Source organism: Enoplosus armatus, chromosome 4 (genome assembly GCF_043641665.1).
Source record: "Enoplosus armatus isolate fEnoArm2 chromosome 4, fEnoArm2.hap1, whole genome shotgun sequence".
In the NCBI taxonomy this organism is placed as follows: Eukaryota; Metazoa; Chordata; class Actinopteri; order Centrarchiformes; family Enoplosidae; genus Enoplosus; species Enoplosus armatus.
This window is the reverse complement of record NC_092183.1, coordinates 22024755-22096843: the sequence shown is the minus strand read 5'-3', so window position 1 is coordinate 22096843 and position 72089 is coordinate 22024755. Positions and strand designations below refer to the sequence as shown.

At 42.9% G+C, this 72089-nt stretch overlaps 2 protein-coding genes across 2 annotated transcripts; one reads left to right on the top strand and one right to left on the bottom strand.

Annotated features, from left to right (window-relative positions):
• Window positions 1-2178: 2178 nt before the first annotated feature.
• Window positions 2179-17422, top strand: nr5a1a (nuclear receptor subfamily 5, group A, member 1a). The gene is made up of 7 exons (XM_070903644.1): window positions 2179-2200; window positions 3932-4050; window positions 4465-4606; window positions 5323-5972; window positions 13204-13323; window positions 14733-14880; window positions 17169-17422. Exons 1-7 carry the CDS (start codon window positions 2179-2181, stop codon window positions 17420-17422), a joined length of 1455 nt encoding a protein of 484 aa, XP_070759745.1.
• Window positions 17423-19966: 2544 nt separating this feature from the next.
• On the bottom strand, window positions 19967-51907 carry adgrd2 (adhesion G protein-coupled receptor D2). The gene is made up of 25 exons (XM_070903875.1): window positions 51863-51907; window positions 51495-51552; window positions 51086-51325; window positions 50367-50996; window positions 47407-47529; window positions 45831-45925; window positions 45248-45538; window positions 43047-43158; window positions 41270-41404; window positions 40790-40898; window positions 40294-40399; window positions 40136-40191; window positions 39801-39927; window positions 39573-39676; window positions 39173-39275; window positions 37869-38022; window positions 35276-35409; window positions 34345-34460; window positions 31443-31563; window positions 27260-27301; window positions 27067-27120; window positions 26703-26850; window positions 25376-25434; window positions 25238-25268; window positions 19967-20052 (listed from the first exon to the last, which is right to left on the bottom strand). The coding sequence occupies exons 1-25, from the start codon at window positions 51905-51907 to the stop codon at window positions 19967-19969; spliced, it is 3279 nt and encodes a 1092-aa protein (XP_070759976.1).
• Between the last annotated feature and the right edge of the window lie 20182 nt (window positions 51908-72089).

Below are 72089 nucleotides of genomic sequence, written 5' to 3'. Positions count from 1 at the left end.
AGAGACAAACAGCAGATAGGCCATATTTCTCTGCCTCGGCGACAAGAGGGCCCGGCTTGGTGGGGGCCTCCCGCTCCAGTCAGCCTGGCTTGTTTTCTGGCCTAATAGTCAGGCGAGCAGATATAGGCTAATCGAGGACCTTGCAGTTGACTCTTGGAGGTCAGGGGTGAAACAGATTGATAGATAGAACCCATCTCCCCGTGTGCACCTTCTGCTGAGCAAACACTCTGATAGCTGTGCAAGTTTGTTTTTTTTTGTTTTGTTTTTTTCACTTAGCTTACTTATCTTTGCATTAACCTGCTATACAGTTCCTGCATCTGCTATCATTTACCACCAAAAAGTGTAATAAAAAGGATTATTACGAATGGGGAAAGTGTGGCACTGACTGACGATTGGCAGGACATTATTGTATTTAAATGTAGACTTATTATTGAGCAGAAACCTGACTATACCCAACTAACACCCATGGTTATTGGTAATGATGCCACTTAATGTGAGGCTATATATATATATATATATATATATATATATTTACATATATCATACATCTGTACATGTTTCTAAAAATATATTCTGTTTAAAACCATGTATAGAATGTCTATGTGATTAAAGCATCTATTCTCATTTCTAGCTGTATATTCTTAAAATGATAATTACAGTATTTCACCCCAGAAGTGAATTTAAGATATAATTAAGAGACCAATCCTCAAGGCTCAATGAGATGTAACTGAGGTGTTATTTAGGCTCCATGTGTATCAGGATTTGCATGTGCGAGATGTGATGAAATGGTTAACTATCCAATGATGTTTTTTTTTTTTAAGTATTTTAACTTACAGAACTGTCTCAACTCTGAGTAAGAAAGAAAGAAGGAAAGAAAGAAAGAAAGAAAGAAGGAAAGAAAGAAAGAAGGAAAGAAAGAAAGAAGGAAAAAAACAACTGTCATTCTTGACAGTCAGGAGTCTGGAAAATGTAGAAGAAATGATCATCCCAAAATTCACGAGGAAGAGGAGCCTGCAGAGACTGGACCCCAGCTGGCCAGAGAGTCCAGAAAGTGTCAGCAGTCAAAAGTCACAATGGATGGATGAGCGTTGTTTTTTTTTTGTTGCGTTTCCTGCCTTCTTTAAAATTGCGCGGTGAGGTCTTGTTTGCTGAGGACCCCCAGCCCTCTGCAGACCGCCCACTGCTTCCTGCCTCAGCTAACAATAGCTACAGTTTGACTCTCCGCAGCACTTACCCAGCAAAAACTGCCCCGCCGGAGTCAGTTCATATGAATGATTATTGCGTCCTGCTGATACATACATACTGCCAACCAGTGCAGACAAATATAGAAACCGGCGGTAAGTATATGTGATTATGTACAGCATTTCTGTCCATGCCAAACCAAAAATATACACGTCCAACGCCTAATGAGCGTAATATGTAATGTATATCCCGGGGAATGCTAATACTAATAATGATAATGACAGTAATAATTGTAGGCTGTTGATCCTTTTTATTAGGGCTATTATTTTGTATTATAATTAATATAATAATGGTAATATTTTAACACAGCTGCAGTTGATGTGGCAGAACTTTCTCATGATGACACGTCATGAAAATGTCCTCCGAAACTTCAGCTGTGTTTTAATTTAGGGCTGTGTGTGTGTGTGTGTGTGTGTGTGTGTGTGTGTGTGTTTTCTCCAACAGGCTATAGTCTATAACCCACTTTTGAATCATCATCATCATCATCATCAGCAGCAGCAGCAGCAGCAGCAGCAGCAGCACCGCTCTCCGTGTCCAGGCATTTCCACGGAGGAGGCAGCAGGGAGGCTCCGTCACGTGACGCGGCGTCCACCAATGGCGTCGCGGCGGCATAACTTTCGGGACGGGGCGAAGCGCAGTAAAGAGCGAGCGGGCTGGAGGAGTTTCACTCTGAGCTCTCCGGTGGTCATCGTCACACGCGCCCCAGCAGTATTATAGACATTGACCATCCGGGATTTGTATTGACCTTTTTTTAAAATTATTATTATCATCATTATTATTATTATTATTATTATTATAATTATTATTATTATTATTATTATTATTATTATTATTATTCTGTCCGCCTCAGCAGCCCATGCAAGGCTGCAGCAACACCTACACCCAGGTTTTAACTATCAGACAATCACCACCGACTGGCTGCTGCCAGCTGTTCAGATGTTGGGAGACAAGGCTCACGGTAAGTCTGTCTACTATTCTACTAGTCTGCGTTCTGCGGTCACAGCTTGCGTGTCCTTAATAGATATTAGATAATACCCCCCCCCCCCGTTCCTAATCAAGAAACCAATTTAAACCCAATGAATTCAGATACAGGTTATTAAGAATAACGATTGTCTAATGAGGACATTGCGGCAGGTAGTATGCCAAACAGTTTTAGAACGGCAGTTAACTGAATCAAGAAGACTCCTGTTTTCCTGACCCCTGTTTAAAGGAATAAATACCACGGACTGTGGAAATAGTAGTGTGCGAGAATAAAATAGAAAATGATACAATAGAAGGAAAGTATAATTAACAGCCCGGTGATTCAACTGAAAAAACGTTATGTCTGTGCCTCTCACAGCACAGGATCTGTCGAAATAACCAACAGTGGAGCTAACAACCAAAATAAAAATACAATTTGGTTAATAGTTTAATGGAGACTGGAAAATGTAAAAAGATAGAGCCGAAAAAACACGTGTAGACCTATAATAATAATAATAATAATAATAATAGAAGGGCAATAATAATAATAATAAAAGGCCTAATAGTAATAGTAATAATATTTCAAAGTGTGGTGTTTGCCTCCTGATTGGAGGGGACATGGAGCCGAATTCAGCTCCACGGTCAGGGCGAAGAAGAGTCTCGAACCAAAGTGTTGGAACGAGACACATGGTGGCCGCTGATGTGGTAGACTGAACCTTTGAAGAGGAGTTTGATGCTATAATGCCATAAATCAAGAGTGGGCCTGTAAAGTAAACGCATGCATGTATGGAGCGGATGGATGTGTTTGTTTAATGGCGATATTGATGGTTATTAGTTCGTTCCATAGATGATATCACCTAACTTTATTTTTATTTTTATTTTTTTAAAGCTGTATCTATTTGTAGGCTATGGCAGATTTCATGCGGCTGCATCAACCCACATAGTACACAAACATATATACAGTACAGGCTGTTTTAACGACGCCTGCGTAAATATTCGCGACATTCGCAAATGTAAAACTGAGGGAAATTATTGAGAAAAAAAAGAAAGAAAAAAAAGACCACTGTCATAATGTAGACCTACACAGAACATATCCGACGTCAACACAGCTGAACTCTTCAATTTAGACTAATACATTTAACATGGGCCTATGTTTTGGCCGACGTTTATTCTATGGACAGGATATTAATTGGGCCTTATTATGTAAAGCATTCATTTATTCTGAAACATACAGCATATTTATATTGCATGTATATATTATATAAATATACTAATTATAATTTCGATCAAATAAATGCATAGATAAATAAATACATTTCCCGTCTACATGAAAGGTCTAGAATAAATAAATGAAATGAGGAAAATATATATTTTTCTTTTCATTTTTATGTCAGATGAAATTGAATTAAACGTAAAAAACAAAACAAAACGAAAAGACAGCTGCACTGAAACTATTTCACGCGCATCAAGCTGCATCGAAACGAAGGCAAATGACTGAGAAAAGTCATTTAAGTTATAAAAGAAAACAACAACAGAAGGCACATTATTATTAACAGAAGGGCACATTGATCTTTTTTTTTTTTCAATTTTCGGATTGTTCTTATATATAAATGGCCGACAGAACATTCTGCATGGGTTTATTTGCATTGAACACTTAAAATGTGGCACGTTGTCTTTGGTGGATGCACGTGCGCGCGTGCGTGTGTGTGTGTGCGTGTGTATGTGCCAGGTGTGACTTTGAAGGTTATGGAATACACGTATGACGACGACCTGGAAGAGCTGTGTCCTGTGTGTGGAGACAAAGTGTCCGGATACCACTACGGTCTGCTCACCTGCGAGAGCTGCAAGGTGAACACACACACACACACACACACACACACACACACACACACACACACACACACACGGAGCCTTTCAGCAGAAACAAAAGCACGCGGGCGAATGAAGAAGACACCACGGCATTAAACTTAATCGAATCATTTCTAATAGCCCAATTAGAGCGGGTGTTGTCATTATGGCCCAAATAATAAATAATCACACCAAACAAAAAATTAAAAGTGAAGCGGACTGACTCAAATATTTGTGGGTTTTAAATGTATTTTTTTTTTTTTACTTCAACATAAGCCACGAGAAGTACGTAAAGACAGAAAATAAAAATGCAACATCACATTGACCGACTTCAGAGTTTCCTCTCAGCACAATGTGGCATCACATCGAGTGTTAATTATGCAATACAAATGTTCTTTCTTTCTTTTCCCGCAGGGCTTCTTCAAGAGGACGGTGCAGAATAACAAGAGGTACACGTGTGCGGAGAACCAGGAGTGTAAAATAGACAAAACCCAGAGGAAGAGATGTCCCTTCTGCCGCTTCCAAAAGTGCCTCAGCGTCGGGATGCGGCTAGAAGGTGCGGTTCACTGACACACACACACAGATGCGCTCTTTTCACCATGATAATAATAATAATAATAATAATAATAATAATAATATATTTATGCTATTATTTGGAAGAAATTTTAAGCATATTCATAGGGACTTTTTCCCCCCCCATCCTCACACATTTCTCATTTTAATCATTATAATTCCCACAATAGTTCTAATAATTTCGTTCGTTTTCTTGAAAATATTTCTACAATTGTATCCTTTCGATTGCTATAGTAGAAACCGTTTCAATATTTCTTGATTTGTGGGGCCGGTGGCTCTCATGTTGTTTCCTACACACACTGGATGGGGGATTAATTCCCAGACAGCAATGCAGGAAAGCACCTGCTTCCGCAGCAAAAAAAAAAAAGAAAAGAAAAAAAGAGGACACATTCTTGACTTGCTGATAAAACTCCGGAGACTCCCCTGTTTTAAATCAAAAGCTCTATTTAGGCTACGAGGAGGAGTGCTGCACACAGACTCTGGGGATTCTTCTCAGCCCTAAAAAGGGAAGCAAAAATGACCAACATGCCTGTTATTTACTCTGCAGGAAAGGCTGCATGCTGGTGAAAATGCGAGTCATGGTCCTGCTCTCTCTGCTGCTACAGTTTGCAAAGGGGATCTTTGCAGCGCAGGGAAATCCAGTAGAGTCGTTGTTCCATTTGTAAATCTGCTTTTCACCTCTTGTCTCTTGTGTGACAGCGGTGCGCGCAGACCGCATGCGTGGGGGGAGGAATAAATTTGGCCCCATGTACAAGAGAGACAGGGCCTTGAAGCAGCAGAAGAAGGCTTTGATACGATCCAACGGGTTCAAGCTGGAGGGCGCAGCTCCTCCGCCGGCCTCCCCTCTGCAGACTGACTACGGCTTCACCGGCACCCTGCACAGCCTGCCCACCATCTCCAAAAGTCTGCTCCCCTCCACCCCGAGCTCCATCACCCCTACAGACTACGAGGTCAACCTCTATGGACCCCCATCCCTGGCCATGCAGTCTCACGTGCCCCTCACCACTCAGTACCAGTACACGGCCTTCCCCGGCAGGGTGATTAAAGCAGAGTGCCCCGACTACACCAGCTCCCCTGAGTCTCTGACAGGATACCCCTACCCAGACATGTACCCCTCAGCCTCGCCGCAGCCGCCCAGCCTGCCGCCGCTGGTGCTGGAGCTGCTGCGCTGCGATCCCGACGAGCTGGTGGTGCAGAACAAGATCGTTGCTCATCTGCAGCAGGAGCAGAGCGGCCGGGGCCGGCTGGACAAGCCCAGCACCTTCAGCCTCATGTGTCGCATGGCAGACCAGACTCTCTTCTCCATAGTGGAGTGGGCTCGGAGCTGCATCTTCTTCAAGGAGCTCAGGGTGAGTCCCAAGCCCTTTATTCTAACCCTCATGCTCTCACACACACACACACACACACGCACACACACAGAATAATGCCACATTTACAGCTGCACGCCACTACTTCTTTTATGTAAAACTCCAGCCTTTATACCTAGCTTTTGATTGTCTCCCTTCCATTAAACCTGGTTTAAACAGATTCTACGCAATCCATAAAAGTTTGTGTTATATCCCGTAAAAAAAGACTCATTTTTGTGGCATAGCAGCAACATTCTATTTGTGTCAAATAATGAAATTGCTGGCAAGCCCCCAAATCTGATGTGTGTCTGCCAACACACACGTGGGCACCTTCAAAAAATAATTTGTGTGACTCATTTATGCATCTGAGCGGGGGGGGGGGGGGGGTTACAATGGACGTTTTGTGGTAAGAAGAGGTTCAATAGAGACCCTGCAGATATTATAAAATAATAATTCTACGGCACAATTGTTCCATTTTTTTACTCTGACTTTGTTTTTATCACTTTGCTCACATTCGACGGTCCTGATTTCAGTCCTAAAAAAAAAAGAAGATCAGAATCCTTCAATTCTCTCCCGGAGCCGGTCTCCCCTCAGACTAGAACAGACCTACCATGCAGGTCCAGACTGGTCTCATTGGTCGTGATGTCCACATCACAGCTGTAATTGGCCTGAGAATTCCAATGTAAATGGTATTTACGAATCAAAACTGAAGTTTTGACATTCAAAAACAAGTCATAACTAATACAATTAACGCTACTGTTAACTTAAAATGTCTGAAGATCATCACTGGTTGGTTTTAAAGGGTGTTAATGACGACAGCTGCTTTTATTTGTTACCTTTTCTCTTACGACACAACATGATAATGGCACTAAAATAATAACAATAGCACAGTTAGTAACATTTGCTCTTTCTAAAAAAGAATGAGAAAGAATTTGGCAACAGCGGATTTTTGCATGTTGCGAAAATCAGCTTGCAGAGACTTAATGTTGCGTCCGATTTGACATTGGTCAAAGTTAACGTGATGGATGTGATGGATGGCCCAGCTATGCGAGTGGATCTTTAATAATGGCTATGACTGGAGACCGGAAGGAGGAAGAAATCTGGTCTGCTTGACAAAAGATAATGTAGAGTGCAAGTGATTTCTATTAAAACATGCCATTTGGGTAGAGAAGCAAAATACAAATTAAGCTTTAAAAAATATATAATCACATATTATTAAATTATGTTGCATCAGTGTTCAGTAATGTTTAATAGAAATGCACCAAAAGAGCCAAGCTGCTGCTTAGTGTGCTCTTGCAGACAAGACGCAGTTTTTAATGCAACGATGCAGCTCTGAACCTGCAAAAGTGGCAGTGATGATTAGTAATGCCGTGGAATACTTTTTCCAGTCTTATGGGGGTAATTCTTCCTGGCCCGTGTTCTGCGTGTTTCCTCGGTGCTGAATAGTAGCTGATAAGACCACACACACACACACACACACACCTCTGAGGATAATGATTGGACGTACATCACTGTCTCACTCGATCATCTCCCCGGCACTTTGATTGTCTTTGTGAGCAGTGCCACAGACACACTGTAGTATTGGACAGTTTCGATGATTTAGTCCCATGCTGTGGGGGGGGGAATCGATACTTGCTGTTGTGGTTAACTGTGGCTGCTGCTGCTGCTGGCGACAATATGGCTGAATACGCCGACTGCTCTAAGTGAAAATGGAGGATTATAATTCCTTCCCGACAAATCAGGCCGGTTGCACAACAATGAAGTGAATATCACCTTCCCCCTTGAGTGATGATATAAGCTGCCTGCGCCGACAAACAAGCACCTGTCAACAAGATACGGTCAAACCGACTCAAGCCAATTAAACAGTTTAACTGCCAACAAAAGGTTGATTCTGGCCTTGGTGAGATTTGGTGAGATTCCTTCCTGTCTTTGGTCCAAATACCGTTTATTTACTCTGGTACACTCAGAGCAGGTCTGTCTGCTCCTTTCCTGCTTCACGCCCGCCCACTTGACATTTATTCCTGGGGACTACCACGGGCTCGGACATACGGTCACTGAGAGCTGCACAGTCTTTCTCGTCATCTGTTTATAAGCATATTTTGGCACCCGGGATAGCTGGAAATTATGAGCAGGACCTGATCAACAGAGCTGGATCACTCATCTGCCGCGGTTGCTGTCTGTTGTGGGTTCTCTGCTTGCACCAAGAAGGCAACAGAGTAAAGCAGATGGAGATCTTTGCAAACTGCAGCAACCTGATGGGGTTTCGGGTCCTGCTTTGGGGGCAACTGGCTGAAAGCGCCACAGCCCCATACTTACATACTTTCATGCATGCTACATTCAGTCACATTAGTGTTGGTTCACCCACAGTTACAAAAAAAACAAAAAAAACAGCACACATGTTAGGAGAGGACAGGGCACCTTGACTGCACAAGTGATTTATTCAACATCAAATGAGTGGTGTTGTGTGAATGAACACATTATAATAAGGTTAACACAGCTGCAGCTCTTTGCACGGATAGATACCACTAGAGGTGTGTGAAGGAAAAAAACTTGAATTGAATTGAATTGAATTGAATTGAAATTCTAAAATTCACGCAACACCACTGAAAGCGTCGGACATCAGCCGCACCCTGGCATTTTGTGTTCCCGGAATGACCGCGACCTGTTGAACTGTGTGTACAACGTGTACAAATACCCAACCCCCAAAAAGTATGAAAATGAGGATCGAATTCTTGGTTTCTGAGGACATCCAAGAAGGATCAGTCTCTCTTTTTTTGTTGTTGTTACTTTTGTACTTTCCTCGTCCCAAACAAAGGCCACATTGTGGTGCTGATGAGATTTGTTGCGTCTTCTCAGACTGACAACAACAAGGTATCTTTACGCTGCCTGTGTTGGAGGGAGGGATACTCGGCTGAAATGTCCACTTGTTTCCAAATGATATCTACAGTGTGATTTTACATTTTCTGTCAAAAAACGCCTTGATGCAAAGGAGGTGATGCGTGTTGCAGCCTCAGCGTCATGTTGTTCAACGTATTTGTACTCACTGTTCACTTTCACTTTGTCACGCACAGTGTAGTTGCATCAACACAATAACTAAACGCATGCATCTGTAGCGGTAATCAGTAACAAACAATCTTTTTCTCAAGCCACTGTACAATTACGGAGAATATTATAATTCACTATAGGAAATATACGTAGAAAAAGTACACTGAGAAAAGATGTACTGCATGTCATGTTTATATATGTTAGACCAGCCCTGTCTCGTTGAAATGATTCTCGCCCACGTGCTTGTTTAGACGGGAAACGTAACTGCTGCCAGGACACCTGAGACCAGGGTACGAGTCCCACGCAGCTTTTAGGTTAGGCAACAAAAGCATGTTAAGGTTAGTGACGTGACTGTAAACCTAAGACCACCACCTTTCCCCAACCTTAACCTTAAGAGCGGTGAGTGCTTAAACATGACCATGACAAACTTTTAATCATGCTGTAGTTGCTACGACATTTCCTCCTCATCCTGTTGCCTATTAGTATGTGTAAATGTAATTTGTAGGATTTTTAGGACATGGCGGGTCCATTGATCAAATCCATTGATCCAGCCAAAATATTCATTGACACATGATCACATGATCACTCTAATATTGTAAACATTTGAAATTGCCTCTTCAGTCCTGATAGACGTAATGGTCTCACTGTGCATCGGGAGCTGTTCGACGCTCTTAAAAGCAAAAAGGTGACAATTTGTGTGTGAAGGAAATGTAAATGAACGAGCACACTTACCGCTCTCAAAACAAAAAAAAAAATGTAGGTTTATTCCTTCAGAGACAGAATAAAATAAATGGATCTTTTCATTTGCATTAATGGCTTGCACCATCAAATAAATACCCTGATCACATTCACTTCTGTTTTTGTAATATGACAGTTTTTCTCACCATAACAACTGTGCAGCCTTATTTCGCCTGTGATACACATGTGACTTACCTCTGTTTATAGTCAGGCCATGTTGTACAGGGGGCCGTCAGCGTGGACAGTGGGAACAAAGCTGTGCATATTTTGCCAAAAAGGCCTCACGCAGAAAGAGCCGCTTCCCCCGGACTGGATAATTACATTCCATGCAGACGATAACGGGGAAATGTCGGCTCTCCACTGCAGCTCCGCGCGGCGCTCGTCTACATTGTTATTAAATTGCGAGCAGACTGGAAGCTATTGATTGCTGCAGTTCCCCAGAGGTGGCCTTTGTCCTGTCTTGCGTTTGACCTTCCATTCACCTGTTGAACATGGAAGATGTCGCTGAGGAAGTGCACACAATGAACATCATAAATGTTCAGCTACTAGGGGAAGTGTGCCAGAGACAGTCAATTTAAAAGCAATGTGTCAGAGAAGATTTTGAAGAGTTTTTGCTCAAAGATAGATGCAATAAATAGAGATGCACTATTTAAAATTGTATATAAGACTTGGTAAATGATGAGCCTCGGGGAGTGATAGCTGCCCTCTTTCCAGAGGTGAAGTCTTCACTTTTTCCTGCGGACCCCACTACATTACATTTCATCTTTCCCAGTGTTGCCAGTTATCCTGTCTTGTATTTCTGCCGTTTCAACCCAACAGGTTTGCTGATGAGGTGCAGCACAGGTTGTTTGTTTTGAGTCGGCCTATGTGATGGCTACTTTGCCCATAGCTTGTCCTGAGGCCACCAGAGTCTGTTGTATTATTGTATTTACTTGTGTATTAGACTATTTAAAGCACCTCACTACGGCTATGCACAATTATATATATATATATAATTTATTTTTTATGCCCAAACATTGCTTCTGTATCTGCTGCTACTTGACCAAATACTGAACATTGCCGCTGGTCCCTCCAGCCTGAAGACAGAGCCTCATTACAGCACAGCTGCACAGTTAGAAACCAGACACTGCAAATCTCACTCGACGCACATATTTAGCCTTAACCGAATTTACTTGATTGGCAAACATGATGAATATATAAAAATGCAGGCTCAATGCAGACTTGGATTGGATTTAAATGGCTGCGACTGATAGAACGTTTTTTAAAGGTTGATACTAATATGAAGTGCCGCAGTTGCCAATACCATGAAATGTCCATAACAACATTAGCCTCTGTGGCTCCAAAATGCAATACTCTTCAACCATCTGTGGAAGATAGTGGATTGGAACTGTCAGTAAGAGGAACAATGAAGGAACCACGGTGTGAACAATCCTGCAGTCCGTTTCTGTGTTACATTAACCCACCTGAAACACACACACACACACACACACTATAAGAAAAGGCCAAATAGGGCCAACTGGTAAGAGAAGGGAGGGAAGTCTTGGTAATTATTACTATGTAAGAATGGTCCAAGCAGCTGCATTTGTGATATTCACTTTTCACACACGCCATGTTAATGTGGCATAGACGGGGCAAGGGACAGTCCAGCAGATGGAACACGCTTATGGATGCCAACCGCCATAAAACTCAACAGGAACATGGTGGACGAGGAGCTGTTCTTGTCTGGTGCCAATGTTCCCGTCATGTATTTAATATTCAACAAGTTTGCGAGACAAGTAATGTTCTTTCGTACTTGTGCTGCGTTGCTCGTTAGTTATCAACTCACCTGCGAAAGCGTTGGCAAAGCAACCATAAACAAGTCACGGGATTCAAACACGTCATCGATGCCTAAGCCTCTGCGCGTGAAAGTATCTTTCTTCAGATGGGCGTGACCCCTTAACGCACTCGCCCCCGCAGTCTTTCCGTTTTCATCCACAACACAGCCGCACCGCCGCTTTCCCTGAAATGTCACGAGGTCTTGAGGTGGGGAAATTGGCGGGGCAGATTTCCCTGAATATCGATCCCTGCTCCCATTCACACATGCTGCGCCGAACCGCCCACGTTCAAAACCACTAATCAAAACTTAATGTGTGGTTTATGCTTTTAGTTTGGTGCTTTTTATCACCATTTTAACCCGTGTAAAGTGTCTTTGAGTACCATGAAGTGCTCTATAAATGAAATGTATTTTTTATTATTATTATTTTATGACCCCACGTAGGAAATGTTCCCGAACATTTCGGGGATAAACTGCATGTGTGAAAGGGGCTTAAGATGGACGGACAGACAGAAACATTGAGAATCCATGTGGGAGATAAAATAAAGCCCCTCTCCCGGCGTTCAGCACCTTTGAGGGGTTTTACAGAGTGATTTTTTTTTTGGGCTGCAGCTGAGTGTCTAACTCCTCTTGGAGAGGAAGCGCAGTAGGTCAGCGAGACCTCTTGCTTCCTTAACCCCCTCCTTTATCACTGTACACCCAGGCCCCCACCACTGCACCGGTCCAAATGAGTGTTTGTGGCCAACAAGATTGGACCCTCTCCTCTGCGACTGATATATAGTTTCATTCAGATGGACAGTAATTCTGTCAGCTCCATGTCAGATGAATGTGTGTCTGGGCCTATTAGCAGCTGCGGCTGCAGAATTACTGACTGCCGTGTCCTTCAGTTTACAGACAATATTGCAGCGAGGGGGGGCTCTCAATCTGAAAACGCACACACCCATCCCCCCAGAGCAGAGCAGATGTGACTGGAGAGGTGGTGGTGGTGGTGGTGGTGTGTGTGTGTTGGGGGGGGGGGGGTAAATGGATGTGGGTGAGGTGAGCAGGTTGAAGAGGTCTGAGACGATGCTCGTAAATACACAACACGGGACACGGAAATAGCACAAACACCCAAGACATCAGCGCACACACGCATACACAAACACTCCCACACAACAACCTCCTTGTTTTTATGGTCCCCTCGTTTTTCACTTGATCTGCCTTTGTCACATATTTCAGCGAGCATGACAGCAGGCTAGATTTTACTTCATTTTAACTCAGAATCAAATGTAACGGCAGGGGGACTTTACACACACAGTAGAAGGAATTCAGCTATAGACCATAATAGATACAACACAAAATGATAGAAAATACAATTGAAAAAGACTTTGAAAAAGGGGATATTGATCTTCCCCACAACATTGAGGCGCTGGGAGACAGTAACAGAGGAATGTTCTACAGGTTTCAAAGAATATTGATCAGGATTTTTAGTTTAAACAACAATGAGGAGGAAAAGAATCTACAGTATATACATGTTTGAATAGAGTGAACCTCAGACTGTAGACGTGCTTTAAGATAATTTTTGTCTCTCTGTCTCTTTCTTTATCCGCCTCTCTTTCTGTGTGTGTGGGTGTGTGTGTGTGTGTGTATTTCCTGGAGGTGGGAGATCAAATGAAGCTGCTCCATAACTGCTGGTCTGAACTCCTGGTCTTGGATCACATTTTCAGACAAGTGCAACACGGACAGGAAGACAGCATCCTGCTGGTGACCGGCCAGGAGGTAACGACTCCCTCACACAACTTCCCATCGGCCCAGTGCACGTGTCTGCTTCGCTCACCTTCGTTCAAAATGTGGCTAATGAGTAGGGACGTCCCCGAATCCCAAATACGTTGTTCGGGAAAGCACAAATAATGCGATGGAAACGGATATTTATAGAGAGAGAGATGACGAGTAATATATATTTCATAATTAATTATAGTAAATCAATTTGATGCTTTAAAGGCACACAACAATTGTATTGCTAATGAATATGAACCACGCCCACTTCCGGCCTTCTATCCGAATACAGATACAGAGACATATAGACATCTAGACATTTGGTCATTTCCATGCCTAAAACGACATGCACATGTACAGTATTTAACGCGTCCTCCAGAAACTTTGTGTTTTTCTCAGCCTCTGAAACAGATGAAAGCGAAATTCTTTCAGAGTGAGCAGCTCTGAAAGGCATGGTGACCCGCCACACCTATTCAGTGGAAGGAACTCTGGAATGCATTAGAATGAATATGTGCACAAAATCAAATGTTAGTGGTTCACGAGGAGGCGCTATTATATAAGAGGTGGACTGGCGGCGGCCGGCTCATATGCTGCATGATAAATCACTGTATCAGTATATCAGTCTTAAGCTAGAGCGGCCTTCAGAGCTTGTCAAATGGTTTGAATGGGGTCAATTTATTCCTGAATGCCATTGTTGAGGAATGTAATGCAAGTCTCAATGTAACGTTAAATAGGCTAATGAGAAGAAGATTTTGCTGACGACCTCAAAACATTTAGGACAGCATTATGCGTGCCTTGTGAGCAAGGCTGGACTGCAATGTGCCTGAAGCCCCCGAAAGGTCTTGTCCTAATAATATGTCAACTGGCTGGAGCTCATTTAATTGAGCATTTGTTTGAGGACATGCAGCACCAAAGCACATTGCCAAGTGACACGATAAGAACCTTAAAGTGGGTCCTGCTTTAACACCACAAAGCCATGTCTGGAAAATAATTTAGTTCCCAGTCTTTCAGTCAAATCAAGGGGTGGGGGGGTACCTGTTCATACAGACGGCGCACATGTGAACTCACTGAGGCTACTTTATGGAACATATTATCACACATCACGTATTATTTGTTGGGCATTAATAATCATCATACAATGTGTTTCAGGTTTGAAATATTGACCAATGAACATCATACAAACACAATTGAATAGAATGAACAAATTCGACTTACGTAATGAAATGCCACATGGACCGAGGTTTTCTGTTGTTTTTCCTGTGTATTTAGAATACAGCACAGCTATATGTAGCTACTTGACCTTTTCAGTTGACTCTGCAATTAGTTTTTGACAGCGCTTCACTTGAGAGGGCTTGCGCTCGAGTCTCGTGAATGTGAGGGACTTAAAAATCACCGGCAGCCTGTGTTTTCAGGTGGAGCTGTCGTTCATCCTGTCCCAGGCTGAGGCGACTCTGTCCAGCCTGGTCCAGAGAGGCCAGGAGCTGGCGGCGAGGCTGCGGGCGCTGCAGGTGGACCGCAGAGAGATCGCCTGTCTGAAATTCCTCCTCCTGTTCAACCCCAGTGAGTCAGCCTCGTGTTTTCCCTTCATTCTGTCCACAGAAATGTTGAATAAGGCCAATACTGACCTCTAGTCGGTGAAAATGATTATATTGGTGTTAAGGAAAGAAATGCTGTCATCGTAACCTATATCTGACTTATTGTCAGTTGATATCAGGTTTGTGAGGCAAAAACCGGTCAAACAGGACACATAATATTACTATTTGATATGCAGTATTGAGTCTCTTCCTTTAAACATTAATATTTCATATAAGAGTGCGTCATACTTGATTGACTCGTCTGCTAATGAATGTTTCTGAAGGCCTGCAGATTGTGTGTTTTCAGAAGAATAGCAGGTTTGGACATAAAAATCCATCAACTTTGTGGGTCAGCAGGGCCATACTGATGCTGTCCTTTGGCGGAATTTGAATAGCAACACTGACATTTTAATGAAAATGTCACAACTGCAGATTATCTGCGGTGCCTATTTATCCGTGAGGTTACAAGTGTTTTCCAAAATGGCCTTTTTTTTCTCCCTCCAATAAATTCACTTAATTAAATTTCTAGGGTTGACAAAAACCAATATTAACAAAGACATCCTCCTCCATTGTCCACTAATGGCATTCAAAATGGATGGGTCTATCACTCGATGGCAGGACTGACATTCATGTAGCGGCTTGTGCAGATGGAGAGAGCATAGATGTGGCTTGCCCAGATTCCCAGAAGTGTTTGCTGTTTAGCGCTGGCAAAGCGGGGGAACAAAGAGCTTTTGAATGGTAAGAGCACTTGTCATAGGCAGAAAATATTTGCTGTCTTTGCCTGTGGCTTCTTTGCTCGCGCTCTCCCTCATCTTCAGAGTCAGGTTTGTCGGGGGTAATTTAATTGCCCTTAAGCAGTTTGAAAAGATGATTCAGAACATTGATTCAAAACATTTAATTACTGCGTGAATAGATTCTCCAAGATGGGCTCAGCTGATGCTGAATGCCGGTCCACTGGAGGGCTTGTCTGTTGTCTCTCTCGCTCAGGCACACACACACACACACACACACACACACACACACACAGAGCCACCCACACTCACCTTATTTCATACATAAAGTATAGATATAGCATAAATATAAAACCTAGTAGCTTGCATTTATACCGCAAATGAATGGGTTGCATGTGACATTCAAACTGCTTTGTTTCTTCTTTCTGATATTCTGAAATAACTTTAATATTCACTTATATAACATTAAAACACTAACATAGTAGAACCAATGTATGGAATTTCATCTGAATGAAAATGGTCAAATGTTATACTGAATATTGGTTTTGAGCAGCTTGAGTCGTGTACATATATTACCTGTATGAGCCTTCAAAAACCCATGCTGGCCAAAAACCAAACTAGAGCCCACATTGTTCAAAGAATCCACAAACCAAAGCAGGAATCATCTAGAAACCCGTCCTAGCTCAAGTGCGACTTGCTCCACAGCCTTTTTCCTTTGAACAGCACCTCACAGCCCTCACCGACGCGTGGAGCTTTTGCTCAGTTGTCATGGAGATGGCTTGGTTGCTAAAACATGACCTCAGTATAAAACTCCATTGCCCTGATGAAGACTGTGAGTTGAAAGCTCCAGAGCAAAACCTAGCCCATTTTTGCCAAACTACTATTTCAGTAGTCCTTTCCAAGTGTTATGCAAATATTTCAACAGGATTACACTATTCAAAGGTCGAACCATTTTATTAACGCTCCCAATTTATTGTTCATTTTGTGGGGTTGTCGTGTAAATGACAGCCGCATCTGTACTTGCGTCATGATATTTTCAAATGTACCACAGCATTAATTTTTTGTGGAAATTCAAAATATGCATGAAAGCAGGTTGATGGAAAGTGCAATATAGAGCTATGAAAACAGGACATATCTGCGATAAAATGACACGTCATCTTCTCCTGCTCTTTTCTACGACGTGGATCTTTAACCTCTTAAAATCCAGTTTTACACTTTAATCTCCTCCAATAATCTTATTCAGCATCTTTCTGGCTGCATTATATACGTACATTCTGTATCGTCTTGTCCCAGTCATGTGATGTTTACACTCCAGGATGTTATGGCTGCCTCAATACATCAAATAGAAATAAACAAGGTGTTCTGTGCGTCATTTTATATCCAGAATGGCATCACTGCTAAAATTTTAAATCAAGTTCTGTGGGTTTGAACAATGTTTGAGTTTTAATGACTTTAAGAGGTTTATATACCACTATATACTCTGCCACATGTCAGCAGATTCATATTTCCCCTCACTGAGTCATGATCCATGTTGCGTGTGTAGATGTGAAGCTGCTGGAGGACCAGGCCTTCGTGGAGGGCGTCCAGGAGCAGGTGAACGGGGCTCTGCTGGAGTACACCCTGTCCACCTACCCTCAGTTCCAGGAAAAGTTCAGCCAGCTGGTGGTGCGGCTGCCGGAGCTGCGCTCCCTCAGCACGCAGGCCGAGGACTACCTGTGCTACATGCATCTGAGCGGAGAGGTGCCCTGCAACAACCTGCTCATTGAGATGTTGCACGCCAAGCGAGCGTGCGTGTGAGGGATGCTCCACTGCCTTGTGTTGTTTCTCTAGGTGAGACTGTGTGTGTGTGTGTGTGTGTGGGAGGGGAAAGTGTGAGCGAGATGAAAAAAAAAAGAAAAAAAGATAGACAGGTTGATATTGGGTCATCTTTGGGAGGGCTTTTGTTTGAGTTAGAGAGGAGAAAATGTTCTCTAGAGTTTGGAATTATAAAGCTCCATCTGTACTCAAGGTAGTTTCAAGATTTTGAGTGATAATGTTTTCACGTCCTGCAGATCTACATTCAACTGTTTTCAAAAAAATAATCTAAAATGAGATTGGATCTGTTAAATAGGATCATCTCTGACCAAATGTCACATGATTCCAACATCACCGGCAAGATTTCCTACGTCCCACAGAGCTGCCCAGCAAACATTTAGACTCAGAGGAAGGGGCTCCGGCCTGCACCAGAGCTGAGCAGCCGTGAAACATGATGTCAAGATGGCTGCCCGCATCGCTTTGAAACATCCAAACCTAAAAATCTGTCAGATATCACAGCAAGACAGTTTTCCAGCGCCACTCTGATAGGAATGTTATTGTGAGATCTGGTGCGGGGCGGGGGGCTGATGTTGACGCGTCACATCACAGGGATGGGACTATTTGCGCTGTTCAATGCTTGCTGGGCGAGCCGACACGCACTTTCTAATGGCAGAATTTTGTAGCCTCTTTTCAGAAATCACATTTTAGTGTTTTTTCCCCGATCCAAATGTCAGATGCAACTTTATGATTCCAAGGTCACCAACACTGTTCCTAGATTATTATTGTTGTTTGTTTGTTTTTGTTTTAGATGAAGACAGACTTCAGGATAACACTACGCGCTGTGGTCTCGTCAGACTAGACTAGCACTGCTTGCATCTCTGCACTTGTTCTTTTCGCCACCAACCTTACAAAAAAAAACCTAAATATGAAAGTTTTGTTTTAGTCTATTTAGATGTTAATATATTGATATATCAAAGCCAAGACGTGCTAAGAAAAACACAAACCCTTACCAAGAAAACAGAAATTGAGGGTGGGGAGGGACACAGAGAAAGAAAGGGGGGGAGAGAGCGAAACTGTACACGGTGATGCTTTGTGAGAGAGGAGCAGAAAGACGAGCGAAAAAAGCAAACATCCATGAGCAAATGATAAGGGCGCGATGAATGACACATGCGGCATTCGTCAGAGCAAAAGGAAGCGTCTGCAAGTGTTCGTCCTTCAGTTTTAACCGAGGAGCCACACAGAGGCGCCTCGGGGAGGGGAGAGATGCCGGATTTCATTCATCTGTGGGCCAATGTCTCGAGAAAAAAAAAACAAAAAAACAATGGGCCCCTCAAAAGATGAAGGTGTCATGTTCACACTCACATTTGTGCCACTTTTCAACACACTGTGCCGCACGTGGACCAGAGATCGGCAGATCCGATACTGATACTGATGTGTTTTGCACTGAAGCTGTTTTTTTTTTTTTTTACACATAATGAAAACGATGCTAACTTTCTGTAAATAACGTTCATGCTTCGTGTTTTCTTGTTGTCAACAAATCCCACCCAAAGACCAACACCAACAATGTGTTAGTCCGTCTCTCAGTGCCTCCCCACTTCCTGTCGGTGGCACTCAGCCTCGAGCCCATTGGCTCCTCCTGACGACGCAAATCTTTAAAAACAGCTCACAAATATTTAATAGCTGGATTTTTAAAGACTCTTGTCATTTCATAAAACATCTGCTCACTGTAGTTTTTATCAAATGTCAAACAGGAGGAAATAGTGCATTTGTCAGTTGCAGATTTTTACATATTTGGTGCTCTAGTGAGAATTTATGAGGTCACCCCCCCACTATATGAAAAATGGAATTGTATTCCATTCATATAAATATTTGTAATGACCGCTCATCAAATGCCTCCTCAAGCTAAGCTGATTTCGTCTTTAACAGTTTTGCCGACAGTACGAACTTTGTAAATACGTTTATTTAAAAACGGTTTAAATAAAAAAATATGTTGACAAATAAAAAAGAAGAAGCATAATTCAGGTGGCTTTACATTTCTTTGCTATTTGCTGTTATTAGCAGTGCGTAAGCTTATTGTTTTATGGGACGAGCTCAGAGAATTTATTCGGTCCGAAATCGTCATTTTTGTTTTTTCGTCCCAACCAATCAGCGGTGAGTGACACGTCCGTCCTGCTGTCCACCGTTTTGTGGTCAACGCGGGAGCTTCCGGGGCGTTTGCTAGGAGCCGCAAAATTTACGAGATGTGTCGCGTGGCATGAATACGCATAATGATTTATTTTCTAATTTGAACAAATGAACAAGTCAGTGTATAATCCAGAAGTTTTGCTCTTGTCAGGCTGATGAGTGTGACCATCATGGGTCACTAACATTTTAAATAAAATAGATTATCAGGCGACCAGTGGACAACCCGAGAGGCCTTACAAGCCCCATACACAGGGTCAGGAACCTGAACTATGGGTCGAAAAAGCTGCACTGTGCATCTGTAGCAGTCAGTGTTTCATCCGTGGCACTCTGTGTTGAAAAGTAACACCATTGTATTTTGTCCCGCTATTGGAAGCGACCACGCCCTTTTTTTGTTTTGAAAAGCAGGTGACTCTCAGCGATGATGACAATGTAACTGATGCCAGGACCAACTGCAAAAACACAAAAGACACAGTCGAAGCAGCGTTTGTGGCATTGTGCAGCTCAGCATTCTCACTGTGGACATTTAAAAAAAAAACAAAATCATTCCTTGTTCGTCCAGTGACGTGGCAGGGTCCGCCATTTTTTTCAAGGTGTCGTAGACAATCACTCCGCCTGCCTTAACTTAATGTCTGCCTGAAAGCACACACACACACAGACACACAGACACACAGACACACACACACACACACACACACACACCTTGGTTTTTCCAGTTGAGGCAGCTGTGTGTCACCACCCTGTACAGTATATTTATGTTGTGAAGTGAATATCTACTGCAAGATGAAGACACATTTCAACCAAAAAAGTTCTCCGCTTTATGTTGAGGTCAAATCGCTACTGTTGTGGAAGTGATTCTCTTGATATAGCCTTTGTTTTTTGCTCTTAGCTCACTTTTTTTTTCTTTTGGGTTATTTTCCTGTGAGTTGACAGTCCGTCCCGTCTTAGACTGAAGTGTTTTTTTTTTTCTCCCAAAAAGAGAAAGTGACCAAAACCTTTTGTTTCCTTTAAATATATTTTATTGTAATAGCATCAAACCAATAAAATCCAGTGAAGTAAAGCTCCACTTGTGTCTCGGCTATTATTGCAACAACACTCATCCGTTGTGCACAAATGATACAGAGCTAATGTACAGATTCAATACTGCAGTCATCGTGTGGCTGGCCTTGTCTGACTTTAGAAACTTCACTCACGCCGGTAGTATTCTAAAACATTAAACACGAGTTTTAGAAACAAATCATCGCTGGAGAGTCGTCATTCAATGTCCCTAAAAATGGACATCAGTCTTCCTGTGACATTTGTAATTTTTGCCATCAAAGTGTGAAATGTTTTTATTCTCTTTTTTCATATTTTAAGATTACGTTTCATGGAGGAAGAAAAGTCTAAATGTACAATGGGACATGTTGAAGAGTACACCATGATGTCAAACAACACAACAGAGAGAGAGAGAGAGAGAGAGAGAGAGAGAGACATTTTAGACTGCAGCAGACCTTTGGAGCACAGCAGCTAACATCAAGAGTTGCAATTCTTATTTTGAAGATGCACATCAGCGACTACGACATGGCTCCTGGTCTACGAGCCCAGCGGAGCCCCGCGGAGCCCCGTGGAGCCCCGTGGAGCCCCGCAGGCATCGTGGTGGAGCAGCTTGAGCCTTTAGCTTATAAGTGCATCCTGCTGCAGGAAAGACAGGGGTTGTTAATGGCTGCTGCTTATAATAATAATAATAATAATAATAATAATAATATTACAGAACAAGGAGACATAAGACAACGGTGCAGCCAACAGTCGTTTTAGAGTAGATACTGTAGACAGATGAAGTTCTACACTGGCAGCATCACACTGCTGTTTGCTGGTGTTTCACAGCTCCATGCTTGATGTAATCGTCTATTTCGTCAAGACAACATCAAAATGTTTGCTAACTATGAGACCACAATGTGTTTGCCTTTGCCCTTTCTGGTAAGCTTAAAGCACTATTGAGTTGCAGCGCTGCTTCCTCGACACAAATTAAAGGGACGGCAAGATGTTGCTTCCTGTATTTCGTGGCAGACACAACTAGGCACCATCATGGCGGTCCAGAGGGAGAACTGTGATGAGTGGGTGTAGGCAAGCCAGTAATATTTACAGTAACAATCAGGGGAATCATATTACTTGTTTCAAGGGTTAGTTCACCCGTATCGCAAACAGCCACATTAATCTAACCATGCGGAGGCAGCAGTTTAGTTTTATTATAAGTGACCCCCCCCCCCCAGCTACAATGGAGGTGATACAACTGTTTTCATGCAAGTATCTCTACTCTATTGTACAAGCTCCGGATTTAAAACAGAACACTGTTGGAGTAACCAGGACATTGCTGCTGAAAAGACATGTTGCTGCCATTTTCCAATGCTAGGAGCACCACACACACACACACACACACACACACACACACTCACAGCATCAGCTCCATTGTCCTCAAACTGACTCTTTACACTGTCTTGAGGAGGTCAGTTCACCTGCTCACCCTACCATCAGGCAACGAGGGATGAATAGGATTTTCTTTTTTTTTAGACTAATGTTGTGTGGACATTAGTGTGGACATTAGCTCAAAGGGTGAATTCATTGCTGCACTACCCTACTATTTGTACCAAAGCTGAGGACCTCCAATATGGCTGCCAGAGAGTCACCTACATCCCCTAAACTTTGTCAATTTGCTTCACTTCTTCATCCTTCCTTCATGCTTATTTTCCTCCACACTCTGTGTAAGCGCGTGTGTGTGTGCGTCATGCGCTTCTTCTGGCTGGGATCCCGTCCTTGTGTGTGTGTGTGTGCGTCGGGGTCTCCCTCCCTTTCGGTGGGACCACATGTTTGTTGCGTAATGGCGTATCGGGATCCACTCCATTTGCGGTTCAACAACCTGCGGTGCGGGATAAAGTGAGAGGCATTAGCTTCGACTCCCGGCTCGATCTGATGCTTAATGTTTTGCAGGAGCGTGGCATGTGTTTGTGTACAAAAGGAGTGAAGCAAGAAAGGGGGGGGGGGGGGGGGTGAAAAGCAGAGTGAGAAAGAGAGAGAGAGAGAGCAGGTGTTGGAGTGGTTAATGGCTGACAGCGTGAATAGCCGGCCCTGTCCATCCCTGATTAAGGGAATGAACTTCTTCTTTGTCTCCACCGTCAACAATGAACACCCAGTAGCACTCCAACACGATCCATCAGGCGTTCTTCACAGACGGCTAAACATTTAAATGAATCTATTACAAACTTCCTTCTCCCTACTGCCAGGCAATTTAGAGCCATTTGACATTGACTTAACCCTTTGGAAACATGGGGACCATCTGTTGTGTACGCCCGCACATTCAAATCAACAAAAGACACTGGGGAAGTTTTCACACAGGCTTAATGCTGCACAGGTAAATGGAGACAATCTGGGAAAAATTAAACCCCCCTTTTTTGTGTTGCTCATTCTCCCCCCGGCCAGTTCTTTGTATCACTGTATCTCTGAGCCACGCACTCCTCACACACACAAGGGTTTCAGGAGGCTTGGATATAGACGATGCTTTCTGCATACACGCCTTTAAAATGATCTTCATGGCAGAAAACATTACAACTACTCCGTGTTTTCTCCTCTTGTATGTGTAAGTGAAAGACCATCCATTCCACGCTAAAACCCCCACACTTCTGCCAGCAATAACAACATGTATGAGTCGGAGTTCATTCAGTCAACTCAAATGAGGAATTTCAATGAGGATAAAATGCATGTATTTGCATTTATTCTCATTGAAATCCTTCACTCCTCATTTTCTTTTTGCTTTTCTTTTCTCAAGGATGCTTAAAAAAAAAAAAAAAAACTCGTTATGTACATGTATGTACATGTATGTAATTTAAAAGCAGACAAAGAGAGAGCAGGTAGAGATCACCGCATGCCCAGCATGGGAAAACCGTGAGGGGGCACAGGCCACAGGTGGATGCTGGGATTCGAAACGTGTATAGGCCAGCGGACAACACCCAGTGGTTTTCTGAGAAGTACGGGTGATGGCATTGACCGAGCTCGCTTCAGAAGCTGTGAATAAATGTAATGACAAGATTTATGCCCATGCCATCAAATAAATCTTGTCATGACAATCAGTACTTATAGTTTATTCTGTTCCCTCTAATTCTGTGTGTTTGATTATAGAAGCGAGATTTGGTTCATTTCAGGGGGAGATATTTCCTGTGTGGTGGCTACGTTTCACTTACTTTTGAATGAGGAACTGTACACAAGCATGACACACCTCTGTATACTGCCTATACAGATAGTTTGTAGGACTGCCTCCTGGATAGTTGTCACAATCTGCCCATGGATTTAACAGTTTAGCTTTTGAATTCATAATAAAATCACAAAATCCTGTGGGTGGTCTGGTTTGCTTTCTCACCAGAGTGTGCTTGGAAGCTTGTTTTGCTGGCGTTTTTTTGCCTTTTTCAGAAAGCGACGGAGGAGAGATGACAGGAAATGCTAACCCCTAAGAGTCGTTTGGAAAGACTTGGTTGGGACTCAGGTTGGGTTTCGGGGGGGTTTGGATTTGGACTGATTGGTGCTGGAGAGCCAGGTCAAGTTACCAGTACCAGGCTAAATCTGGGCCAATGCTGACACCCATGCTTGTACCAGGTCACGGGGTACTTAGGGCATGTCATTCATCATGGGTCTGGCATTGAGGCAGCTGTTTGGCAAAGACATTTCATCTTCCTGCACTCTTGAACTAATATGTCATACGTTGAAAGGGAGAGAAGGTGGACATGCAAAATATACCGAAAATGCAAATGTACATTTTTTGCCTCCGAATATCGTTTAATAAGCATTTTATAGTTTTAATGAACGTCCGGTTCTTCGGTCTAAAGTGAAGGAGGACTACTGCAGGTCTTCTGTCCCTGCTGCTGATTCAATTGTTTTATTAAGAGTTCAATAACTGTATTCTATGCTGCTAACACATCTATCTGCTTCCCCTTTCCCTAAGCCACCCAGCAGTACATACTGTGTACCGGCCCATCTCCCCTCAATCCCTGCCAGATTATTTAGTCTGCATCAGCCCAGCTTTCCAGCCTGCCAAACCCTTGCCTGGCCCTCGTGTTGATGATTCTCTGCCTAACCCTGCACTGGGTGGTGCATTAAATCAGTGATTAAAGTAGATGTAACAATGCCAAGGTACCCCATAGTGACGTCGTCCTTAATTTTATTGCATTGTTGTGCATTTTTGTCCGGTTCACTAACTGCTAGCGATTGCGATCGCACCCCCCCACACACACACACGCACACACACACACCTCCTGACACATTCAACATGTATGTTTTCCAGAGTGTTCGTCTATGCTGCGGCTGCTGATTCCTTCTGATCTCACAAAATGTATCAGCGATCAAGTACAACACTTGTGATAAAACATCCTTAAGTAAAATTATGGATTTTAAAAAAGTACACAAAAATCCGACTTTGTTAGAGTAACAAGAGTAAATGTAATTTGTTACTTCCACTGGTGGTTACTATTTATGTTACTTGTCTATACTATCTGTCTGTTCTTGTACTTCTCATGCTCTGACACTTTAGTTCCTCTGTGTTGTATCAATAACGTTCACCCTTGAATCATAATTCAAATGATTGAAAAGCAGTATCAAGTGATGCGAGAGTTGTACCTGATGGCTTGAACCCAGTCAGCTGGACCACCTGTTTGTAATTGAAAAGACATACACAACGCTCAGTCATGTTTAAACAGCATGATGACGACAACAGTGCGCTGATAATGCGTACAAGTTACTCAATCAAGTACTTACTTGATTTCCTGATGTCGGCTTTAAAGAGAAACTCACAAAGCTCTCCTTTCTGAAGCTCTCTGAAAGACCAAAAATCAAACACCTATTTGTATTTAAAGGTAGCATTTCTTTTTCAGGACCAACACATTTGCTTATTCAAGGCCAAGACATGTAAGACAAAGACACACACACGCAAGACAAAGTACAATAGAAAGAAAGCTTTATGAGATACACACAGGGAAACAAAAAATGCAAACAATATGAATGACAAAAGAACATTATGAGAATCCTCAATATGAAATCTTTTGGTTCCTTCTGTATGCAGATCTCCTTATTTGCCCTTCTATTTTCCAAACAATGAATGTCATTTAATTATAGCCTTGTCACTGCAGGACAGACTGCTGCTGTTAAACCAAGATATGACATGAAGTGAGATGGCATCATCTGCCATGTGATGTCAGTCACTGACTGAAATAAGGACATTCGCCCTCAATGCCCTATAACATGGAGGCTGGGTTCTACTGATGCTACATGACAGTTCCCCAAAAGTGAAGCCAAAACGTCTCGATCTGCCCCCTGGTGGCTGGCTGCAGTGTAGGTCATAAGCCCCGCCCCCTCCATGTTCACCTGTATGCCCCGCTGCGCAGACTCTGGCGCCAAATGACGTCACCAGAGCACGATGGCAGTGGCCGTATTTGAGATGTTCTGAACTGTCTGATTTGATGTTAAGTGTTGAGGAGTGTTGAGGAGTGTGCAGTGTCACTGGTAGGGTGAAAGCAAATGATGATGTAGGATTAACATTTGGAGAAGGCCTATAAAAACTTCATTCATGTATAAACAAAGGTTGAATTGAATTGAATTGTTGTGCATGTCTGGAAAGTGATGGAGCGCCAAAGAAAGTGTTTTCTTGCCGCTGAACCTGGACTACTAGTTGAAGAGAAAATTGGATAAAATTGGTTATTGTGCTTTTATAATAACAATGGCAGTACAACAAAACAATTCAATGCTATGTCAACGTCTAAACCTTTGCCTTTTTTTTAGTTTCTGATAATAATATTGGATTTATTGTCTTGTTGTGTTATTAATTCCTAGCGTATAATAAAAATCTTCTGTGGGGGCTGAACAGTAAGGGGACACTGTTCAAAGAAGCCTGAGTAACTGGGAACATCTTTTGTGCATCTTAACAGGAACACCTTAAAATACACATTAGCCTTACAAAATATCTCCCCGAGCCTCATAAGTAATACTTGAGTCAGGACCATGTCACACATACACACACACACACACACACACACACACACACACACACACACACACACACACATCAGCCCCAGGTTATGCAGCCTACCGTTCTTAATGACTAATGACGTGGAGGTGGAGCTGGGAGGTCCAGAGGTCTCACTGGTCTCAGGGCTGGAGGGGGTCGGAGGACTGCGCCCCCAGGAGGTAATCGGGGCCCTCTGAGAAGGTAGGAAGCTGGTTGGCTGGGAACAGTTCTGAAAAATACATCCCAGCCCAATCAGATGTGCGGCAAAGTGCTGCATTTTATCATAAAGTATAATATGTGTACTATTACACTAGTACTATACCAAAAAAAATGCCCACACAAAAGCAAAGTCAGAGTTCAGGTGAAATAAACATTTGTAAAGAGGGAATTTTTCCGTCCTGGACTGATGGACCCGATCACTGCAGTGTGCTTTTTACTCACTCACCGTGAAAGATAAGGCCTTCCTCTTTTCTTTGATCCTCTTTATGGCATTCCTCACCTAAATGAGAAGCAGCGTTTACACCCACTGATTTGTCCAAAAGGCCGGCAGCCTCACATACCGCACAAAGATACATTCTGATATTCTGCCTCTGTGGCGTCAGACAACAGCGCTGACAATGGGCCGAATGCCTCCTTACCTCACTGTTGTAAACAGCATACACTAAGAAGATGTACAGGCCCTGTGGAGAGGAGAGAGACGCATTACCGAGCACATTCAAGTCAAGTCAGTCAAGTCCATTTAGTACTCCACTCCGTCATCTCTGTCAAACTCAAGCTTTTCTCTTTGTCAACAAATAGAGAACCGTGTATTGCCAAATACCTCTCGATATGTGTGGTTTTCTATTTGCTTTTGGCGCAAGCTTCAGTTGGACTCAGCAGGGTGGGGCACTCCACTCTCCGCTGAACTGAGTCCAAACTCGATCTCTCTTGTTTTGCTATTACAGGGAAAATCTGTACCAGAAATGTCATTTTGAAAAAAGGGTTGCAGCCTGCTGACCTCCCATATGTGCTGTGACACTATAAAAAATGTGATCCCTTCGCCCAACCATAAATGCTCCACTGTGGGAGTAATAGCAAAAACACCTCTTAAGGCAGAGTTATGCTTGAAAGTAGCTAGTTTGTACCATAGACTGTGTATGAAGATGGACGACACGACAGCTCCCTGCAAATGAAGCCAAAACGTCTCGATCGCCCCCCTGGTTGCTGGCCGCATATATAAGTCATAAACCCCACCCCCCTCTATGTTAGCGGATAGGACATGGGTCAAACTAAAAAATCAAAGTACACGTAAAAAACAATTCATTTTAGGTAGCTCTCATCACGCTGATGTTTGTTCAAGTGTTCATTTTTCTGCTAAGTTTGGTGTTAACTAGTTATTTGCTATAAAATGCTATAAAAAAACGGGGTGAAACGTCATGATTGACAGCTGTGACTGACTGTGGTGTGCTCGCTATTGGGTCGGGCGGGTGTGTGGGCGGGACCTCAATACCGTGGCCCCACCGTCGCGCACCGCCCCCCCAGACTCTAGCTCCAAATGACGTCACCACCTTGCAAATCAGAATCTCTGTTCCTAAAAGGAACACTAAAAGTCAGTTTGACTTTGTGGTATCAAACTCAACGAGTCTTCCAAACTAAATTTTATTATCTGACACCCCTATCTTTGGGATTACCTCGTTTGTCTGGTAGGACACAGGAGGCAAACTGCAGTCTCCTGCGTCACAGCCAGACACTCCCTTACGCCAAAACCATCCACCCCCACCTCCCTCCCTGAGAGGTTTTGCGGTGCATCACCCTAATTCCACCTTTGCCTCTGAGGGAGTCAGTCTTTGCTTACATGACCACAACAGGTCTCTTGTCAATTCAATTGTTTGACCATCAAACTGATCTAACAATTCACACACGGAATGTAGCAGCACCATAGATTACAATGTACACAACGGGGGCATGAAAAAGAGGGGAATTACTGATTGGGTAGAACAGGAGATAAGCCGATTGGTTCTTGCTGCTGTTGTCAAGAGCCCTCCATTTTTTCACTTCACAAGACAGAGACCACATGAATTCAGGGCCTACAGAGCCTGCTATTACCATCCAAACAGAATTACTAATGAAACGGTCCTACTATGGGCAATTATCATTATAATCATTATAAAACAGTCAGTAGTAGCCATACTGTAGTGTGTATACTTGTGTTTAACGTGCACCACACCATTATCAACAGCCTGTCGAATCATTTAAAATCTGGAAAACATAAAATTCATGGTGTGGTGAATGGAAACCTCTGCTGGATGTTATTACTCCGCCGTGCTTTGCCCAAACAGCTCTCACTCTCTGCTTTCTCGGCCCTCAGACATTACAGACATACTTATAGACTGTTGAAGTAGCCCAGAAAAAAAGAATAAGAAAATGGGCATAGGCTCAGCATCATCCTCCTACCTACGCGAGGAAGAACTCCTACTGTAGCGTTATCTGCCCTCGGCGGGACACTGGCAGTAAATCTAAATTAACTAGCAGCTCTCCGGGGGTCACCCAGGGGCTGGCTCATTTTGATTAATTAAAGGAAGAGCACAGAGGGGTGGGCGAGGTAAGGAAAGGCGAGGAGAGATCGGAGAAAAAGAAACACAGTGTATGAAAAAGGGGGGCGGAGTGAGGGAAGAGTGTCTGAGAGAGGAAGTAACCGCTGTGTTATCGGGGGAGAGAGAGCTGGAGGTAGATGCGGTATGACCTATCATTCAAAGGCCCGACTGCCTTCTCCCACACACACACACACACACACACACACACACACACAAGGTGCAATACACAGTCAGAGAGCAGATAAAGACATTACATGTGTGCAATGAGAACGCATTTTGAAGCTGGAGCGAAAGATGAACTGTTTATCGTTGCTTTTTAGAAATGTGATGTTGTATTTCCTGCCTCTTTTGTTGCAGTCAGATGTTTTACCCACAACATGCACGATAAACTGTGTGGTTTATGAGTTAGTTCAGTCTGTTTGGATCTGATATCATTATTTGAGTTTCCACTGACACAGCGCTGACTTAATGACATTTGTACTGCACTTGGAGGCGACCTGCTTCGTCTTAAAATACGACCAGCCCCTTGAAGGAATGCAACAAGTTTTTGCCCAGCGGCTCCACGTAGCCAACTGGTGATGTGCATCCAGTCCATTGTTTCCTGTAGTAATCTATGCTAGCGCTAAAATAAAACTATGCTGAGTGATGAGGTGACTAGCATCATCATCTATCCTCTGACTAATGATGAATACATCAATGGGTTTTATTCCACTGACGTTAATGGAAAACCGAGCGTCATGCCATTCAATACCAGGTACAAAAGTCCATTTTTATTAAAACCATATACTAAGTCCTGATTTCATCAGTTGAGAAGCATCTCTAAAATCAAAACATTTCTGCCTGCTGTTGACCTGGAGAAAGTGATTCATGTCTTTATTTCGTCCCGTCTGGACCATTGACCGTATATAAAGATGGAGGACGTGGCAGATCCCTGAAAGTGAAGTCAAAACCCTGGTGGCTGGCTGCAGTATAGGTCATAAACCCCGGCCCCTCCATGTTAACGGATGGGACATGGGCCAAACTAAAAAACAAGCAAACTGGGCAGACTCTGGCACCAAATGACGTCACCAGTGCAAGATGGCAGTGGTGTTTGGCTACATTTTTGTCCAGAGGGAGGAAGCGGAGACGCGTCGGCCATCTTTATATACAGTCTGTGGTCTGGACTCATCCCGACTGTGACTCTGTATATTCTGCACTCAGTTAAAAAGCTCTAAATAATCTGAAATTGGTCCAAAATTCAGCTGCTCAGCTTGGAAATGGAACCGCCAGCAGAGAACACATTAGCCCAGTTTTAACATCCCTTCGCTGGCTTCCCATTGCTTCTTACTGTTATACAAATACAGTTCAAAGTTCTATTAATCACTTAAATAGCGATAAAAGGATTAGCTCCAAGCTATATCGCTGACCTGCTAAGCTCATATGTACAAGAGCACACACAGAAAACGCTGTCACAAGTCCTATTACATTGTTTTTTTTTTTAATTTTCAATGGTGTGGTTTTGTCTCTCATGTTCTTTGTTAAAGCACTGAGTAACTATATTATACAAATAAGGTTATTATTATTATGTGATTAAATTAGTCCTTCCATCCATCCAGCACTTAAAAATAAGATTTGGTTTTGATGTTCATGGTCACCGGAGGATGATTCTGATTTTGTCTCCTCACCTTTTCGTCTGGCACATCATGAGGTGTAAACTTTCCCTTGTCCAAGACTTTTACTAATACTGAGACCTACTGTCTTTTCCCCCTAAAATTTGCTGCGATGTGTCAACAGAAGATGATTGGTGACCTTGACATTTCCTCTAGCGCCACAATTTCCACCTGCATTTAATAATAAATCAAATGTAAGTGTGAACACTCACGCTCCCCAGAAGATGAAACTATTGATACTGAAATGGTAACCAAAACAGTAAAGTTGTGGGGCAGTTAAACAACGGGCTGAAACTCACTGTAAAGCTCTGTCACATTGTCAGCGCATTGTCATGTGATACATTGTTATAGTAAAATTACTTTGCCATTACTCGTGAACTTTAAGGTTCAAAACAGGATTTTAAACAAGTCATGTTGACAACTTGATATTGTGTGATGGTATTAATTTGAGCTGTTGCTTGGATTTTTTTTTTTATGTACACCTGTTTGAGCAGTTTTAAGTAACCCCTTATATTACACCATCATCCAGATTGTGAAAAGCATGAGATCTGGATATGAACACTGGATAGAGTGTACAGATATCATGTGTCATTGTTTACCTGGAAGGCATTGAGAGTGATGAAGACATAGGCCACCACTACAGACAGATGGACCAGCACTCCACACAGCCAGGTCAGACCCAGCACTGGCAGCAGGATGAGAACCGGACGGGTCACCGCCCTGCAAACAAGCACAGAGCACACACACATGAACCATAAATGCACATATGCATGTGCATGAACTGCGCACACAGATGCATGCGAATGAGGTCTAACAGGCCGTTAAAAAACAAATTTCCCACTGTGTTGTGGTGCCATTTGATTCCTCAGTGCTCTGTATACCTTCTCTTTGTCAACCATTTCAGAAAGAGAGTATAGACCGACAGACCGAGCCAGCAGAGTGGAGTTTTCAAGGTATTTCGATGACATTTTCTTCTCAAATATTTTCTCCTTGAATCCTCATCAAACATCTCTGCACAGCTATAGATTTTAACGCCTACCACAGTCATACTCCTGTTCCTTTGCAATCATCTTTTCAATGATCCTGGTGCTTATACGGCCAATAACCATTTCATGGGGCAAGGCGGAAACGGTTGCCTTTGTTCAAACCGCCATTGTTGTCACACTGCTGCACCTGGGTAGAGAGATTGAGTTTTCAGACTGCACTGTGTCTGCAAGGACAAAGCCAGCACCCACTTCCCTCTCTTCCCTTTTATTTTTGAAAGTCGCTTTTTCCCTCTAATCTCCTGAATTCATGCAACACTCTAGAGCTGGCACAGACATCTACTTTCAGTGTGTTTGTGAGGGAATGAAGAGACGAAGCGAGAGAGAGAGTGGGGGGGAATGGCGCTGTGGCATTTCCATCAGGCTATGACAAATGTGCGAAAAAGAAAATCTGGATGGAAGAGAGCCGCTGCATGTTGTATTGAAGGACTTTTTACCTGAATATGAAAAGAGACCCAAGTCTCTCCTCAGCTGTAAGACATATTAGTGATAGCTTCTAATTCTAGTGTGTTAACCTCTGAAAAAGCACATTCAGGACTCAAAATACGGAAGGAAAAATGTTTTAGAATCAACATATGTATAATCCTCACATTCTATTCTAAGCACAATATGAGGAAGATTTAGAAGGTGTGATACTGCACTGTGTGTTGTCAAGGTGAATCGGCGAATCACGGCCGTGTTCACCTGAATTGCCAAAAAAACCCCCATAATTTCTCACTTAAACCTAGTTGTATAGAGCCACACATAGTCTTTGGTTTTATTTGTCCAGAATTTGAGATATCTGTCTCTGAGATTTCTGCCTCCACCCAAGTACAATGGAGGTGAATGGAGTTTTATTTGTGCTGCTCACAGAAATGAATTGTTCCCATTACCCTGGATGCTTGACGGACCTCACTGTCAACAGCTTTCATTTGGACTAGCCTGTGGATTGTCATGGGTAAAATGTTTAATAACCCTTTAATTATATGTTTTGCCATATAATACGTGTATCTTGTTTATCAGAAATCCTTCAGCAGCAGCGTAGTTGTCACCTATAGTTATGCTGCTGGAAATGTTGCTTGCATACATAACTACACTGTAGCAGAATTACTAGAAATGTTTGTACTATCATCCCAGTAACCATAGCAACATAAACAGACCTGACACAATGAAAAGGGAAATTATGTTTGCTGCTCAGCCTCTGACTGGCAGCCACGCAGTATGTATGCAAAGCTGAAGCAGAGTGGTCGCAACAGGAAATAGGAATTTTTGTAAATAACAAAGCACAGATGTCTCTTCACTACGCCGTCTCTACTAAGTCGGCTCGATTTAAAGAATAAATACATTTTCCTTATTGTCCACAAAGAATAAATATATTTTCCTCTGGGTCAACAAATCCCATGAAAAGACCCAAACCAACAATGAATGTACTAGCAAATGTTGTACCGCTGCAACATAGAGCTCCATTGTTGGCCAAAAACTACTAAAATCACAACGAGCCACACTGTTGCACTGGGTGACATGTTCCTCCATCACCATGAACACACACACTGTAGTTTATTTTGACTCAATCCCACATACACTAAATGTGGATTAATCCACCACTGAAAATGGTCTCCCACAAATGCACTACATATGTATATATATATATATATATATATATATATTACTTTTGTAAAGATGAGACAAATGTAGTATTTAAGCAGGAATTAATGGGTTTGCGGCTGAATGAGACAGAAAACACATTGTACAGTATACATACAAAGTCAGACTAAAGCATTGTTGGTCTGAGTCTTTTGTTGACAATGAGGGAAAAAGTGACCAGAATCGTGTGGATCATAAAAGTGGCAGTATTTCAGCAAGATGTGGCGAAATAACAGAACCAAGAATGGATTCCTTGGACAGTCAGAATTGTGTTTTCAAGGCCCCTTAACAAATATGTACATGTGTTACAAAAAGACCTTCAAAGTCCTCAGTAATTAGGCTTGTTCAGTGAACGGCAGAAACTTAGTTACCCCTCTGCCTTGACAAGGAGCATGTGGTAAAGTAAACACTTCTAGATGGAAGCTATAACATGAAAACACTTGCAAAATAGCAGAAGTTATTTAACAGAATGTAGTTTTAAGTAAGGGCAGCTCTCGAGATGTAGCACACACACACACACACACACAGGCAAACATGTGCACACACATACAGTTGTCCTGGGACCAGGTGTTTAGCTGATAAGCCCTTACAACTCCCACAGCAGACTCCCGAGCCTAAACTCCCAATCTCTCACACTGCCTCGATTGACTGTGGCTGAAAACGAAAGTGTGTGTGTGAAAGAGAGGGGGAGAGAGAGTGTGTGAGAGAGCGTGGGCGTACGAGAAAAAGACTGGTGAAAGAGGGCGCACAAAAAGCAGGAGGAGAGAGAGAGAGAGAGAGAGAGAGAGAGAGAGAGAGAGTGGCAGAGGGAGGTAGAGAAGCCGTTGTATCTCACCAGGTGAGGTCAAAGGTCTGCATCTTTGATGCTGAGCTTGGACTGAGCATCTTAGCACGACGGCGAGCACTGGAAACGGTCACCATGACAACCCGACACAGCACAACTGCGTTGACCTGCAGGCAGAGGACAACAGCATGAACACGGCCTCTAGCGAGCATGAGACGTGCTGCTGTGGATCCACTTGGCCTCAAGCTCACATGTAGAGGAGGGAAGGTTTAACCTCCCCCCAGGCTGCGGGAAATCACATCACAGTGAACAGTGTTTAGCTGATGTGCACTACTTCATTGCTTTCATTGCTCCTGGCCTGTCTGAGATGGAAAAAATAGAATATAGAAGGGACATTTAGGAGCTCAATCTTCATCTGGAAGCTTGCTTCTATGATCCTCTGGGTAGTTCAGGATTTTGGGGGGAGGTTCAGGGATTAGGGCTAGCTATCAGTCTCCTTCTTCTTCTCTGCCTTTTGCTAGTGGGTTAGGGCAAGAATGCAGTTGAGGCGTGTCCTCGTGTCCGTGCTAGATGCAAACACAAAGTGGGCCTCGTTCATCAAAACATTGCTCCACAGTGCCACTACTGGTCAGAAACTCCACGGGGTACCTTTAAATTACACCTCAAGGTGAAAATATCAAACGTTGCCTTGGGCTGTAACACAGGGAACAAGCTGTCACTGTATACATTTGATAGGGATTATTAAAAACATTTGTATTATTATTGTCCCGTCTCTTTCCCCTTCCTCCTTTAAACTTTTAAAAACAAGATAATTTAAAATATTTTAATAGTTGTTACAATGTAGTGAGTATGGTTTTTCTCAAAAGGTCCCACTAATAAACATGATTGCATGACCCACAAAGGCATCAGTTACAAAATGAACGTGTGGAAGCACAGGAGGCAGGTGAGCATGCACGCACGCACACAGAGTGAGATCACATACCGCCAAGACGAATATAACAGGTCCCACAAAGGCCCAGATCGTGTCAGTCTTCACATTGAGCCAGCAGTGATGATCTGCCTTGTACTTGTCCACTGATACCGCCAATGTTACACCAACTATTAGAACAGGTAGTCCTGAAAAACAGTTTGATAAAATGAAAATGGACGGTGGCGTTGTGGCAACAAAAGAGGCAGCAGGTTTAAAGACATATTTATGGAACGGTGACTGCGGCAGACTCTATTTAGTCTGTTCGGTTCTCTTAGTCTATTTAGTCTGAAGGGGAACGTTCAGAGAGCCGAGAGGAACACCTGAACATTGAGGGTTTTGTGGCTGCTTGTTCACACACTGTTCTCAGCTCATTCATGCGACACAACACACACTCACAGATGGACCTGGGAATATGAACAATCGCAGCTGCAGGATGTTTTTTGTTTCTCTTTAAACTGGGTTAAGGTTAACATCTCTAACAACAATAACATCTCATCACATCATATAATGCTTGTTTAAGCACTGATATTAAGTTAACATCACTAAAATCGTCATTAGATTGGAAGTCTGGAAGTGTAAAAGCCTAAAGCCCAACTAGCAGCCCCTAGAAGCTGCAAAACATTCATTACACTCCCCAGTGTGAAAGAGCAAAGAGGCCCTGGGGTGGCATTAGAAGACAGGCCAGGGGTCACTAAACCCATGGATGTATGAGAGTGCTCAGCAAATCTCATGACAATCTCCCATCGGTGCAGGTGGAAAGGGTTCATCTTCTGGGGAGCATAAATGTGCGAGTACAAAATGTGGCCTGATTGTAGGTTTGTAGAAAAGGTAATGGGGTCAACACATCAGTCCTCTGGGGACTATTAATAGCCATAGCATGTTTTACAGAAGTCCAAAATTTCTGCCAGTAAAGCCAAAGAGGGGAATAGTGAACGAGGAGCAGAAAAATGGTCTGAGCTTACAGAAGCAATGGCATACTGACATTGCCATTGATTGTGTATGCTGAAGCCGCATAGCACATGGCCCCTTTAAGCTTCATTTTCGTCTATTCACTTATATTCATTCATTTATCCTATTCAGTCGGTGGTTTGAGCCACAATCCATGCCTTTAAGTTTTAAACTATTTTAGTCTCAGCACTTTCTGAAAATATCGTCTTTTTAAATCGTCAGTTTCTTTCTTTGTAGTAAGAGTAGTTTTTCCAATTTACTCAATACGAGTAGCTGTTAATATCTTATATATATATAGATATTTATGTTATATATTTGGTTTCACTCCAGGCTCTGCATTGTTGCCGTTTAGCCTGGAGTTCTGTGAATGTACTTCAGACTAACATATCACCACTGCATGTTCAGCATGAAATCCAAATGTGTAATTAACTGGCAATTACAATTTACAGCACCTAAATATTCCAGTCCTCATATTTGATGTAATTGTGGCTGAATGTAGTAAATGGCTGCAGCATGTAAATCCTAAATACCTGTGCTGTCTATTAGTTCAGTTCCAAAAAATTGGGCCACATTTCACATTTTAGGTAAATAGTATACAATTTACATGATGTGGATGAAGGTAATCCCAGACGTTTCGTGTGACAGTGTCTTCTTGTTCTTCTCGGATCATTCGATTTCCCAGAAGGAATCAAGTCGCCCATGCAGCCACGTGAAGCCGCCTGCCCGCGCCCTCCCCACCCTGCTGTGTCCCCGCGTGAACTCTCCCTATCTGTCTGAGTGAGAGAGAGAGCGAGAGGGGGCAGCAACGTGTCCCGTTCCTCTAGCAGCCAAGCCAGGCAAAAGTGAATTCCACTCTCTGTACACGTTACAGACAGCTGAACACACACTGACTGTGAACGCGAACGCTCGGCGAGATTGTCTCCATTCAATCATTTATTACACTTTTTTTCCTCCCGACCTTCATCCCGATTTGATCATCTAAATAATGCACAAACAGTAAGAGAGGCAACAACTGTTAAGTGTCTGATTTTAGAGCAGCAAATAGCAAATAGGTGCATATTTGGGATTAAGTGTTGAATGTGACAGCCGCATTTTGTGATGCTGCATAAAGACACCAAATTTTGATGCAGCATGATGCCTCTTAAATAGATTCATGAATATATTTTACATTAAAGCAAATACGTGAGACCTTATCTTTTTGACATTAGAACATGGTCTAATCTGGTTTGATTACTGTATCTGATTATCAAGAGGCAACAAAATGTCTTTATTGAAACTACATCTTAATCTGGTAACCTGGGAAAATTGCTTGTAAACCACCATTAGTTATGTAATATATTGTGATAATGACACATATTTTAATATACTGTTACATCATGGGAGAGAATAGTTCAGGTCAGGTCAAGATCATGAGGTCAAATCAAAATCAGCGAGCCCTGCTGGTCTTGGCTTCACTGTGACATGATAGCACAAGAAGTTCTGAACCCCAACATTGCTCCCTAATTTCTGCTGCTGGACAAGGTGTCACATACAGTTCTGAATGTTGTCATTTTCAGGATTTATCTTTTTTTCTTTTTTTTTTAACCAAATCTACAGGCAAGCAGGCCATGAATGAAACTCCCACTAGACAAGCCACTGAAGGGAGATGAGACTTCACCCCAGCCAATGATGTAGTAGAGCTTCATCCGGCGGTCCTCGCTGATGTTGACGGACACGACTTTGCTCCAGAGCAGCAGGCCCTCCACCAGCATCCAGGAGAAGGAGGCCATGAAGAAGAGGTGGAGCAGTGCAGTCACCACGAAGCACGCTGCCTGCAGGGTTAGAAATATCCAAAGAACAACGGACAACAGGTCTGTGTGGGCTGGGCCGTAGTGTTAACCACATCCCTTGGATAAAAGTGTTTTTTACTATTCTTTGAGTCAGTGCTTCATCAGTAGTGGAGCAAAAATGTTTAACTTTGTCCCGAGATACCATATGGATATTTAGACTGAATAGAAAGTCAGAGGTTGGGAACTAGCGTTAATATTTCTTACGTACAAGTTCAATTTGTGCCCTAACGATGGCATCGGTGGAGGGACAGGTCCCCAAGAATTTCAGGGAATCTCTAACCAGCAGCTTTTGAGATACCTTGGTGAAGTGTTAGTTAAAAAGAAAAATGTAAATAACCTGTCCTGACCTGAGGGTGGCGCTCGAGGAAGCGCGAAAGGGTTCGAAATTAGCGTTAACATAGCATGAAATTAGAGTCCCTTTAAAAAGCCCTCGGGTGGCTATAGCTGTCTGTCCGTTGTCTGATCCAGAGAACGATATCCCTGCGACATGACACAGCTCACGTCAATCTAAGAACTCCAAAACAGTGGAAGAGTGCGGACCTTCAGCAAACCAGAATGCCCATTTTCTCAAGCAGATTGATTAGATTGGTATTGATTAGAGCAGCTTTAAAGTTTTCAGGGGCTTTAAGCCCAACACATGACGCCCCTCATTTCAAAGACATGATGCCAGTTCCCAGCAGAACAAATGGTGTTAGAAATATAATTCAACTCAGACACCTGTTGCTTTCAAAGTTGACATTCAACATACAGAAACTATCCTTCTAATCTGTGAACAGTGGGTGTATTAGTAGTGAGTATTGTATAATAACTCTCCAATCATGTCATTCCTTGCCACTGTCGCAGAGTTCTTGCTCATGGTGGGAACTGTTGGGTCTCTGTAATAATATTATAAAGAGTCGGTCTAGACCTGCTCTATTTGTAAAGTGTCATGACTTGTTGTGATTTGGCGCTCTATAAATAAAACTGAATTGAATTGAATCTGTGTTCTGTTGAGGCTCTACTGTGGCCAGTGGAATCTGACTGTCTACGGGCACGTTTTTATTCTGTGAAGAATGTAGATTTTTTTGGGGATCATTTTGTGAATACTCCATCCATCGTAACATTTCCAAATATGTCCTATGTGGAGTCTCACCTCATTGGCAGACGCCCAGTCACTGCACATCAACAGCAGCTCAGCGATGCCCAGGGCAACGATCAGGTTCTTATGGACGGTGGTACGGTCTGATTTAGGGACGCTGCACAGGTACACACACACACACACACACACACACACACACACACACACACACATCCATGCATGCAAACGAGCACAGCATTAAATATCTGAGTGAAGATCTCCCAGGAGTTCTCAGGATTTTTGAAAAATGTTTCACTGTGGTGCTGTTGACATATCGGCACAGCACAATGTTCTGTTTTTTCTCTCTCTCTCTCTCTCTCTCTTCTATTTATTGATGTGAATCCGGCAGGGTTTTATGAAATGCTTTTCACCCTCTGCGCTTTACAGAGTGCACTCTGCGATGTTCGTGACTCACCCCACGGCGATGAAGAGGATGAAGGTGAAGAGGAGGCCACACAGAGACACTCCACAGCCAATGAACGTCAACACCTGCAGAGCTTTTTCGTTCCCCGGGCTCCTCTGACACACACACACACACACACACATGCACAGACACACATAGCATGAGCTGTAAATAGCAGCACATACTGTAGATGAAAGCCTACACAAAATACACAGTTATAATTGGACAGAGGAATGTTACCTGGGCTTCATAAACCTGCAGCAGCAATGCAAAATTTGTGGTGTGGTTGCAGTAGCACACAGTGTATCCATATTGTTTGGACACTACTTCACAGCCTTTGGTATTCCACCACCCTCCAGCCTCCGGACTAGTTAGACACAAACAGCACATACTTGCATATCTACATACACGCAGGAATGCCAAGAATGAAAACATGCTCCTGTCTAAAAGTTTTTGCAGCATATTTATCACATTTTTTTCTTTTTGATAGAACAGTTAAGATAACGGTGGTATTATTGGAGGAATCTGAGACCTCCAAATTGCCAACCCTTTTCAAAATGTTGATTGGTACTTACGCGAGATCAAAATCCCAGAAGGCGCACACTGGATCATGCACAGTACCGGTGGGATTCTGTAAGAAATGTAGAATAGATATAACGTATTCAATTGAGCAAAAAATGGGGGGGATGTCAATAGAATCTCAAAGAGGGCAGTTTTGGGAGATTTCGCGAACCTGTACTTTGTGCCGGAGCTTGAAGCGAACGGCTGTGCTAACAGGCTGGTCGTCTGCCAGCACTGTGGTGGATATGACAGAAGAGCCCAGGACGGTGCCCAAATACCTGGTTATGAACACAAATTCATTCATTATAACAATGAACACAGAGAGCAAGCTACGAAGAATAAGTAAATAAGTAGTGCAAGTAGTATAAATTAGGAAGTCATTCTATGAAAATGCATTTCTAACATGTTAGCAATATGGCAGTTTTAAACCCAAGAAGCAGTAAAGAAAAGGCTGAGAGAACCTGAATTCACCACCCACCACTTGTCAGATGATAATAATTAGACAAAATACCATCAAATTCAAATCAATACTTTGGCAGACAAAACCACTTTTCAGCATGAAAATATTTTTAAAAGGTGACAGGAGTGGTGATGGTACAGTAGAAAGTGACACGGAAAGGAAACAAAAAGCGTCCATTGCCAGCTCCACTTGTGCCTGCGCGTTTTACCTCTGGCTGCCATCAGTGACGGTAGGAACCATGGTGATGTTCTCCTCAGGATTGAAAAGAGGCCGCAGGGAGCCGTACCACGTGTTGACCAACGTGAGCTTATGGAAGCCTGCGCATTCAACACAACAGCAAGATGACGCTTTCTTCAGCTTGCACCAGACATCCAAATAAAACAGTGCTAGGTGAAATGCAGCTCATTGAGGATCCCCTATTGTTCAAGATGAATAGTTGTTGCAAAACCCCAACACACCTCCATCTGCACTCCATTGCAAGACCTTGGGAGTGTAAGTAGGTGAATGCATGCTACGTATTCACAAGCCTGTCGTTAGTGCATCGTCCCCTACATTGAATTGCAAGACTTAGGTTAATAAAATGTGTCTCTCTTTGCAAACACTCTGCATTGTAATAGATAAGTCTGGATAAGTGATTGCTGTAAGTGCTGATGGAGGAAGACGATTGGCTATTGCAACATTTTCTCACCACTGTTATGGAGATCCTGTATCCTCTGACGTGGGACTGAAATACAGTCTAGGTTTGTGTGTTTCTCTGTCTCAGGCTCGCAGAAGCTGGACCCTCTGGATCCCTCCTGCAGCCTCTGCTGCTGCACCTCCAGTCCTGAAAAAGTTACAGCACCGTTCAATTTCACTGAATCTTAAGAGGCCATTTCCTTAGATAAATTATGTTTTATCATTAAGTCCGTTTTGACGGTGCAATATTCTTTTTTAAAGCTGATCATTGATATTGTATATCCTGATCAGTGAAAATAACTACAAAAAAAGGAACAATAAAATGTTTTTTTTTGGCTTCAAATTCGATGAAAGTGTCAGGTCATATTTACTTTAAAATGTATGTTTTCTCAACTTAATTTCATGTAACAACACAAGTTCGTCACTCCTGTTTTGGCTCCTTTTTCTCTCTGCGTCTCACCAGACGTATTTTTTTAATCTATCTATAAAAACAACAGTAAAGGTCTGAATTTCAGTCAAGATTGATGAACCCGAGCTGGAACGATGTTACCGTTGCGACTTTGGCATATTTCTGCTGGATTGTGCGAAGGCAGTATGCCTCCTTTGTTTTTATCTCAGGAGTCTACATCAGATAAGTACAATGCCAAGGTAAGGAAAAATGGAGGTTTTAGAAGTTCCATGGACAAATCTTAGCAATGCAAGTGGCAAATGATGTGGCGCTGTAAGTCGGATTTCTTTGTTTCGAAAGCTTGTCTTGTGGACGAAGCATAAGAACATTTTTCAATATAATTTAGTCCAACACAACACCACCAACTATTAGGGCTCAGAAATAAGAGATTAATCAGTTCTCTTTGATAATTAATCAATTCTCTTTGACAGAGTGTGAACAAAAACTGAAAATTGGAAGCTTCACAAATGCTGTTGTATGTGGAATGCATCACATTGTTCAGGTGTGTTTGATAAACTGAAACTCTGCGTGTGGAACAGGGTTATTCAGTTCAGATAGTCTGAGAATAAACTTTGTGACAAATAGGCTGTCTGTGCTCAGCCACAACCTTATAACTACAGAGTGTCTACAGTATAGACTGACAGTATATATATATATATATTCCCCAAAGGTTTTACACTGTCCCAGCACACATAAGTGTTAAAGCTTCCTGTGAATAGCTGTAGAGGGCTTTCAAGTAACATGATTTGCCCTTTGGTGGTCATGCAGGCAGGTCCACAGTTCCTGGTTGAAAGTGCATCTTGAGCTCAGCTGAGATATTATGGATAGCTAGTGTCTAGAAATGAATTCGTCTGGGAGCTGATCATCAGCGTCCATGAAACATCTGATTTGATCTGGTGTTAAGGTAATGTCTGATCTGGCCAACCGCGATTATGATTGTTACGTGAAGCTGATGCAAAATGCAGAGCAGACAGCAGAAATGGTTTTATCATCCATCATTTGTCATTTTTTAAAACTGCTATCTGATTAAGTCAAAAGCCCCTTTCTGTCTACTTTTAGTATGATTGCTTGGCTGTTCTGTTGCTGTGTGATCATTTTGTTGCCATTGTTGAATGGACCTTATCTTCTTAAAGGTCAACTGTTACATCATTTGGCATTTTTTACCAGTACAGCCAGTTTCCTAAAGGACCTTCACGATGGACCCGGACCTAACTCCAATGTGTCAACCCCTTTGTATCAAAATTCCTCTGTTCTATTTGTTTCATACGTTTTAATATGTCAGTGCGAGAGAGTGTGTGTGTGTGTGTGTGTGTGTGTGTGTGTGTGTATGTGTGTGACTCACTGATGTTTGGGCTGTGAATGGTCAGGTGATCGGTCTCTGCCATCAAGCGAGGGCTCAGGCTGGTCACCATCCAGTCAATGCTCTTGACCACATCCATGGGGCCGTTCACCACCTAAGAACACACGGAGCACCAGCATCTCAGCAGCAGCAACACTCGCCAGCTCTGCCCCTGCATCTCAAAAAGCACCTCCTTAGCTGCACACAATAGGAAAATGCTTTTGAGTCTTCCCTCTGTTTGGCTAAAGAGGGCACACACAGGTGAATAGATTGGCCTAGAATGCAGGGTACAATCTTGGATTGTGCCATTGTCTGTTTTGAACCCTCCCCTCATTCTGAATTCAATATGCCCATCTAAGAGCTGAGCCTTGGAGACGGGCGCTGAGAGCGGAGCGAGGGAGGTTTCGTGGATGAGCACAGCCACAGTTTTCACAGAGTGCTGCTCATCCATTGAGTCTGGGCTGAGGTGGCCTTGGAGCACTGAGAGGCCTGGGGGGGGGGGGGGGGGGGGGGGGCAAGCACCGAGAGAAACACAACACTTGTCATAAGGCAAGCTCATCAAGTTGAACATCGTCTACAGAGGCAGAAGTGACAAAATACAATAAAATCGTGCTCTTGGTCTTACTGTTGGTAGTAGAGTTTGGAGAGAACGCAATGTACCAACGGAAATCTGTTTTTCAAGACGTATGGAGGCTGCTTTAGCATTTTCCAGCTCTGTTGTACTATTCTTGAGGTAACTTCATCGTTCCACCTCTTATAATAGTGTATCTATAGAAGCATACTGCCCCCTAGTGCGTCAGGGCTGAAAAAGCATCTATCTATTCTAACAAATCATAACAGCACAACATTTAAAAAAAATGAAACTATAAAAATATGTGTGTGTTCTGAGTGTTGTTGGGAGATATTGACATGCAATCCGGTGCAGCTACAACGGGGGCCCACGGGTGCTGCCATGGTGGTATGAGCTCAACTTAACCCTTAAACTTTGTCCCTTCATCCTCTATGGTCATTTTTATCACTATGGATGTAATATATTTTTGGCCAGAAGAAGGATTTTGGTGGCGCTGTTTCCCCCCTTTTGGATAAAAGTAAGAAACTTTTGAGTGCACAGAGTACAGAGCACGAGAGAAATGTGACTTAGCAATTGTAAAAAGAAACCAACGGAATTTATACATCGAGTGCAGTTTACTCAGCCTGTGAAAACAGCTGTATAATGTCTTCTGTGGCTCCGGAGGACTTTTCTAAAGTCGGAGAAAATAACCCCGGTGATGTTACCTTGGCTTGGGAATACTGAATATTTTCAGCAGAAAGCCTGTGTTAGAGTTTGAAAGACATTAGAAAGGCATTTACTGGGTAGGGTAGGTATTGAGTTGCGCCATTTTCATTTTTTGCAAGATTCATTACAAAAGAGAACAGAGCATGTATTTTAGAAATATGCTTCAGTAGGCTTTATTTTCTCAAATGAATGGTGAACACCTGATGTGGCCTGAATGCAGCCTAAAATCTTGGCCTGTTGCTGCTTCAATTCTTGACAATTCTTTTTTTTTATTCTTTTAATCGGCCTCTTGTAAGTCCAACAACGGCACGAAAGTGCAACATCAAATTGCTTGAGTGCCTCTTTCACAAAACACTTTTGTCAGGTAACAATGTTTTATCTCTGAATACACAAATATATTGTTACTTGACAAATATATATATATACACAAAAAAAGCTTCGAAAAAAGATGTCAAAAAGTATCAGTGCCTTACAGAAAATATGAAATAAAACAGGTTTGCATTGCCTAGATGGCAGTGAATTTCAGCTGTATCCAAAGAGTTATGAAAGGTTGTTTTTTTTAATAAGTCAATAACTTCATTTCATTTTCTTTCAATTTCAAAATCTATTCCTTTATAGAGTTTTACATTACGTTTAACAGTGTTTGAGCAGGAGACCCTTTAATGCAATGGCTAGGTCAAGGCCGGGAAACTATATTCTGCTATATGCCTGTATTAGTCTGTTCTAATAAAAAATAACAAATATTCCCTACATTTTCAAAATGTATTTCCTCTCTGAATCTATGATATTCCATGTCAGATGTCAAATGCAATGCACAAACCGCGCAGATTCGTGGACTCTACATGCACCTACAGTTAGGAGCCACATATGCATCAGGGCCTAAAGATGAAAAAAGGGAGGATATGCAGTGCTTCTGTAGATGTGCCACCTCTTTGATGGCCTGCCACTTCAGGGCGTTGTCTTCGCTGATGACGCTGTCGGCCACACTAATGAAGTGCTGGCCAAACTCCTGGAGGTCGCCCTGGCTGCGGTTGGTGGTGTCGGCGAGCGGCAGCGCGGGGACGTCAGCAGCCAGTGACAGCAGCTGGATGAGGGACACCATGTCCGCTGGCTGCAGTCCCTCCTGCTGGATGTCCTCCAGGGCCTGGACAGAGACGTCCAGCAGGGCAGACGCCTGGGCCAGGCTGTCCAGCCCTGACGGCTGCTGCCCGAGCACTGCCTGGAAGTGGACACAGAGACGTTGGGTTCAACAGAGCTATTCTTTTCCTCTTTGTATATCAATTCCCAAACCCCCATGAAAATACACATCAGACTTACAACTGAATTCTTTATCAATGCAGACTGATGTAACCAAAAATAAATCAATCAATAAATAATTGAATGTCCCACACCTTAAAAGAAATATGTTGGGTGCGGCAGCATTTGACAGCATTAAGCAAGTAGTGAAATCTTTCACGAAGTGGGAAAAGAAAGGGAAAATTATGCTGAATGAAGATGTGCGGGTTGTCTACCTGGGTTTTGTTGGAAAGCTTCATCAGGTGGTTCATAAAGGCAGTGGGCTGGGAGTTCTGAGAGTCGCTCATCTGCTTCATCTTCAGGTAACGCTCTGTGCCAAGAAAAAAAAAAAACGCAACGGCAGATGCGGATGATGTAAAGGTAGAATGTTCTGCTCATCCTTCAGCTGGAGGAGTTCAACCCCGGCCCGCTGAAGCATCCTGGAATAAAACACTGAACTCCCAGCAGAAACTGATCTCTGACCCCGACATGTGGGGGGGGGGTTCTCTCACTTCAGGCTCAGATATTATGATTTAGTCAGTCAGCAGCCAAATGTTTTATACATTTGTAGTCTTAATCTTACCAGTCAGTCTCGTAATCACTGACAGTAGCCACTCAAGGTCACAGGCCAACACTATACCCCCAAATGAAATGACATTTTAAATGCTTTGCATCAGGTCAGTGGCGGAAGAAGAATTCAAATAATTTACTTTACAAGAAAACGTTTTAAGTTTTAGTATGCTATTGTGCCGATTAAGCCTATTGTGTTCCAACAAGATTATACAGTGAAGAAACAGCCGTGTCACTGAATCTGCTATTAAGTCAATGTTATTTCTTATTTGGCAAGGGGTAAAAGCAGGACTGTAGCTAATATTGAGCACCAAAGGTGTGTGTATATATGTATGTAATGATGATAAAAACTGGTTATTAAAAAATGCTATGCAAACCTCTGTTTCGGCACTAGCTTTTTAGATAGATATTGTCTTATTTGTGTGTTAACTACAAAGACCACCATATTCTACTTTTTATCTTGACCAATGTTCAATTCTAGCGTCTTTTTAGAAGAATGTAAATAAAACTTTACCCAGCTGTCTGCAGTCCGTATTCCCTTACAGCCCCAACAGCCTTCACCAAAAAGGTAGGTTAGCCTGTGTGCAGCCTGAGAGGCAAAACCCAGGGCAAAATGAATTTTGGTTTTGTTCATTGCTTTTAATGCGCAGCATAAATGAAGGTGACAGTAAGAGACCCTGAGGTCACGCCCTCTGTATTCTTTCTGGAAACTTCAGTGTTTTGGAGACCTTGGAGGAGTATGCATTCTACAATTGAAACTTACAACTTGTGGGTGTCTCACTATTTCCTAGTTATATGTACATATTTATTACATATATTTATCTTTGAATACTTTTAGGTTCACAAAAAAAAATATGAAAAAGAAAGGATCCAGTATTTCAGCACCAGAATTACATTCTTGCCAGCGTGGAGAAGGCTTTCAAACAACACTTCGACCTTCATCCAAGAGGGAAAAATACAGAAAATATTGAACAGCTAACCAAATGAATAGAATATGAAACATCTACGGTAAACACTTTACCTTGGTAGCTACTTAATTTGACAGACTTTGAGTTTAGGATTGCATTTGGGGTATCACTTCTGTCACTTCATGCAGGCTACACCATAATGTATTTACCTTGGAGTCAATATATTCAGTCACCATTGCCGCTCATATTCTATCAATAATATTAACAATTAGTGGACAAAGCCTGAAAAAAGCCCTGACAACCCCAGTTCTTGTGGACAGTATATGAAGCTCACCTCTGCTGCTCCTGCAGATGAACGGCAGGGGGTCGGAGCAGTCACTCAGGTCGAACAGTGGGAGCCGGTCTGACCAGCCCTGCAGCGTCCTGCAGCCCTGCAGCTCCATCTGCTGGTGCACTGCTGCTCACACATTCATGAGATCACACAAGCACACGGTGACGCACAACAAGACAAGTTGTATGAAGTGTCAGAATGTCTCCACTAGAGGAAAAAATGTGAACAATGGATGAAGGTAAACTTGAGATTTGGTTCAAAAGGCACTCAGGAACGTCAAGAGGTCATTACGGTGTCGACGGCACATGAAAGAATTGTTAGTTAATCATGAATACACACATATCATGATAAATAGAAAAACAAAAGTAAAATCTGGAATTAAGCTTGAATTGACTGCATGGATCTTGTAAGAGGAAAAGAAAGTCAGACAGTGGGGGAGTTACTGCTCACCACAGCATGGAGCTCTGTTCTTCCCCAAGCTGCCCCCACACTGCTGGAGCTGTGGGAATCCCCTCCATCCATCCCTCCCTCCCTTCCTCCTTGCTTCTCTGTCTCACTTCCACTCCCCTTCACTCTGCCCGCTCAGTCGTCCTAATGTGTTTCTAGAGGTGTCCCTGTCCTGTGTTGGAATGTTAGTAAGTACATTTACTCAAATACAACATTGAGGTACTTGTGCTTTACTTGAGTATTTCCATTTTATGCTGCTTTCTGCTCCACTACGTTGATTTAATAGCTTCAGTTACAAGTTACTTTGATCATTAATGTAAAATATAAATCAAGTCATACATTATGATATATTATGATAGGTTAAGCTACCCAGCAGTGTATAAAGTAATTAACATGAGGCCCACCTTAACCAGCTGCAAGATTAAAGTGACGTAGACGTTAATGACACACTAATTATAATCCAGCAATATACATACATTATTCTGCATAATGAGTACTTTTACTTTTGGTACTTCATATATTTTGATGCTAGGACACTTTTACTTAAATAAGAGTTTGAATGCAGAACTTTATTTCTTTTTTTTTTACAGTTACAAGTAAAAGATCTGAATACTACCATATACGACCACTGTCCCTATCTCAGACTGTTCAGTCTCACACTGTCCGGCTTTACAGGCCTCTTTAAGGGAGGAATTCATCCTGAATTACTCCAAAAACTCACGCAAACTCTTGTTTAATAGACAGTTTTGGTAAAGTAACACTTCCCCATGTTAAAGATTTCGGTGGAATTCAAATTGCTTTCTTGATATATTGGATAAGCATGGTGCAAAGACACAGTATGAGCGTCATTCAAGACTGCAATTAAAAAAGTATTCCAACAATTCCATAAAGTTGGGAGACTCACCAGAGACTGATTAAAAAAACAGAAAGGTCAAGGCAGCAGAGTTCTCCTGACTTTTAGTCCCTGTCTTATATTGCCCATAATGCAATTAGATACTGTCTTTTCTCAGACTTGACAAAGGTCCTCCAGAGCCACAGAAGACATTATTTGTCTGTTTACACAGGCCCTAGGACTCCCCTTGACACCCTTTAGCTGATTTGGATTATGTTGTTTCAAGCCAGATGCAATGAAGTTGTCTTAAAAGGTGACAAAAGTCTTGTTCAGATGTCTTGGTGCGGATACATAGCTCCATCAGAGTCTGAATATTGGAATATGATAGAATGAATTTCATTTTCACCTGACCTTTTTGCAGTTTTCCCATCATTTCTATCAGTCATGGCCACATTGCACAAAGAAATGACTGGGGAAGGATGTAGGCCCATGACATTGCTACAAAGTCAAACGGGGCACGAAACACGAGGAGTCAGACGATCAGACAGGTTGGAAACAAACCAAACAGTTCATCCAGATTATATTGGAGGTAAAACTGAGAGTGAGCTCACCAGAAATGCCTGTAAATATTCCTTCATTGCACAGGAAAACTGTCTGCATGCACAGCTATGGTAAGCACCTGAGGCCAAAGTTTAACCAGGAAGTCAGCCTGTAAACAGTTCGTGTATAATTGTCTTTGTTGTCTCTTAATAATAATTTTCACCAATCCAGTTTTTTTTCTAAGACCTGCTCCTGTTTCTTGCCCTTTCAGACCCAGATCTCAGCAATTAATGTGGTGAGTACAACGATACTATACGATACCTACTTCAAACCCAAATCAAATCAGTGTACGAGTAATACTCCCAACATCATTTCTTTCAGCAAATAATATACTGATTTGTCAAGCTTTGTCCTACAAAGGTTTGGCCGTCAGAGGGCTGAAGACTACAAGGCTTAACTTGTTCCATTCCAAATGAGTCAATACTCAGACCAACAATAGCCCTACGTGAAAAAAGACAGCCCCTTCATTCTTTTGAATGAGGCCACAATGATGACATAGCCTGGGTTCCATCGCAATGCTTCGGCAAAAAAAAAAATCTCAGTGCTGGCTGGCCAAAAAGTTTAACCTGGCTCTACTTTAAAGGCATTGCAAATGCCATCTGGCAAGACACTGTATGAAATGAAATACGTGCAAGCGACATTTCTCATAGATAACTTTGTAAAATCAGCCATGCATCTCTACCATTTGTCTGGCAGTCGTTGCGAAAAGATAAACTTATGGACATCATGATAATTTGCTAGAGTTGTCAAATCCTGATTCATAATATTATAAACCACTATGCCGTGTTTTGGCGTCTGATAAGCCTTTAAACCTATGGATCTGTTACTCAAACCGGACCTCTTGGATTGTATTTTAGTGTCTCACCGGTACCTGAAACATGGCCCCACCGACACAGCCACTTTTTTTATTTTTTAACCTAGGCTTGCTCACTTATAGGAGGCCCCTCACCTACAGAGTTGTATCTTCTAGATTCAGGCACAGGAAGATTTAATATAATAGAGGCATTTGGTGGACCCTTTGGAAAGGATCACCAACGATGAAATGATGACTTTGGGACTCAGCATATACAAAAAGTGATCTTACCTGGGCAAAACAGAAGGACTTGCACCTCTTTGACCACTGGGTGGCTGCTTAGGTGGTCAAGGTTCCAACTGAAAATTACTTCCTGGGTCATGGGTGAGCATGCGTTGAGGGCAAGGACATGCCTTGTTTCCAGAGACATATTCCAAACATTTAGGTCAGTGATATTTCCAAAAAAAGGCTCTGTGAAATTCCCTCCAAATGAATCCTGGTCCTGACCCAGAATGAGTATCCCATCCCCGTAGATATCCCTGGAAATGTCTGTGCCTGAGCCCATGTCCTTCCTGTCCCCATCCACATAGATTGCCCAGTGGTTGCTGCTCTGGCACCACGTGACACAGATGTGATGCCAAGCTCTGTCGTTGGGGAATGATGCCTTGTATGGAAGGTGCTTCCCATGGATGATGAGCGCCAGGAGGATGCGTCCCTGCATGTCCACTTGGCCTCTTAGCTGGAACTCATTGGTAAAGACAGGTGCAGCGTAGGAGAAGATGGTGGACACTTCATTCCACTCTGGGTTCCACTGAACACGAACACACACACTGACGGATGACAGGGCCGGAAAGGACACGTTGACACGAGCAAAGCCCTCGCGGGATTCCTTTGGGAAGTTTAGAGCTGAGAAGGGTAAATCTAAACAAGAGCAGAAGAAGAAGTAATTGATCAAATTGTACGTATTGATTTCTTTACTTACTGATTGTAGGTTTGCTGATTTCACTCACATTGTTTGGAGAGGGCCACAGGCTGGGAAGCTGTTTTGCTGGGATCCCTGACCCAGATAGGTGAGCGAAGTCCAGTCTGCTGAAGCAGCTCCAAGGCTCCTTCCCGGTCCTCTGACTCATCCAGGGTGGCAAGTGAGCTGAACTGGCCTCTGCAGAAGCTGTCGGCCCTGGAGAAGGCCAGCGAGTCATTGACTAGCTGGAAGGCCCAGTGAGAAGTTAGATGGACCAGCCTGGATTGTCCTGGGGAGGCAGACACAGAAAACAACCACGACAAAAGCATAAATGAAAACTAGTGAGGCATCAATCAAATACATATTTAATGTTTTTTTGATTGATCGAGTGGACATATAATAGAAGTCAGTGCCACGAATTTAAACTGCTGGCCACTAAAAGTGATTAATAGTCTCACCATGTGAGTCCCCCACTCTGTCTGGCCCAGCGTGAGTCGGCTCACACTCACATACCACCTACAGGAGAAAAAGTCAAGTTTATGCTATTATTTAAACAGTTGCTGGGCAGCATTTGCCTGCACATTTCATATTAAGCAGCATCCAAAAGCTGCAGTTTATCTGCCATTTGACAATAAATGGGTAATGTGTTTTTGAGAACACTTATCAGTGTTGAGGAATTCCAGGTATCAAAATATTCCAAAGTTGATGCACTGAGTAGCATTTAAAAAAAAAAAAAAAATCTTAATACAAGTTAAAATGAAACACAGAAAAAGGGTTTGCATGGCTCTTGTTATATTATGTAGTGTAGAATTGAGAAGGTTATTACCACAAACGAGAAGAGTATGAGTCCAGTATGCAGGGCACCAGTCATCTCTAAGGCAGTGTAGTCTCCAAGTGAAATAAACCAGCTTACCTAGAAAATAATATTACCGCTGGATCCAGATGTACTTTGGAAAAAATGTCTGTATCTCTTTCAAGTCCCAGAGTAAATACAAAACCTTATTGATTATGGGTATTTAAGCCAATAATATCTCAAATGTAGCTTTGAGTATTGCATGACAAGCCAAGCCACAAACATTTTAGTGCATCTCTTTTCAACAGGTAGTTTTCACAAATTATGGAGTGTATGTCCTAGTTCATTGTTGCACTCTCAGCTGTAGAATCTCCATTTTCCTCCAAAGCAGCAGAAAGTCTGTGAACAAACTCCATGTGTGGTTTTTTAAAACCCAAATCTGGTCCAGACTCCTCATCCAGTGCCTCGGCTTCAATATCCAGCATATCCAGCAGAGTTTCTGGTCTCCTGACTGGGAGAGAGCCAGCAATCCCAGTGTGTCTGTCCAAGAGTCCCAGTCTGTCTCCTGCCTCCTGCCTCCCTTCAGACCCCCCACTCCTCCCTCCCTCCCGCCTTAGTGCCATCTGCCTTTGTCATGCAAATGCAGTCATTTTTTTAAAAGAACCCTACTTACGCAAGCAGTGTCAGGCATTTGGCACAGGGAGTTCATCAAGAGCAGCAGGGTGGCAGACATTTTTACCACATAGCCCTTCTTTATGCCTTCTGGACTCTCTAAAGTTAACTGGAACATCTGTTTTATTACTGTTCTTCATAGTCAATAAAAGATTAGTACTACTCATGTAATCAGTGTACAGTAAACCGTAAAGTTTGGTCTGTTTGGATGGCTTTCATTTGGTGGTTTTGTGCAACATGCTTGAAAAGCTTTTGTATGCCCATTGACATCAAATGCATCTGTATTTACAATACATATTCCAAATGCTTTCCACAGGCATTTGCAGATTAACAGATTGATGACTGAGTAATTTTATGGGTCACAGATTTAAACATTGGATCCCAAAACCTAGACTTGGGCAAAAGAGGAAGAAGCTAAGGTGGGACAAGCAAGTAGCAAACACCATGGCTGACTGAAATACACTGAGGACGAATCACTGAGGACGAATCACTCATTCATGACTTTCTATCCCCGGCATACATATCATTACTCTCATGAACAATATGACTTGTTTGGTAGATTTGTCATAATGAGATGGTTTGATTTGTTAAAGTAAAACTTCAGTGTATTTGTACTTGGGTCTTATTTTTGTGTGTGTGTGTGTGTGTGTGTGTGTGGGGGGGGGGGGGGGGGTTAGGGTTAGGGGTTCGTGGCATTAACCTTCCCAGACCTTCCCAGAGTGTCATTTTTTCTTTTTTACAATTCAATTTTACCCTTCACCTTCATTTACTCATCAATATAAGACCGTTAGCTTGTTCACAACCTCTCTGATGGTCCTTCTGACCTCTTGTTGATGTCGCCGTGTAGAACTCAGAAGAACGCAGTTAATTTGGTGAGTACGTTATCACAACCGGAATAATTCTTTAACACGAACAGCTTGCCTAGTGTGGCTGTACACACACCTGTCTAGACAGACTCACACACAGACACCGATGTACTTGAGAGTAAGAGTAAAACCTTAACATCCCTAATGTCCAAAATCCTGTCAGACAAAGCCAGCCATTAGTATTCCACCTAGGTATCCACTCTCAGTGTGAAAAACTGGACAAGAGCCCACAGGAACAAAGGCTCCTCCAGACTGAGACTCCTGGACGTCGCTCTCCCCCGTGCCCTCCTCTCTTGTCGGCTATTCATCTAACTGAACAACAACTTTCTCCTTCAATCACGCTGGGGCTTAGACGTTGCTGTGAAAACCCAAGCATTCACTTGTCAGTGTTTGCACTGAGGAGAAATGGGTAGGGAACAACAGATCCGGAAAGGTTTCTAGAAGGTACAATCAGGGATTTATGTTTTTTTGTGTCAGCTATGGATGAAGAATAAATATTTCAAGTTACGATTTCTTAGCTCAGTGTAACTCAAATAAAATGTCTTTGCCTTCCTGTGTTGCCTATGACTTAAAGGGTCAAATCACCCAAGCTACAAGAAACATATTTTCTCACCTCTCATATAGTTTGTTTATAGATTTTATTTTTCAAGGTTTTGAGATATTTGTCCAAGAATGTCCAGTAGATTGGTGATTGTGTAAACATAATCACCAACAGTGATGGGATTTGTTATACTTGGAGTAACAATTCTCAATTATAAATTCAGCCTTTAAATTAGGCTTCTGCAACTGATACAGGTTCTTAATAGCTAATACATATAGGCTACTGAGACTTTTTTTGAATGAAACCGCCAAAAGCTTCCGCATTAGATCGGCATATGAGGGTTTTTATGCTCTGTCACCTCTATTGTTAAGGTTAAAACTACTTAAGGTTTTAGAGAATTTGCAGTCATGGTTAAAAGCAATCAACCTCGACTGTTGGTAGAAGACGTGATGCGAGCAGCACGCCCTAAAAGCCACCATGGCCCACTCAGAGGTTTTGTGGCCCTATGAGAACATGATGCTACTCGCCCCTTTGCTTCTGAGAGATTATTCACAGGGCCACAAGAGGTCGCTTGTCAGGCAAACGTTATAGACCTTTTTGTTAAAGAGTAAAATGATGCACATTTCCACCATTGTCTTCCTGCAACAACTCACCTCTCGCGAGATTTCAGAGCAAGAGTTTTCCTCCAGTGAGTCTTCTGTCTCTGGTTAAACGAAAAGGATCTTACTCTTACTTAAAGGTATCTATCTCTGTAGGGATCCGTTCCATAATGTTGTCAGACACTTCTGAGCCTGTCACTGGCGAAAACAAGCATTTTAGGTGGACGTACTTATCACGGGTGCAGTTGCCACCTATGTATGGTTTTTGCAACATTGCAGCCCGTTCGCAGGTACTGGCTGAGGCAATCTACTGGATCAATTCCAAACTTTTGGTAACCATTAGTCATTTACACCCCAAACTAAAAATACCATAATTACCTTTTAAAATGAGTTCCTTGTCAGTAAATTGATACATTAGTCTGACCCTGTTATACATTTGTGTCCACTGTAAGAGAATGTTATTTGTCTGTACGGTATAATCATCCAACTCAGCTTGACTGCAAACAATAGAGCGTGAAAGCAGATGCCACTCTGCTGTGTCACTGCTGTAAAACCCATTCAAGGTTGATATATAATAACGTAACTGCCATATGGTCCATGGGTTGGATGACAGTATACACAGGAGGCCTTTACATCTTTGCAGTATGACTTCATATTGTAGCCTACTGTTGAGTGACTCTCTGCTCCAAAGAAACTTCTGCACACAAATTCCTTGTGCCATGATTTGACAAATAAAGTTTTATTTCCCCCACAGTGTGAGGCAAACTGCAGCGACAGTAAGTCTTTATTTAGTTAAAAAAACAGTCACAGTTTGAATCAGGTTCACACAAGGATTATTTGAAGGCTCTTTCAACAGAGATAGCGATGTCAAAAGCCAATGTCAAATACAAATGTAAACCTTTCTCTGATAGCCTCAAACCCTCTTCATTTGTTGAGATGTTCCAGCAGTTTTTATTGTGGAGGTCTGCTGTTTTGCTATGGACATCTCTGGTGCCAGGACACTCATTCTTCCATCTAGAAAAAAATGATGATTGATTGCTTGCTTGCACAATTCATCTGCTTTTTGAGTTCGTTTCTCAGTTGATAACTCCTCTACAGATTGACATTACACAGTTGTTTTGGTTTTCCGGCCAACAACTTAGCTGTTTTAGTTCTGTTCTCATCAGTGTTTCCTACAACAGGAGGCAGCTGTTTTCACTGAAAAAGCTCTGATAAAACCTACCATAAAACCCATTGTAAACTACCTGCACAACACCAAATGACTGAAAGAAGTTAGCAACCTGCTGGGGAACTAGTGGAACATTTAGCAGCTATAGAGCTCTAGGGTCATCTGTAAAGGCGTCACTCAGAATAAGAGGACGCTCCCTCTTGAGGTGGCTGTCATGATAAAGATTGCCAGTGGAGCAGCAATGGGTTAGGGAAACCTGCAGCCATTTCCCTACTGGATTATTATGATCTGGACCAGGAGCTCATCCTGGTCCTGGAGTCTCCAGTCCTCTCCGGTGGCTTCCTTAAATACATTGAGGTCAAAGGAGGGTCCCTGCCGGAGGAGGGGGCCAGACTCATTTTGCCAGGTGACTGGCGACTGTGACAACTCCAAATGAATGCTGATGTTGCTCCATAACTGTTATCAACCTGAACGGTGATGATATGTTCAATCAGCTATTGCAGGTTTAAGTAAAGGATGCCTCGAGTCTAAGTAAAGCCATAATCAACATTTATGTAATATCCACCTGTGTCTGAATGACAAAAAGCCATCACTTTAACAGATAGATTTAGATTTCTGAAACAGGCTTAAGAAAACACGACGGCAGTTGTGGTGAAGCAAACTCCCTTTAAACCTGACAGCTGGTGAAAACAGTGAAGTGCTGGAGTGGGTCAACTACAATCCAGTGAACTGGGTCATAACAACAGTGGCAGTCAACAGAAATGCAGAGCAAGAGATGCTAAGGCATTTCCCTTTGCATCCCAGAGCAACATGTTCACACAACATGGTGAAACCACCCTGGCCTACTTAACTACATTCAACATTTGGAGGATTTCTGTTGTGAAAATATAGAAGGCAATAGTCTAAATTTATCCAGTGTGTCCCAGGTCTGATTACACACATGTGGTTAGATGCATTAATGTCGACTCTTTTATCAGATGTGCAGACATAACTGTAGCTCTCTGTGTGTGTGTTTATACATACAGAGTGTTTCTTTAGACTATCAGCCCGGAGCTCAGTATGCAAACAGAGTTCGGAGCTCTTTTACTGGCTCCAGGTCAACACTGCACTCTGCACACTTCAGTTCAGTGGATGGGGCGGCTGACTGAGCATTCAGCAGAGGACCATTCAGGTTTTTTGAGGACGGTTCGACACAGTCAGTAAAGCCACACAAACCGAACATCTTTAACCTGCGTGTTTGGACCACATTGAAGAGTTGCAGTCCTTAACGAGGCTCCCGTGTGATAAATAGTGCTCTGGTTCTTCCCAGCTACTTGAGTGATCTGTCCTGCTTTTTTTTTGCCTGAAGTCAAGAAATTCGTTTGGCCAGAGCCCTCTTAATCAACAGACTTGGCCACAGTGAGCAGAAGCTCACAAAGGAGGCCGCGCTAATTGACCTCCTCCTTTCGCTCACTCTTCCCTCCACTGTAACTTTGCTGCCGCTGCCACCCAGTGTATTTCCATGACAACCTGGGGATTGTAAGAGCGGTATGGAAACGTCAAACACTCGGTGGGCTCGCATCGTCGCACACAAAAGGCCAGTGACCTACATGTGGAGCGAGGATGAAGGCTTTTCCCAGAAGAACAGACCCAGCGGAGCATTAGAGGACGGGACAGGAACACAGTGACAATCCCCCCCCCTTTTTTTTGTCTCACCCAGCTGCTCAGTTGCACAGACCTGAAATGAAGTTGACTCCTCTAGCATGTAAACCTGTTTCATGGGAAACATACTGCACCTTGGAGTGAGCTCTGCACATGCTTCATGAAATAGGAATGATTTAAACATAGTAGGTAAATTCTCAACAAGCTTGAATCCCAATTTACATTATCATGCACAGTAAATAGACACAATTCTCTAATCTAACAGCACAAACCCTACAGTACGACTCCAGATATGTGACTTATTAAAGGCTCAGAGGATACACGTATGTAAATCTGAGGGCAGAAAATGGCGGAATGCTCCCTTGTAAACAAACATTCCTGGCTGGTCAGCAATCAGGGGCCATGTTTGTCTGGCCTAATCTGGCAACAGCAGATAGTCTTTATGGCCGCCCCTCGGCCATCAATCAGGCCTGCTACTGAGGACCTGGTCGACAGCAGCAGGGGTCACACCGTCACCACGGAGACCGCCTTTGAAAGCAGCCATATAAACGATATAGGGTTTTGGCATGAAACAAAGAGAAAGTCAGGGGGAGAGAGGGAAGGGCCGGTCCAGTGTTAGTTGTGTCCTCTTTGGACATAATTGGGCTCCAGCTGGAGTGGGACAATACTGAGCTGAGTCAACCCCTCTCTCTCTCTGCAGAAAGAGTTCATCCAGTACAACACAACAAGGTTCACAGACGTTGTGGCTAATATCGGGGGAAATGCTTTTGTTGTGAGCTGGCAAGTTAATGTTTTCTTTGCCTTTTCGCTTGCGCATGCATCAAGTACGTCTGTAATAGGGCTGGTTGTTGTTCCTCACTTCAACACGGGACAGTTTACCTCAGAATCAGTGCAGCGATTAGCAAGTTGGTTAGCTAACAATATCACTAATCAGGGTCGTGTCTAGGTAACCCAAGTCAATGTTGACTTATTGTTTTATACCAAACCATGATCTTTTCCTAAACCTAACCAAGTAGTTTTGGTGCCTGAAACTAACCAAGGAGAGTTTCACAAATCTGGGGTTACCATCTAGACACAACCACTAATCAGAGGCAGATCATCATAATCACGCAACTATATATATATATATATATATATATATATATATAGAACTATGATGCAATTGGCTATCTGGAAGTTGGGGCGTGGTTATGGCAGAGGTGTGCGTCATGGCACGCTTGGATGCACACAGGTTGATCAAGGTTGCTCATTTTCATCACAGTTCTGTTGACAGGTATGAATTCATGAGATCAAAGCTAACATTTGATGCAACATCAGTTCACAAGAACACTCTTTTACAACAATATTCTCAGCAAAATGTATGGAAATCTGGCCACCTTGAGGACACCTTTTCATGGATCAAAGTGTTGGACAGACTAATATTGTCTTTCTTAGCCAGGGAAAAGGATCCTGAACCTGAATGCTCAGCTTATCTATACAGATATCTAAGGTCTACTGAGTACACTGAGGCTCTAAGAGAACTATTTGTCATACACTGTATAAATGGAAATCCCTCCACTTCTTCTTCATTAACACAGGGTAAAAAAAATATCACATCGCTTTTAGTGTTCATGGAACGAGAGAAGCTTGCAGACACCTCAAACTCGTGAGAGAAATGACTGCGATTCCCTCATCTGCCTCTGTGTTTCCGACCTTTCTGTTTATAGGGGATGAGCTTTATCTGTCTGTGTATATTATATGAGCAAGTGTAAGTCTCTTTTATGGTGAATCCTCAAAGGAAATGGCTGGAAATAGGAAATCCCATGAAGAGAGAAACCTTGAAATGAAAAAAAGCAGCTGTAAAGGGATGGTGGGAGAATGTAAACCATGAACCTATTGGCCCTATGAGACTACAGTGAATTAATGTGATGGGGATTTTGCAATCACATATATGACGGCAGGTATGTTTCCTTAATATTTCCTCATCTACATTAATGACGATTTTTCCTTTTTTGTGGATTGATGTTTTGCTATTTTCCAAGGAGAACATTTTACTTACCCTGTATTACATAGTCTTCTGTGTTTTCAGCAAAAAAAACAGCAGAATGAGCTCATGCTGTAGTAACTGTACTGTACTTTACTGCAATTTGAGGTACTTGTTGAATGGACTTGAATATAAACTAATAAAAAAGTTACTTTGCAGATTTAGAGGTAAAACAATAAAAAAATAAAGATCATATAAAGGGGCTATATGCCAACTAGAAAATGTACAGTATGAGAATGGTGCTTACTAAGTACTTCATCACTAATAATCATCCCATTATGTACTATATACTACAATATAAAGGTGCCTCACCTGAATGACTACTGCTTGGTACTTGAATACCTTTTGTTGTTACTACTTCTGTAAAGTAGTAACATCAACTACTTCTTAAACAAAATTGGAATGCGAGACTTTTACTTGTAAGGGAGTATTTTTACATTGTGATATTCCTTTTTTTTATAGGTTTGTTTAGGTCTTAATACTTCTTTCACCACTGAATTTATGTTCTTGTAATTTTCTCGAAACACCTCAAACTGCTACTTATTCTGATGCATTTAATGGACGTTTATAATAATAATAAAAAAAAACATTACAAAACTGAGCTCATTTACTGATAGTTGCAGATGCACTTTTTGCCTCCTTTTTGAATGTGGTCTAGTATAGAGAAGACACACGGGCTCCGGCCTCATTTGATCATTTTGGCATACTGACACCATGTGGCAAAATGCTGCACAGCTTCGCCATATGTCTTGTAGAACACATAACACCGCGATTGTGCTTCATTTCACTCGTTCTTCTCTTTGCGGTCAGTATAGGAACACCTCACATTTCCAGACCCCTACACTAATAATACCTATATGTTCCTCACTATTTCTAAATCCTGTTTCTTTTTTATTTCTTTATTATCATCAATTTACTTCATTAATAATGCCATTACTTAGTTCTTAGCCCCCAATTCATCATGTTCTAACTCTTGTAAGTAACATGTTGTGAATTCTAATTATAGAGTTTGCTCCATTATACCTAAAACTGTTGAACTGAGGAGAAGGTAAAACAATAAAGTAAAAAGGAGAGAAAAGGTGCATCCTTGATGTATGTGTACTTATATATATTATACACTCATACAAATCTGCATGAAAATGCATATACAAACATATATATACACTAATACACGTCCAATAAACTACATGCACATGTACACATTCATTTCATCCATTGGCTCCATTATTTTACTTTACGTAGAACAGCCATTTAACCCATCTCAGTATTGCCTTGGATTTAATATTTTATATTATCTAATAAGCATTCTTTTATGAATTATTTCAGGAGGTATTACATGATCAATAACATCAATAAAATCAAATCTGGGCCCATAGAAATCTTGGTTGTATTTAGTTCCTGTCTTTGTTTTCAGTGTTTATACAAATCATTACATACAGCAAATGTCTGTTCAACAGTCAGCAAGTGATGCCAAGTAGCCTTCAGGTCTCCATCAATTTCATGCACGTATTGTTTGTCATTTCATTCCTAGCTTTTATTTGTCAGTCATATTTGTTCTTAACCTCCTAAGACCCAAGCTTTATCTTAATTTCTCTTTGCTATTTGGGCTTATTGGGACCTGATAAGTAGAAAAACTAAGCATCATCTGTTGACATGATGTGGTTCCGTATATGGGGACAATTTTGAATTTCCATATAAGCAGAATTAAGTATTATGGTATAACCCAAAATGTGATGTCCACGCATGTGGATGCCAGGTCTTAGGAGGTTAAAGATCACCTCCAAACCTGTTTTAATGCTGGTCACGGGATATCTCCTGTTTCACGGAAAGGTCCCTTCTGAGTGCATGCGCACTGAAGACACCATGAACCACGGACGTCGCAAAGTCCTGCTCATGCGTCCACGTGTTCAACTGAGATTTCAGGTGAGCGCGGCAGATGAATGTGAGGACAGCCTCCTAGTGTCAAACTTTGCAGAGTAAAAGGCCAATGACCAAAAGAGATTTTTGAGTGAAAGGGGGGCTTAAGAGTCAAATTCTAAACTGAGTGTATTTTCTTTATGTCTCCTTATGACCGGTTCTGCCATAACTTTTGATCTGAAAAAGATCTGCTCATGGGGAGCACTGGACGGCAGAACTAGATATCAAACACTGAGGAATCACTTGTGTTATTTAGTAATTTATCAAGGCACCTGAGCAAAGCAACATCTTGAGTACACACACACACACACAAACACCTGACTACAACATCTGTAAATTCAAAATGTCAGCGAGTATGCGAGTGTGTTTGAGAAAAGTAGGCAGAGGAGCAAGAGACCAGAAGAACAGGTGGGGTTCAAAACATGTGAAAAAGTGTGTGTGTGTGTGTGTGTGTCTGCATATGTCATAGAGAGATCACACCGTTACACAATATCTTAATTCTGTTTAATCTGTACAACTTTCACTTGCCGGTCTCATCTCAACCACTAGGTGGTGCTCTGGTGTAAGACTTGACAATGTGCGCCATATGCATACATACTGTGTGTGTGTGTATGTGCGCCCAGGAGAAGCTGTCAAAACATCCGTCCCAGTTGTCCCCGCATATCTCTGCTGATCAGAGAGCAGACAGGTCTCCTGGTCCCGTTTTACCTGCAGTCACCTGCAGCCGGCCTCCGTAGAGATGATGACTGAGGAGGAGGCAATCACAGGAGCAAGCAACGGGGAAACAGATGTGCAATTATGAGAACAGAGGTTTGCACTTACCCCCGTTCATTGCCCCAGCGTTGCTGCTGCAATCCACAATGAGATCCGCAGCAGCCAAATCCACAAACAGCTAATTAAGTCCTCATCACACCCAGAGAGCTACAAGCACTGATCATCACAAAACACAAGTCAGAGTCGAATCCTCCGCTCGTCAGGACGTGTTTTAGCAGCACAAACATCACCTTTCAGTACACTGATGAATTTTCAGGGACCCATAAACTGAATCCAAAATATGCTTTTACCAGGCTGCCATGGTACAGATCCAAGGCTGTGGACTGAAGGCCTGTAATGAGTTTGTACCCTTAGGCTGAGGCTGCCAACAACTAATATTTCTACTGATATCAGTGTCTTTAAATTTCACCATTTCATGCCAAAAGTTGTAACAATTTAGTCATTTAAAAAAAGGGAGGGAAAAAACCCTCTTAAGTATTAGTTACCCCATCATGGCACTTTAATATTCTCTACTGAAATGTATCCATCCACCCATCCTTCTTTTCTGACTTACAGTGTGAAAAGTCACAGGGGGCCAAGGGCCTACAGAAGGCAGACCCTGGAGTAACCCTATTGACAAACAGAGCATTCATTTAGGACAATTCTAAAAAGGTACCCCAATCACATTACTTGCAGGTTTTAAAGGTTCAGTATCAATTAAATAGAAATATACATTTTGAACAATATATATAAAACAACGTTGATTGTTGGTCTGTGACTGGACATTATGTCTGGCTTCTGGCATGAACGCTGGATGCGCTCGATGCTCAGTCCTAACACCCTTCTTAACTTTCCATCTTGCTACAGTGCTAACCACTGCTCCGCTGTGCAGTGCTCTCCATTGAATGCAGTGAACCGTCATGACATTGTTTAAGGTGCTTGAGCAGTTTCTTAAGAGGGGGTGAGGTCGGGTTTTTCGCTGCAGGTTTAACAAACTGACACTGACTGGACAGTGGCTAGCTGTGTCCGATTTCAAGACCGAATGCTTCTTAGAAGAACAATTGTCTGGAACTGAAGAACACAACCGGTGTATCGTTTACAGTCTGCAGGTTCGGCCCTCAGTCCTCCCAAGGCCACATGCTTCGTAGAGTAGACAGCAGCTTAGTTAATTTGTCAGTCACTGACTGATTCTATGAAACTGATGTCAGAGATGGATTGACTACAATAAGACAACCGCTGTGTGTAACAAACCTACAGCAAAAGTGGGCTTTTCTGTAAGGTACCTCGCTACATCTCCTCATTTGGACAGGAGACTGAAGACACGTTTGAAGTGCCACTGCCAAGCTATGGAATGGACAGCAAAGCATACACATCTTGGCTGCATTTGGAGGAACCTTATGAATGATGCCTTATGACATATTCAGTCTTGAAATGTAGACTTTGATCGAGGCATCCCCTATAATGGGACACCTGGATTCTCTGATGGTATAAATAGCAGTGCCTTGTGCTTTGCAGTGTCTTAGATTATTATCACATACCAGGGTTCCTTAAACTCATTGCTAGCTGGGATGGACTCCATATAAAGTGGTCATGAATTTGGAATCGAATCAAAAATGAACCACGGAATGACCTAGGTTTATGACGTGTCGTATCCGACCACATCTAAAGACAAAAATGTTTGCACCTGTTCTAAAGCCGCTGTCTCCTCTTGGCTTCATCCCACTGCCTAATGATCTCTCTCCAAGAGCTTATTTTCAGCCACAATCCCACACATGGAGATAATGGTGCACACTTTCATACAGTCACTCCTCAAAGGCATGGTGTTTCACTGGCATGAACGAAGTAATTCAGAAGTTCAAATTCTGCCTACTTTCACACCTTTGCACACCTGGCCAATTACTAGTGTGCGGAATTGTAGTGTTGTCTTTTTTTTTTTTGGAAAGTTACAAAATTTGGCGGACACAAACCCCATTGATTACTGTGACTCGACAAGCATGTTTTTTTTGTGTGCATTGCCGCATGTGAGCAGACCGGGTCCTTCAGTGTTTCAGGGTCTGTTGCCAGGGCTCGAACCTGTGCTGTTTCAGTTACAGCTCTGACTGGTTGTTCACCTTCTACGTTTTAGCATCTGATGTCAATAAAAGGTAATCCTCCAACTCACTCTACATTAAAATTGACACCTGTTTTGAGCTCTAACCACAATGTAAATGCCATGTCGAGCTCATGTTTGTGACCGTGTTTCAGACTGTAATAAAACATCTGGTAAACTCTTCCGCATAAGGCAGCACTTTAAGACTACACAACTACGGCGTGACCGCCGGTCGTGTCGGCTATTTATACGCTGACACACCTGCACTTTCCCCTCTCCTTTTGACTTATGCATGCCCCCGCTGACTGATAAAAACATGGAGGCCATGCGGAATGAGGTGAGCCTTTGCTGATGAGGGAGAGACTGAAGGACCCACATGCGTTTCCTGTGTCTCTCCGGGCTTCTGAGGAGATCTGCTGCTTACTCAGGAGTGAAAGCCTCAAATTAAAGTGTTTGTGCTGACAAAGGACAAATGGGATTTTTCCTTCGCGCAAACGGTGCAGGATTGTGTTGGCTTGCTCAAAGTGTCAGTGGAAAAAAATGTCTCCTGGTCGACACCTCTAATGAAACATGCGCATGAAATTAAGGCCTGCGTATTGCTGCCGATGCTCAGGTTGCACATGTATAAAAAGGTAGGCAGAGGAAGAGGAGAAGGGAAAAGAAAGGGATATGGCAAGATACAAGAAGAGAGGGAGAGATGCCGCTCCTCTCTCCTGTGTATAGATATGTCTTTTGTACCCTTGAAGTAGGAGTAAATTGAATATTCATGAGTGAGCGTGAATAAGTGCTCTGTCAGCCAGCAGTGTCACTGATAGATGAGGGGTGGACCTGCATGGAGCTCCAATGGCCAGCCACGGTCCTCCATAGAGAGCCATTCAGGCGAGGGGGGGGGGATCAGGTACAGAGAAGGCTTACCCTGGAAAGAGACAGGATAGAGGGGTTAATTTCAATCCACGCATATATTGAACTCCTCCTTTGGTAGGCCGCACCACAGGAAGGTTGGGCCGATGTTGAACTGACAGTTTCAAGGTTTTACTGACTGGGCAGCTGGACCGGAGATCACTGGAGCTGAGGGGGGAAAAAAGAGCCAAAAAGAGCTGATGGAGGAGACAGATTCTTTTCCTGTTACACACGGCTGGACTGAAGTCTGGGGGTCTCTCCTCTGATTCCTGTTTTCCAGCCAGTGAGTCCATGGTCCAGACACCCCCTCTAATTTCCTCTGACAAGTTCTCACAGTTGCTTCTCAATCCCCAGTGTCTACCTCCTCCTCCTCCCCCTCCTCCGCCTCCTCCTCTTCCTCCCCCCTCCGCAAGGAAACGGATAATTTCGCCGCTGATATTTTGATATGATAATTTTATTCATGATGCCACTCCTCGGCCGCTGCGCCGCTCGTCTGTACAAGTGTAAATGAGGAGTGTTCCAAATGTAAAATGTTCTGCTGAGGGGGATCAACGAGGCTCTGTGGCCAAAACAAGGCAATATACAAAGTGAGTTGTGTTCCAGTACGCAGACTGGCCTGGCCCGCACCGACTCCAGTCAGCATGCCTGGCTCCAACAACATACACCAGATGGCCTCATCCTCAGGCAGAGAGAGAGAGAGGAAGAGAGAGAAACACAAAGAGTGGATGAGAGAGAGAGAGAGAGAGAGAGAGAGAGAGAGAGAGAAAGCACTGGTGCTTGACGTGTGTCCCAGAGGTGCCGGGCTCAGTCAAAGTTATATCTAACACTGGGCTTGGGTGCTACTGGAGCTCAACTAATGTAAAGACTAACTAACTGGAAAAGCCTAAATCCCACAAAACTGACATAGCAGGCGACCTTATTTCATTTCCCCACCCCTCTTCCTTCCATCTCATTACATATGAGGACTTCCTGAAATCAACCAAATAAAACTAACCCTTAAAATGACTTCAAGCCTTAAATTTCACCACAGAGATTTACTGGCAGAATACTCCGTCCTTATACAGTATGCTTGTGAGGAAAAAGTTAGATTCAGCATTTTAAAGGGGCACTCCAAGGATTTAATATTGGACTTCCATACTGTCTGGACTTGTGAGAGACAGATTAAAAAAAAAAAAAAAATGGATATCCTGACTATGATTACCTAAAACACTGGATCCTACATTTCCCATAATACAGCTCGACAGCATCTTTCATTAGGCCCTCCCTGTCTGGTAAACGCCCGCTCCCCCCCCCATTTTTTTAACGCAGGCTTTATGTCAAAAAATGTTATTCTCCAAGCCCAAGATGAAATAACCTTGATGACATCATCAAGGGTTATTATATCAGACTTCAGAAAGCCCCTTTCAGAACCACAGAAGTCATTATACAACTGTTGGCTCATTGACTTTGTGGTGCTCTCCATGACAAGTAAATTGACTTTGACATTTCTTAAATTGGTGGAGCGCCCCTTTAACATCAATAAATAACACAGGGACTTTAAAACATTTGTATAATTACCATGAAAATACAAAAATAGAATGCAGACCGGCAGCCTCTGAAGTGCATTTTACTCTTTGTGCCATCAGATTGGAGGAGTGTTAATCCACTTCAATAAGCGCAAAGACACTAGAGGAGGAGGAGAGGGGACGGGAAGTAACGGGGTTTATGAGACATGAGACACGAGCACCAGCAATACCACTAGAGGCCTCCAGTAATCTCATTGGTTAAGGGTGACTGTAACACAGTATCCCAGTGCGCTTTAAGACAGTATACTTATGTTAAATACGTTTTGTGTAAAACCACAGCAGGTCAAGTTGAGCACACATTTGTTTGATTCCAAAAATGTGATCTCAGTGTGGATCACAAAGGTAAACCACACATGAAACAGAACTCGCACCTCTTGCCTCGACTTCACCATGGCTGTAATTGCTTTGCCACATCAAGGTGCCGCTATTAATCCAGCCGCAGCATGGAGTCTCGTACGTTGAGCGCGTTGAAGAAATCGACACTTGCAGATATTCTCTAAAGTGTGCATAAAGCGCCACAAGAACACCAGAGTACTCGCAGTGTCATTTTCCATCTCCGAATGGCCGTCCAAAGCCATAATACGGATGGCCCAGAGGCCCCTCCTTGCCTCCCACTGCTCTGTTTTCATTCCTCTCTTTTGGTGATAATGTATTGTCTACAGGGTGTGTAATGATCCTTGAGAGCAGCAGTATACCACTAACAGGCACTTCTGTCAAACACATCACCATCGCCGGGCTCATTGATTTGTGTTGCCTTTAAAATGGGCTGTTTCCTCGGCGTCGGGCGCAGCCGTAATTGCATCTTGCCTAAATGATTCAAATAAGGCGGTCTGTTGATCTTACCTCCGCTTCCCCTCCCTCCACTGTCACTGTCGCCCTCACTTATTTCATTATGGATTCAGCAGACTTGATAAAACAGCGGGGGTGCCCCATTCCACAGCGCTTAGTCAGCCCGGCCGAGACAAAGAAGTGGTCAAGCGGGGCAACAAATCACACCAAATGGAGCGTTTGCTCTTTGTGCAGCCTAGTTATGGAAAACTGATAGCAGCATCCAGAATACTGAATAGGTGTAATAAATGCTGAAGAAGGGGGATTCTTCTCCTAATTGGGTGAGGGGGGGCAATGGAAGCACCGGCATTCCCCTTTTTGTATCTGAAAATGAGTTCTGTGAAATAGTCTAATAGCCTGTACACACTTAAAAGGGGCAATGCGAGCCCCCCCCCCCCCGTTCTCCTTCTCCTTCTCCTTCTCCTCAAAGCCATCCCATCCTGTCTTTGGGCTGACAGATAAACATGTTCTCCGCTGGCTAATTGCATCACCTGTTTCTACCCAGTCTCAAGTGACAGGCTAGCTGTGTCTACGCTGAAGTCTCAGATCTCCCGGACCTGGCGATGCTGGAGTAAAGCACTCAAATGCACAACAGCCAAAGTGAGGCTGAGGAACTTCTGAGGGAGAAAGTGGAGGATTATGTACCTTGAAGTGCACTGTGCAACTTTCCAAATGAGTTTGCAGCTAAAAGAGAGACAGCTGTCGGACAGGCATTGATGGATTAACCAACACGACAAGCGCGCCAGGAAATATGACAGAATCTGTCTAATGATATCAACGTCAACAAGAGGGAAAAAGCAAGACAGACAATTTAAAAGGTAACCCAAGAAATTCATATCTTAGCGCATAGCGCGTGTGCTCCTTTTCACAATGAAATAAAGATGTTCAAAATCAATATGCAACCATATACATCAATATACATGTGCTGCGGGTCCCGAATGTATTCCATGGAAGTACCTTTGTCTGAATGGACTGCAAGTGGTCATAAAAGATGCAGGCCCTCAGCTGGACACTGACTCCCTCCAGTCAGATGAATAATAGTACAAAGGGCTGCTAAATCATTGAGACAGCTGCTCTGCTCTGTCCAGACTGCGCTGGTCCAGCACAACACTGCTAACAGATCAGTGCAGAGGACATAAGAGGCATCGAGGCCCGTGATCCTCCAGACGATGGCTTGTTTTCTAAGGGAGCAGTCAGAACTCAGGAGGACTTTCAAGCCAAGCGTCGATTGGGGGGTGGGGGTGGGGGTGGTGATGATTAGTCGGACGCATCAAAACCGACCCTGCATAATAAAAGCGGAACGCTGTTCCGATAAATCTGAAACTGTGGAATTCTTAGAAGTTAAAGGCGTGGGGTCTGATGCGTCCTTTCAGACATGAGAGGGTAGACTAGTGGACGAACTGTCCTCTTTTCTCAGACCCATGATGATCATCTTGAAGGGGGAATGCGGGAGTGACCCAAATGTGGGACAAGGTCATTGCGAACCCACTTCATTTGGATGTTAGCTGAGAGAGTGGGCCGGGAGAGAGAGAGGGAGAGAAAGCATGTTGTTTAAGTAAAACCCTCAAGAACATTATGATTTATTTAAGTGAGGAGAAAATATGAATAATGTATTGGCTATACGGAGCATGAATCTCTTTTGTACTAATTGTCAGGAAGGCTTGCATCCAGTGTGTGAGGGGTGGAGGGGCTGGAGGACCCAGAGATCACAGGGGCGCTGCGGCTCAAAGCCGCCGGTCCTACAGCCACAGCCATTGACTTGCAAATGAGCTCAAGGAGGCTAATTAATGGGGGGGCTAATGAAACCAGTGGTTGGGCTCGAGTGAAGAAATAATCTGGGACCCCCATTTCACTTTCCCCCTCTTTTTTTTCCCTACTTTCTCTCTCTCTTCCATTCCCCGGCTTGATCGTCCTCCCTTCCCACAAGATGGCTCGTGCCATTGAAGTTGATTGCAGAACACATCAATATGTGAACAAAGTTGTTGGTGGTGGGGTGCAGTGATGGTGTGATGGGGGGGTGTTAGTGGAATTAGCATTCATTTGAAGCGGGCCGCCCCCCCCCCCCCCCCCCCCCCCCCCCCCTCTTTCTCTCCGGCTCTGTTATTTATTCTGTAGCTTTTGGCACATTTTCTGCTTCTCCACTCCCAGGAGGAGCGGCGCAGGGAGGTGGAGCAGGGTGTTTAAGATGTGTGACGGGCTGTAATGGTGACTTTTGCACCTCTTCTTTCTTGTTGGCACCAGAGAGAGTTAGGCAGCGGCGGACAGAGGAGTCGCCCTCTCCTCCTTGTTGTGGTGGTTGGCGGATGGAGGCGCGTGCTTGGATCAGATGCTGTTTTTTGAAGTGGCGTGACTCCTCTCAGGGCCAGTGGAACTGCCGTGGCTGTTACATAGAAACAATTAACTCTTGAAAACTGTCTCTCACTCACAAAAGTGTGGAAAATCAAATGTGCTGAAATATAGCTGCAATGATTCAGTGATCACTGAGCAAAGACAACGTCTCTCCACTGGCTTTCTGTGGACATTTTAACTCATTTGAAACTTCTAATACTGACGTACCGGGCTTTGCAAAGGGAGGCTTTCAGCTGTGCTTCCGATTGCCTGTGTACCCCTGATGAGACCCTGGTCCAATATGGCTTTTGGTTTCAGAGCCTCAGAAGTCTAACAGGCCCCACTATACGTTTGGAGCTCCGGTTGGTCCGGTGATTCCTCCTTTTTTAAGGCAAGAAGTTGATTATGACATAGCAGCCACCACTGGTGACTGGTCGCATTATCACAATAAATGGAAGAATGTAAACACAGTGTCCTCAGCAGGGCAATGGTCTCCAATTATGAACTATAATGGTTCCTCCTCTGGATACATCTACAGCAAAACCGCATGTGTGTATATAGAGAATATATGTAAATGATGTATGCTTAAAGAGCCACACCAGCTTTTGGAGATTTCAACTGCATGCAAGCGTCATAATGGGGACACGTGGACATGAGTGTGGAAACCTGGTCATATTCAACACATTAAGATCTCTGCTGATTCACCCTAAAGACAGGATCCACCTGAGATGAAGACTGGAGTGGCGTATGTCAAGACAAGAGACTGAATGAACGGCCGAAACAGACGTCATCAGCCGTCCGTCGACACCAGACTAAAACTACTCACAGCATCCACTGGGAAGAGGTCAAAGGTCATCGGCCAGGAGTCAAGGAGGACACTCACATCTGACACCAGAGACCATCTTTGAGCAGAGACATTGATTTCCATCCCACCCCCACATGTGAACACTTGCCATCAGGTGAGCAAGCTGCATTTGCTGAATCTGAGCTGAGATCTGGTTGAGAGCACTGAAAGTCATAGGTGTGGACTTGAGTAACTTGACTTGGACTTAAGACTTGAGTCATAAATCTGAATTGATAAGACTTGAAAAAATCATGAAAGACTTGAAACCACAGACTGTATAAAAGAAGTGGATGTAGCCACCGTGATGTCACCCATTGGTTTGTGGACTACCGACTACAGTACTTTCCGGAAAAAACGAACAGCCGACTCCTAGAGTGTCTTGTAGTACAACTGAACACCTCAATCCTGATGAATCGCCGTGGTAGCGACCTGTCAATCACATGATAGCCCCACCATAAAGCATACCCTGCTTTATCATTTATTTTACTCTAAATGGGGCCATAATTTACAAAACGTAACATATCATGCTGTATTGAAGAAGACTTGAAACTAGCGAATGAGACCATAAACTCATGAGGTAATAAATCAAGTGAGAAGTGGTCATTTTCTCATAGACTTCTATACAATCGAACTTAGTTTTACAAAACCGTGGAGTTGCCCCCTGCTGGCCATTAGAAAGAATGAAAGTGTAAGGCACTTAGGCATTGTCTTCACTTTTCAGACCCAGAGGTTGGTGCTTGCTTGTAACTTGACTTCACTGGAACTTTAGCCTTTTGACTTGGAATGACTTGATCCTCCCCGAGTTATATAAAAGTCTGCCGTGAATCAACTCTGACAACAGACATGTGTCAGAGTGTGAAAAAAAAAGCACTACTTATGTAAATTTACTTTATTAACTGTTTATTAAATGTTACATTTGGTGAGGGCTGCATAATGACTTTGTTTAGGATTCAAAACACAACATTTAGGACTTGGACTTAACTTAGGACTTTATAACCAAGACTAGAGACTAGAAAGCACCTCTGCCTCATAGCTAGTGAAGGGACCTTTGTGTTTAGATCGTTGTGTATTTAGCTTGTCTCATGTTCAGTGTAAAATCTTTACCTGCCAAGTAACCAGTAAAGCAGCTGTCAGACAAATACCGCAAAACTGTCCATAGGTACGATACTTAGTAAATGTACCTGTACAGCTGATTACTGCACCGCTACTACTATTGTTACAAATACTGCTATTGTTTGTGTACTCCTACAACTAATATGATAGCCTTTAACACACACACACACACACACACACACACACACACACGTATATTTTGCTGCTTCCACTGCTTCGGCTTTTACCACTATTACTGTAAATACTACTTTATCATCCGTGCTCTAATAATTCCACCATTACAGCTATTTCTGCTACTACTACTGTAGTACTTCAATCTCTACCGCTACACCTCTGCTATTATTACAACCTCAGCTTGAACTACTCCAACTATTACTGCTACCATTGCTGCGTTTTCAAATACTACTGCCACT

What these genes read in the sequence shown, in the direction of transcription:
- nr5a1a (XM_070903644.1), top strand. Translation starts at nt 2,179, where the DNA reads ATGTTGGGAGACAAGGCTCACG. An exon ending in TGCTGGTGACCGGCCAGGAG is followed by an intron (nt 13,324 to 14,732) that starts GTAACGACTCCC and finishes CTGTGTTTTCAG; the next exon opens with GTGGAGCTGTCGTTCATCCT. An exon ending in CCTCCTCCTGTTCAACCCCA is followed by an intron (nt 14,881 to 17,168) that starts GTGAGTCAGCCT and finishes TTGCGTGTGTAG; the next exon opens with ATGTGAAGCTGCTGGAGGAC.
- adgrd2 (XM_070903875.1), bottom strand. Translation starts at nt 51,907, where the DNA reads ATGACTGGTGCCCTGCATACTGGACTCATACTCTTCTCGTTTGTG. An exon ending in ATCCTCTTCATCGCCGTGGG is followed by an intron (nt 39,276 to 39,572) that starts GTGAGTCACGAA and finishes GTACCTGTGCAG; the next exon opens with CGTCCCTAAATCAGACCGTA. An exon ending in CTACTACATCATTGGCTGGG is followed by an intron (nt 35,410 to 37,868) that starts GTGAAGTCTCAT and finishes ACTGTTTTTCAG; the next exon opens with GACTACCTGTTCTAATAGTT.